The sequence below is a fragment of the Festucalex cinctus genome, chromosome 13, assembly GCF_051991245.1.
Source record: "Festucalex cinctus isolate MCC-2025b chromosome 13, RoL_Fcin_1.0, whole genome shotgun sequence".
NCBI lineage: Eukaryota > Metazoa > Chordata > Actinopteri > Syngnathiformes > Syngnathidae > Festucalex > Festucalex cinctus.
This window is the reverse complement of record NC_135423.1, coordinates 10923055-10994229: the sequence shown is the minus strand read 5'-3', so window position 1 is coordinate 10994229 and position 71175 is coordinate 10923055. Positions and strand designations below refer to the sequence as shown.

General features: G+C 40.4%; 4 protein-coding genes and 2 long non-coding RNA genes across 12 annotated transcripts in view; 2 read left to right on the top strand and 4 right to left on the bottom strand.

The window, feature by feature from the left end:
* prkd2 (protein kinase D2) overlaps positions 1-24225 on the bottom strand; it is a 28844-nt gene extending 4619 nt beyond the window's left edge. The window contains exons 1-14 of one of the 2 annotated variants that reach the window (XM_077541615.1): positions 23144-24224; positions 5217-5355; positions 5010-5141; positions 4693-4889; positions 4251-4434; positions 3966-4037; positions 3790-3807; positions 3522-3672; positions 3324-3435; positions 2530-2607; positions 2135-2447; positions 588-640; positions 406-478; positions 217-323 (exon numbers count right to left, since the gene is read on the bottom strand). In XM_077541615.1, coding sequence (XP_077397741.1) covers positions 217-323; positions 406-478; positions 588-640; positions 2135-2447; positions 2530-2607; positions 3324-3435; positions 3522-3672; positions 3790-3807; positions 3966-4037; positions 4251-4434; positions 4693-4889; positions 5010-5141; positions 5217-5355; positions 23144-23467 — 1953 coding nt within the window. In that variant the 5' untranslated portion in view covers positions 23468-24224. Of the gene's footprint in view, positions 1-216; positions 324-405; positions 479-587; positions 641-2134; positions 2448-2529; positions 2608-3323; positions 3436-3521; positions 3673-3789; positions 3808-3965; positions 4038-4250; positions 4435-4692; positions 4890-5009; positions 5142-5216; positions 5356-23143 lie in introns of both variants that reach the window. The other variant, XM_077541616.1, reaches the window with a different exon arrangement.
* Positions 24226-24402: 177 nt separating this feature from the next.
* Positions 24403-25741, top strand: LOC144033697 (uncharacterized). The gene is made up of 3 exons (XR_013288042.1): positions 24403-24816; positions 25186-25272; positions 25354-25741. It is a non-coding gene; the product is annotated as an uncharacterized LOC144033697 (long non-coding RNA).
* A 300-nt stretch (positions 25742-26041) lies between these two features.
* LOC144033578 (uncharacterized) lies at positions 26042-27438 on the bottom strand. Its single transcript, XR_013288011.1, has 3 exons — positions 27138-27438; positions 26464-26694; positions 26042-26190 (listed from the first exon to the last, which is right to left on the bottom strand). It is a non-coding gene; the product is annotated as an uncharacterized LOC144033578 (long non-coding RNA).
* A 4490-nt stretch (positions 27439-31928) lies between these two features.
* strn4 (striatin, calmodulin binding protein 4) lies at positions 31929-52905 on the bottom strand. Its single transcript, XM_077540199.1, has 18 exons — positions 52410-52905; positions 42695-42798; positions 42421-42497; positions 42195-42273; positions 40436-40621; positions 40032-40209; positions 38460-38616; positions 37927-38022; positions 37544-37662; positions 37263-37438; positions 35946-35993; positions 35527-35648; positions 35275-35442; positions 35052-35192; positions 34867-34965; positions 34694-34780; positions 34307-34496; positions 31929-32688 (listed from the first exon to the last, which is right to left on the bottom strand). Exons 1-17 carry the CDS (start codon positions 52740-52742, stop codon positions 34327-34329), a joined length of 2340 nt encoding a protein of 779 aa, XP_077396325.1. The 5' UTR covers positions 52743-52905; the 3' UTR covers positions 31929-32688; positions 34307-34326.
* Positions 45307-60058, top strand: fkrp (fukutin related protein). 6 transcript variants are annotated; one of them, XM_077540203.1, is made up of 3 exons: positions 45307-45404; positions 53714-53838; positions 57537-60058. In XM_077540203.1, the coding sequence occupies exon 3, from the start codon at positions 57634-57636 to the stop codon at positions 59227-59229; it is 1596 nt and encodes a 531-aa protein (XP_077396329.1). In that variant the 5' UTR covers positions 45307-45404; positions 53714-53838; positions 57537-57633; the 3' UTR covers positions 59230-60058. The 6 variants fall into 6 exon arrangements, with proteins under 6 accessions (XP_077396329.1, XP_077396327.1, XP_077396330.1 ...); XM_077540201.1 differs by lacking the exon at positions 45307-45404 and adding an exon at positions 53155-53274; XM_077540204.1 differs by lacking the exon at positions 45307-45404 and adding an exon at positions 53158-53173.
* Positions 60059-60385: 327 nt separating this feature from the next.
* slc1a5 (solute carrier family 1 member 5) lies at positions 60386-70865 on the bottom strand. Its single transcript, XM_077540206.1, has 8 exons — positions 70205-70865; positions 66424-66466; positions 66272-66331; positions 66020-66186; positions 65651-65884; positions 64810-65004; positions 64585-64719; positions 60386-64326 (listed from the first exon to the last, which is right to left on the bottom strand). The coding sequence occupies exons 1-8, from the start codon at positions 70717-70719 to the stop codon at positions 64125-64127; spliced, it is 1551 nt and encodes a 516-aa protein (XP_077396332.1). The 5' UTR covers positions 70720-70865; the 3' UTR covers positions 60386-64124.
* Positions 70866-71175: the final 310 nt, after the last annotated feature.

Below are 71175 nucleotides of genomic sequence, written 5' to 3'. Positions count from 1 at the left end.
ATACACATTTTTTTTTACCTCCTGTACAAATGACCCAGCAAACGTGACCCTTGAGCCCATTCCTGTAGCATACATTTTGAACAATGCCCTAAATGAGTCTCAAGAAATTTCATGTTTTATCAAAGTATTCATAACAGGTGGACAGGAACATTGATAATAAAACTGACACAAGAAATATTGTATTGTGTGTTTTGAAGCACGTCAGCTTGCGTTTACCTGCAGAATGGCCACTTCGTTCCTCAGCTGGCTCTCCTGCTTAGTCGGGAAGCGGAGCTTATCAATAACTTTGACGGCCACGTCCCTCCCAGTCTTACGGTGCTTTCCTGATGGAGAAATTTTGAATTTTAGAACTGTACCTATTTCTGCTAACAAATGGATTGGGTACGAGGTGCATTTACGTTGTACCTCCATACACAACTCCAAATTGCCCAGAACCCAGAACTTCATCCGCAAATATCTGGTACACTGTTCCAATGTCCTGCAGGAAGGCACATTAATTAAGGCATTAAAAACCATATATGGTATTACTCATGAGTCTTTTTTTTTCTTTCCAATGATAGTGAAAGTGTGGACACAAAATGACTCACCACATTCTCTTGGATTTGACTGTTTGACACAGAAATGCTCACAGAAGCTTGTCCTAAAGAGGGAATGTGCATGTTATATAATGTACATACATCGTAAAAAACAATAAAGAAATACTTTGTGAAGGGCAATTTTTTTTTTAATAAAAGCTCATACAGTAAAAGCAGTAGGGTGTCCCAAAAGTCACAATACTCATCGTCTTTTCTATTTCATTCCATTTCTCATTCAGACCGACGAGAGGCCATCAGCGTTTGACAGCTTTGCAATTTCTGAAAGCATATGTCTCCTTTGTTCCTGGCTCGCCAATTGACATCGGAGCAGCATAGCAAAATTGCCACCCGGCAAGACGTTTTTCTGTTCCTGATTGCAACTGAGTGCCAATTTGAGAAGCATAATGGCTGTCACAGTGCTCCAAAGCAAAGTCAAATTTACGCTATCAATGACAAGTTTCTCAAAACAGGATGTGTCCTTGGAGCAGTGTGATGGCCATAAAGCTCCTCAAACTGGGGCTGAATAGCAATAGGGGAGAGAAAATCTTCATGCCAGGCTGACAAAAACTGCAAAGGCTGTCAAATGCTGACGGCCACACAACTGAAAGAATTATACCTGAATCGAAACAGAAAAAGGATTGCTTTGTATAGTGTCAGCACCCTTTACTGTCAAAAGAGCCATTTAAGGCTAAATAAATAAATAATCTATCTATCTAATGTACAGAGGGCCCAAGTTCTAATTAGAGCTATTAGCTGCACCGTAACATAAAAATATGCAGCAGGAAGATTTGAACATTGATTTTCTTCTACCTTACGTCTTCTGCTTTTGGATTTATTTATTTTTTGCCTTTTTTTTTGCGATGAATTTCCTGATTTATTTATTTTGGCAATTTTGTGGATATTTTATGGTAATTGCATGGTAATTTTCTGGACTTCTCCTAGTGCTTTTTCAAACGTTTTTTTTTTTCTGCCTTCAAAAAAAATAAATACATTTTCTGACTTTTTTGGCAATTCCAAAGACATTTTATGGTAATTTGGGGAAACTTGGACATTTTATGGTTTCTTTTCTGCCTTTTTTTATTAAACTCTCTGACATTTTTGGCAATTTAATTGAATTTACCATAAATTTCTGCTTTCCCTCTTCCTTTTTGGACATTTTACATCTTTTTTTTTCTCTCTCTCTTTTTTTTTTTTTTTTACATTTTTAGGGTATTTTTAAAACCTTTTTAATCTCTGTTTTGTCACTCTTTTTTTATCAACTCTGACATTTTTTTTGAATATTTAATTAATTATTTTTTAACTAAATCATAAATTAATTTAAAGAATATTTTATCTAAAAAATAAATAAATAAAAATGTAAAAATATATATATATTAATTTCTACTAATCTTTTGGGAGATCCACAGGAGAGGGACTAAAGAGCCACATGTGGTTCCAGACCCGCAGGTTGTAGACCCTTGGTAGAGTGAATTTTAGGACACCCATCTACGCATGCAAGCCGTCTATATTAGCCAATAATCAACAACAACTAAATCGGCACCCTCAGTGGTGTGACTCACGATGAGTGGCGTTCCCCTCCGCTGGGGGGGCATCCTGGAAGATGACCGGCATGAGGGCCTGACGGATGGCGCTCTCCCACGCCTTGGCCACCTCGCGCCCGATACCGCTGTTGGGGGCCACTTGGCTGGGGGACGGGGGTGACTGGGGGTGGACATGCTGGGGGGCCGGGGGTGGAAGGGTGTTGGGGTCTTCCCCCACAAAGTAGCACATGGTGCCCGTGATGATCTCGAAGCAGTGCGGGTTGGTACCGGAAGGGACCAAAGTGAAGTTGCCGGCCGGTCGCACCTCTAGGATTTCTGATAAAGGGATCTCCTACAAGGAAGATGGGGAAAAAAACATGGTGGCCTACTAGAATTGTGACATTCTACAATGCAATGGACCAATCTGGACTTACCTTGTAGTATTTGTTTGAGGTGTTGTTCTGGAAAAGGATGATGCACTTACAGTCCAGACGCCAGTAGTGTCTCTTTCTCTGTTGGTGTAGGGCACGAAGAGGGCATGTAAGAGGGTGACTGAGAAGGTTTGACAGTTGATGTCCATGAGGAAGAGAAGTAGAATGGCCACGTGATAGGAAGGCTAAGAGGTGGAGAAATTAAGAGTGACAGTGAAAGAAGCAAGAAAAAAAGACAAAAGATGGCAGAGCAAGCGTTAGCAGTGTAGCAAGATAAGAGAAATATAATCTATGAAAATGAGAGCTCAGTGCAAACCTCTGCCAAGGTTGAACAATTCTAATGTAGATCAGCACCAAATAGTACACTTTCATAGACTACTGCATATGTCTGTATATTGTTTCCAAGATACATCTAAAAATTAGACTGATTGTCGGTGCCAATATTTGTCATTTTGACGATTATCGCGTTGGACTTTTTTTTTTTTTTTTTCCTTACAAAGTTCATCATTCATGCATAGTAGTTCCCTGGGGAAAAAATTGTTGCAAAAACCCTATTTACATTTTTTTTAAATAATAAAGAAAATCCCATAATAATCTGAATCCCTACACAAAATGTATAGAATTGAATGGAAATTATTCCATAATCCAAATAATTGTGTTGATATTTGTTATGTGCTTTTGGCATAATCTGTTAACAAATACAAAAAATATAAATAAACCTTGGCAGAGGTAAAAGGACTAGCAAGACTGAGAAGCTACAGGAAAGGACTGAGATGATTTTGCAACGATAAGCATACCAGTGTGTCCTTATTGCTGTAGTGAACCATCCATCCCTCCTTGATAGCTGTGCTGGATCGACGGGTTGTTTGCCTCACTGACTGGACCACCCTCATGAGTGGGATGTAAACACTGGGAAAAAAGCAAAGAATGTAGGTGTTAATTAGAATATAAAGCTAGTATGAATGTGTGACATGTTTTCTGTTGTGTTTGAATACCTCTGGTCTGCACTGACGCCATCCTGGCTGCTGTCGGGTGAAAAGGAGCCCGGAATGCTGCAAGCCTCATCCGAGTCGTCCATTGATGACTTGTCGTAGTCGCTGGTGTAGTCCATGGGCACCTCAGGGTCAGCACTGGGACTCAACATATCTGGGAAAAGAAGTAAACGAGATTGAGTTCAACTTTATTTTATACAAGTTATGTGTGATACAAATGGCTGCTTTTTACTTGAATGACTACATTTAGCATGCATGCATGCAGACTTACCGCTGTTACTTCTGTTTTCTGAGAAGATAAAGAGATTAGTGGGTATGAGTTCCAATCCATTTTAGTTATGTTGGTTATTAATTTGTACAAGCATGCAAATGAGAGATTGTTTATGAACTCAGGCAGGGTTAGCAGCATTCTGGCACTGCAGAGATTACAGCGACATGTTCACCTACCTCCGATGGTTTCGCCAAGACAGTCGTTCGGAACTTTGTATGCGCAGCGTTTATGGCAGTTGAACTTGCAGTCTGAGAATAACACATTAAAATAAAATGGTTGAGGTCATATAGATAGGGTTGGAGGTACAGTATCAAATATTTTTAGAATCAATTCATGGATGGATGGCTGGATTGGTGAACTGATTATCCCAAAAATGATCACTGTGAACAATAACTCGATAAATTATTTCAGCCCTAACGATAATGCAACCTGTGTATGTTTATAGTTGACGCTTTACTCACCTTTACACTGCAGGCCCTGCCTGAAGAGCCCTCGCAGGAGTCTCTTGCAGTACTGGCACACCGTCGGACGCGTGTACGAGTGGATGGCGAACGTGTGGGGTACTTTCACCTTGCTCATCAGAATCTTGTCCAAATGTACGGGGCGGCCCGTGTAAAAGCGCCGGGCCTCACTCGGCGTCCGGGGCTATGGTAGAAAGAGAGGATAGACCGGGGTTGAGTGTGTGGATGTTTTTCTCTACACGATGTGACTCTACAGTAAATCAAAGTTTAAACATTCATCTCCCATAGTACTTAAGTCATTGTATTCATCACTTGAAATTTAAAGACTCTGAATCAGAAGTGGGTAAAGTTTTGTGGTGAGGGATCATATTTGAATTTGAAAATAGACAGCTGGGCCTGTAAAAAAAAAAAAAAAAAAAAAAAAAAGAGCCAGTAAAAGTACCATTTGCGTGTGTGAGCGAACCAGGCCAGAGTCGTCGGTGCAAGTAGATGTGGTGCCAATGCTGTAAACAGACTCGCTGGTGGAGACCCGCAGAGACTGGCTGCTGTTCACGGAGGTTGTGGACAGGCGCCTCTTTCGACCTCTACAGTTGTTTGGAATGCTGAATGCGCAGCGCTTGTGGTAGTTCAGTCCACAACCTGCAGGCGGCACCACGGAACAAAGAACCGGGTAGCATTACAGCAAAGGGAAGTAATATGTGAGGATGACATCATCATGTGACATCATCTTATGATTAAAAAAAAAAAAAATGCTCCCACCGTCACACTTGAGCCCTTGTCTGACCAGTCCAAACAACATCTCCCCACAGTGATCGCAAAAGGCCGGGGCCCGATAGGAGTGCACATTCAGAGCGTGGGGCCGAATCTGGAAATCTTCAGAAGTGGCTGCCGCTAAAAGAAAAATAATCCATTTAAAGATAATGTCTAAAGAGATTAAATGTTTTGTTATTTTACACTTGTACTTACCAGAAAGCACCACCTCTACCAGATCTCCTTCCTGAATGTCACCTGCAGTTTTAACCAGCTGCAGGATGTTGCTGGTTGATGTGTCGTGCTTAAACAACAAAATCTTATCGTAGATACCATAGAAACCACACTCTGGGAACTGTAACATATGAAACGAGAACATCGTATATCATCAGTTACTTCGACTGTGTGGAAGGAAAAAAAACAAACGGTAGTTTTTATTCCTTTTCAAGCCTAACCACTATAACAGCCCCAAAAATCTCACATCTAAGATGGATGCATATAGGGCAAGAAGATGAATGTTATTTTTCCTGTGTTGGAGTGAGTCAAAAGCAATGTACAGGAAGCATAACTAGTCTACGCCTTGGATGGACACAATGATACACACAGCTCCCCTTCATTTATCAACGCGCACAGCGTCCTTTAAAACAGCACCACCCATCGTTTTCTCTGAAAAACACACATATGCACTGATATAGACACACAAACACACACACAGTAGTGTGCAAACAGGCACTCTTACAGCCCCATATCTGATTTACAGGTCTGTCTTGTACTAGTGCCAAGCTACACAGAGAGGGCACCACACCCCAGTGATGGCTACTGCTCTTAACCATACATAAAATCATGCACAGTGTCCTTTTTTAATACACATAAGATCATTAACCTATTCAGAAAATCAGTCACAAAGGTATTGATATTATACAGATTCTTGAATTTTAGCAGAATCTATTAACTGCAACCTTTGCAGATCTAGGTCAATATAATTTTTTCTCAGAATAATTAAAATGGATTCATATACATGCATATAATTTATCATGAATTGATTCTCAGTCAAAGCAAATCGCACTTATCTTAGCAATCTGTTCCCCTGAACTAATGTGATGATCATCCCAAGTAAAAGAAGTAGCAGCGTTAGCAATTTTATGAACATTCAGTGGCTTGACAGAATTTAAAATATGCAGTGTAATCAGCACCATGTGCTTCCAGAAAATGTCTGCCACACGCTTGATGGTTTGTTTATCAGCTGTGGTAGAAGTTGCCCAGGCAGAGTCAGTGCTAACAAAAATATAGGACCGATCTAACTTTTGAACCTACCCATATACAACATACTGAATCAGATATGCAGATTGTAGTTAGCACGTTTGCCTGACAGTTAAAGTTTCCGTGTGGAGTTCGTATGCTCTCCTTGTGCTCACACTCGTTCAGTCCAGGTACTCCACTTTACTCCAACTCGTATTTATTTTATCAACCTTTTTTTTTTTTTTTAAAGTTAGTCTCAGTTTTAGTCCAGCTTCAGTCACGCTTGTTAGTTTTTAACATAGTTAGTTAACCTCATCCTATTTTTATTTAGTCAATTTTTAGTCTTCATTTTAGTCCAAGAAAATACAATTTTAGTCAACAAAAACTGTGAACATTTTAGTCTAGTTTTAGTCAGGCCAATCATTTTACCCCTGTATATATTTTGTCAGCAGATAATGTCAAACATTTCAGATCTAAAACTATTTCACATACAATTTTCTCTCATCTTTTTGGTGAAAGACAACTTGACACACAATTACAGTATGTCAACAAGTGGCTACTATGGCTCCATGCTATGAGCTAGTAAACTAGCAAGCATTAGTTAGCAGTCGGATTAACATTATTGTTGGAAGGTTATAGCTGTTGGATTAATGTTACATTATAACTATCATTTTTATAAGCACGATTCTACAAAATCATATAATTTCCGTATCGTTTTTGTTCATGAATAACATGTCCATAGATTTAGTTCAGTTTTTATTAAGTGAAGTACATTTTCGTCTCGTCTTCATTAGTCGACAGAAATGCATACTGATTTAGTCCCATTTATTGTTTATTAATGAGTGTTTTAGTCTAAACTAGTCTAGTTTTTGTCCGGTGAAAAATGTGTGTTGACGAAATTATTATTGTTTAGTTTTCATTGACGAAATTAACACCAACTCCAACATTCATATACCACGCACATTTGGTTAAGAGATGACACGAACAGGGAATACCCATAACTGTGTAAGTGAGGGTGTATGGTCCTTAGGCTCTTGTAGGACAGGTTCAAGCTCACCTTTGACCACTCACCCCGTGACCCTGAACATGAGAATCAATAGAAAATTAATGGATGCAAAGTTTGTCTGTATTTCATTATTCCTTAACACAGCTGGCATAAAATGCAGAACACAGTATAATAAAAATATTTTTCTCCCCCAACCAGGCTCCACAAACACACCAAATAATGTAAAAACTACATGCATCAGATCCTGGCATTGACACAACCGAGTGCAGCTACTAAAATGTGTAATTACAATCACCCACAACCCTCAGAATGGCACAGACGTCCCACTTTTCCTAAGAGAAAACGCTTCAGCTTCTAAGTAGCATAGTGTTTTTTGAGTCTCATCTCCCTCTTTTTCTTTTCTTTTTTTTTTTTTTTTAAACTCCATGCTGCTACTATTAATGCACTCTTCATGCTCAAATTGCCAGAGAAAGCAAGCTGGCCTGGTCCCGTCCAGGACATCCAAAACATACACGGTGTGCTAACCACAATGGCAGCAGTCATGTCTTCGCGGCCCACAGGTCTTTGGTGTTTGTCTGTGGAGAATATTATAGAGTCGCCTCTGAGAAAATGACTGCTTTCTTTTCTTTTTCTGACAGCTACCGGCTAGAGAGAGTGATGGGAAATGTACTTTTGACTGAGTCATCATGGGGGAAAGGGAAGTTGTTTATACTGCAATTATATGAGCAGCCAATGTTAGTGTGTAGATTGTAAGGTGAGAGGTTAGCAGTCTTGAGTGAAAGATGTGCAGTCCACAGACAGTAGACAGGCTGTATAATCCTTGCATGTACATTACATGGTGTCATGTAGAGCCTTTGTCCTGGAGACTGGGCTGTGTCTTTAGCCTGGATTTGGGTTACCAAGGATTAGGTTTCTCCACTATACCTGCAGTTCTTCGGGCCAATAAGGCCATTATGCCTGACATGAATTATGAACAAGGCCTTCTTTACCTCCACCCACCTCCCATGTTTCCCCTTCATCAATACCTCCTCCACTTTTCTTTGGATCCTTTCAAGCAATCCCTAATCTTCTTTTACGCTCATCCATCTAGCTGTGCATATTTATGCACTGAAATGTAATAAGGGCAGGAAACTTAGGGACACTGAAAGTGGAAAAAAAAAAAAAAGATGTTAACGATGCTGACTAGCTGCATTGATAAGTTAGCCAGGCACTTCCTGTCTTGTTCTTATGAGAGAAGACTGGACTTTGTAAAATCCATCTATTGAGATCTTGACTTCTTGAAACCTTGTGTTTAACAAAAAAACAAAACAAAACAAAAAAAACTTCTAGCCCGTGTTATTTGCATAGAACGACCTTAGTGTCATGTCAAAAAAAAGTTCCCTCGTGTAATTTTTAATTCAATAAAAATAAAACTGCAAGTGAGGCTAATTTTGACACCACTGTCATCATCATCATCATCATCATCATCATCATCATCATCATCCCTTGTCCTAAAATAAAAACATATACAAGTTCCGTCAAAGTTCAGAATCCAGAGAAACCAATATGGTTAAGACGTCCCGTCCAGGCCATCCAAAATATACAGTAAGCAGCCTTCTAACCGCAACTGCAGAAGCCATGTCTTAGCAAACCACATCTTTGCTATTCATCTTTGGGGTATATTATAGAGTTGCCTGACATTTCGACACCTCTTCTTTTTAAATACTGTACACAGTAGACACAGCATTTACAGTACATTTCAAATCCTTCAACCTTGAATGACACTCAAAAGTCCAAAGGCCTGCAGTGAGGCTGAAGAGTTGTTTGAATCCAATTTCCAAACCAAACTGTACAACTTTAGAGCGAAACTTAGTTGACTCATTGAGCCATTTTCAACAGTAAGAAGATATTTTTTTATCTAATGTGATCATTTTATTGTTTTACATGAACAATTAATACCTTTAAAATTTATTTTTTCCACTTGCTGTTGACTGAAGATGACATCACCTGTGCTGAGGAAATAGGTACGACCAATCACGGCTCAGTTTGCTGACCAAACCCAGAAAACAGGCGAGCCGTGTGACTCATTATCCATCTGTGAATTTCCTAAGCACAGGTGATGCCTTCTTCAAATTGAGGGAAAATGTGTTTTTAAAAGGTATTGATTGCATATAAAAAAAATTAAGTTATCAAATTAATTCTGGACAAAATATTAACTTTTTACTGCTGAAAATGCCTCAATGAGTCAAGTATCCCTTTAAAGATAATTACCTCCTGTGTATGTCTGAATTTATCATAAAAATCTAAAATTTTATAGGTTTTGCCTTAATATGAAAAAATGTAATCCTTCACACTAACAAAAACAAAAGCCAACGAAAAAAAATGACATGACGTTCACTATATCCCCAGGTGGTATTTACAGTTTATCATAGCAGAAAATGGCTCTCAAGACCAAACTGAAAGTAAAATGGTAAATGGCACTTCATTTATAGAGCGCTTTTCCACCTTACAAAGCATCATGTTGCACTTGAAGTGATGTTCAATCAGTGACATTAAGAAACAATAGATTACGGTAGGTAGTTGTTATGATGTAATGTGACCAAGAAGAACAGCATAGGCAGCGGTGAGGAATACAATGACTGGTATATCCTGCTGAGGAAGCCACGTGCTTCTGCTTTTTCATCCTCCCCGTCACTCCCCCCTCCTTCAGCTCAGTGAGTCGCCATCAAGCCGCACAAACAGGAGGCGTGCACGTTCACACGATATCAGATGTACAACCGCACATTACAGAAAATGAACTGTAATACAACATCACTGTTCAAAACAAGAAACAAAATATTAGGGTCAATATCACTATGCAGTCCCATCTAGTCAGAATGACGCCGTCATCATAAACCCACAGTGTCCCACACACTGTTCTGCCAATTACTGTGTAACGTGGTTAATTTTTCTTGAACTATTACCTCGCTATATTAAAACTTTAACATAGTGAAATTGTGCATCGGGCAAGCTCACAGAATGCTTTACAAGACCTCACTGCAACAACTGTCCTGTTTTTTTGTTTTTTGTTTTTTTGCAAAATTTACTTCTGGTAAAAAACAGCCTCAATAAGTAGTGCGAAGAGAACGAGAAGAGAAAAAGAATGCAGCAACAAATTGAAAGTAATAAGACTCCAAATATGTATGTCCTCCCGTTTATCAAAGTTGGTATTGTATGCTTAACAGTGGTTGTGTTACACATTCACCATTTAAAGTTAAGACTGAAGATGTCATCGTTTACACATATGAACATCACATTTGTATGCTACTGTACAAGAACAATGTGAAAATGTCAGTCAAAACATGTTTTCTAGAAGAGGAAAGTTTGAATTGAACAGTGTTCAACCTTGGTATTTTAACATACTGTCATGTCTTTGGGAAACATCAAGCTGTTCATATAGTTGTGTTTGAAAGGTTACATGTATGCAAACTTATGAGCACACTGTATGGTGAGACAAAGGCTTTACGTCCATAAAATCCAAAATACTGTGGCACTTGTTTTGATATTTTGAGAGGTTGAAGTTGACATGAATTGAGATGTGCATGTGAATTTTGGTGACGATTCATAAAATTTTTAAACATTTGCAGTTGCATTCCCATGTTTTTGTAAATTATAAACCTCGACCTTCAATTTTTATCATCGTTATTTCAATTACAATCTCAATAGAAATGTATTTGTACTTTCTAATAGGGCTTGAACCAGTTAGTTGACTAGTCGATAAGGCAAGGCAAGTTTATTTGTATAGCACATTTCATACACAAGGCAACTCAATGTGCTTTACACGAGGAAAGACAACACATAAGCATCAAAAAACAATAGTTAACATTCAGAGGAAAAAAATAAATAAATAAAAATAGGTTACAAAATTTATTTTAAAAAAAACAAAAAAACAACAAAAAAACAACAACAAAAAAATAAATAAGTTAAGTGTTGGGGAACACTGTGCTATACTGAAAAAATTATCAATGTCATTGAATAATTGACTTCGACTCGACTTTCATCACATACTTGATTATAAACAAATTTTTAGTCGTTCAACTTATACTGTACCTTCTCACAAATTGTCAGACTTCATAGTCTGACGATAGTCTAAGATAATGTGCTTCATTGAGGGAAGTTGAGGGTTGTGGTTCACACTGACAGACTCTTAGATACATGCAAAACCTTCACATTTTGCAGTAGATCGGTGCTACATGACTGACTGAGGGAAAGGTGCGACGTCGCAGGACGCCAATGGGTATGTATCTGTATTTGGACACTGCAGTGTATCCCAGAGATGCTGCAATGCTGCAGAATCTGTTGGCTGAAGCTCATCAAGACAAACTTTTTGGCCCTACATGGTGTTACAAGGCGATGAGTTTCTGCATTTCGAGGTGACTCCAGCAACTGAAAACTGATCCAAGTCACTTTATAGGCAAGAAGGAAACACACTGCATCCCTTCAACTGACACACATTGTTTAAACAGCCATGTATGTCGGTGTAAGCAAGCCAACCTGCTTACAGTTAGTGTGTGTTCATATTGAATCAGGATCATGCTTCCTTAATTGTCAGGCTAAACTTCCCCTTGTTAACATGTCAGGCACAGGACTCGATAGAAGAAAAGCCCCATCTCTATGGAAGTCCTCAGTGACGTTTCCGTAGCAACATGCACGTGAAGACGTCAAAGACCTGCTGCCCTCATTAGATTCTCACAGCAACCTGGTGCAACGCAGGAATGTTTTTTTTTCCTTTCCAGCAATGAAACAAACCCAGATTGCTATTTTTAGGCGCAATGAGGTCACGCGATGACGATAATATGGAGCAGACAACGTAAATGCTCGTCATTCCTCTAATAGTGTTCCCTCCCACTGTCCTCGATTGGAGTATTTACAGTGGACGGTGCTGGACTTAAGAACACAAAGTCAATGCATGATTTGTTGTCTTTCCAAAACATGAAATCACAGACGTGACCGTCAAAGACTTATGACATCACCTCCCTGTTGGGCTTAGTAGGCCTAAAATGGAATGCGGGTAAACAAACAAATGAAAAGTGTGCGTTTCCAAGGGCCATTCATTGAATCTACTCCTGTGCTGTCAGAGAACCAGATGTCAATCACCGCCAGTCATCTGTGCAGTCAGTTCGGATGATACTTTGAATGTCAAAAGCAAAATGATCTTCATGGCTTCATTCAACCTCTGTTGGGCTATGACAATGGAGTTCCAAGATAAATAGTACATAATAGTATATATTCATCATTATCTGAATCTTTAAACCAATCCATGATGTTATAAGTGGGATGGAGTGAAAAACAATAGTGTTTTTGTTTATCAAGGGTGTTGCAAATTACACTCAATCTAACAAAATTGTAAACAACATTTTTATTTATTTCTTTTCTTTACGTACCAATATGTACGTTGATTATTGTGGTTTGTGCATTGGTCACCAAATTATTAGGAATACCACACAGAGCGCAGCTGTACGACCTTGCAAAAATGTTCATGTGCTTGCCTTGCAGTGTGCAGAGCAGTGTTGAGAGTTCACTCAAAAGCATGGCCCTCATTAGAATTGGTATGCGTGCACTCTCTTTTTCCACTCAAAGATGCCAGAGGGACCAAAACAACAAATGGCCTGAGATGTCCTGTGAGTTACAGAAAAATGTGTTTGTTCTTTGGGAGCAAGCTCAGCCAAGCAGAGATAACATCTCAAGCCGTGGAAACTCCAGTGTTACATTGTTCTGTCATTTTGACTCAACATGCTTTTTTTACTTGTACTTTTGGTGGTGATATGATCTATTCTTAATGTAGTAAAAAAAAATTTTTTTTGACAAGTTTAACATGGAAAAGATATATACAATAAAATATATACAGTATAGTACACTGTACAAAACACTTTATAAGTTGGCAACTTAGCAAACAAGGTACACTAGCTTTATTTAATTAGGGTTGTGATGCATCTAATTTAAGAAGCGGTATTGTGCACTGCATTTATTGTATTCAACTTCTGTGGAAGGTTATACAGTACCTGTATTTGATTTTGGATGGTTGTTTTTAACTCGTTTGCTCCAACAAAAACATATAAATACATTCTATTTTAAATATTTTAAGTGTGTGGATGGTTGTTCGTCTCTGTGTGCCCTGCGATTGGCTGGCAACCAGTCCAGGGTGTCCCCCGCCTACTGCCCAGAGTCAGCTGAGATAGGCGCCAGCACCCCCCGCGACCCTTGTGAGGAATAAGCGGTCAAGAAAATGGATGAATGGATATTTTAAGTGTCCTAAAGACGTCTGTATATGTTTTTTGTCTTCTTTTTTTTATGCTACAGTATACAGAAGGCTTGGATGCAGCCTCTCAACTGCAGTGACTGGGTGAAAAAAAAAATGGTAGTAAATACAAAAACAGCCAGCAGGTGATAGCTGAGTATGAGATCAACCAGGGCCATGTTGAAAACAAGCCGTTTCCCCCACAATTCTAAACAGATTTGTAAATAATGATGAAAATTAGCTATATTCTAATGCTAATTTCTGTGAAATGGAAACAGATACAAATATACTTAATTTTTCCTGATGAAAGAAGAGACTCTACACTTTCTTTTGGTAGGTTCCATGTTTTTATAGCAAAAGAACACAATATTCTGTGCGCCTTGCAAAATCAGACAAAATCCACTAAAACAGCCGGGAGTGAAGGGGGTTGCTTTAGTGAAAATGGCTGGGAGTGAACATTTTCCAAACCGCTTGTTCAAAACTAAATAAAAGAAACTATAATGAAAATTCCCAAACTTTAATAACACTTTTCCACACCAGCTTTGAGCTGCAGCTAGCTAGAGCGGTTAAACAAGGTGGGCGGCCAGTCAGCCACTCCTCTTATACACTCATCCTCACCTCCATGGCGGTGAATGAGCTCCACTTCTGACAAGTTTGTCAACGGTGGACAAATAATTATGTATGCATCAAGTGTGATGGACAGGACAGAAGAAGAAAATGATGAGGATTGGAGAGGAGAAGCCAAGCGGATCGCTAAGCTAATTTGAACTTAGCAGTAGCAAAACAGCAGAAGAATAAAGTGTTTAGGTGGTGCAGTTCACTTTTAGTACACGTCTGATTGGAACTGGGGCCAATAAAGTTAAGTATCTTAATATATACATAACACAATAAATGTTCTGAAAATGACATTATAGCTTTGTTTTTGTTTTGTTGTTGTTGTTTTTTTTTGTTCCTTTGCTGAAACATAAATTTAGCTTTCCTATTGGCCCATATAACCCATTCAGAAATATTTCCATGATAGTTTTTGCAGTTAATTTTATTCTGTGATAAGAATTTTGGGAAATGTCACTCAGCCCGGATATGTGGAGTGTCATGAAAGCACCAAATCTAAAATGGTACTTCAGAGGCTATGAAAGTATGAATGTAATTTGATTTTGTAACTGCGGCGAAGGCATAGCTTTGCAAAAGGCAAATAGACATGGTGTACTTATTTTGTTCTACTTTCATTTCGAGACTCATTTGTTGGCCACACCCAAATTCTGCCACACCTTTAAAGGTTGCTTGAAAGTAGGTTTCATGTTAATGTTAAGGCTGGGTTGTGACTGTTCATGTGTAGGATAAAATGGAAAAAAAACAAAAAAAACACGCACCTGACTGGCTTTACCTATGCAAGCACATGTACACACACAAGCCTTACATTGAACTTGAAGCATCAAGGAGGACTGTAAAGGTAGCATAAGAGGCGTTTACCAGGCAGGAAAAAGGAGTAAAATAAAGAAAATACACAGTGCTGTTTTGAATGTCACTTGTCCTCCTCTCCAGCTTTTGGCTTGGTTGTATGTAGGTAAGCTGATAGCAAACTTGGATTCAAGCCACCGTGTTTGCCTACGAGCAACTGATAAGATTCATGACAAGCCATTATAGATAGTTAAAATTCATGTTACGTATGTTTTAAAAGCTAAATTGTCTCATTAGGCAAAACATGCAATAACCATTCAACATGTTTTTTCTATCCAACATTAAGAACAGCTTAGGTGCCTGTTGTCCATGCACATAAAGATGGCGAGATGTTTTGGTGGGGCATAAATAATTTAATAGTCTAATTTGCCGTGTTTCATGGGGCAAGCGGTGCATTTGATCATTGTGCGTGACTGTGAATGAATGACAGTATGACAATGCAGTCATTGTTGTCAAATAGTCAGCCTCTGAACATGGCATCGGGAGAATCCCAGGATGGAAACACCCCGCATGTAATGGAGCACCGTAGATAACCCCATGATGACTTAAACACAAAAGCGCATGCAAATGCTTTTGACTGCCGAGGCTCACGTGTCTCTGTTACTTGTAATTCCTCAGAAATTCCCCAAAGTTATCATCAACAGAAGCCACACATGAACAAGCTACAGATGTTTGCATAATCTCTGATACACATATACACGCAAAAACACCAAGCTGCATACCGAGGGCCACAATAGACACACATAGTTCAAGTGTGAGTCATCCCATCCTTCGCCTTTCATGGATGCTTTATCTCCTCTATGTTAAACTATTGTTTCTTTCCCTGTGGCGTGGCTTTGGATCTTAACTGGGAGTAAACAACAGTGGCAAACCTTGTGGGCCATAGATGATATCCTGTCATATGACTAATGACTGTTTACATGAGTCACTTGTTGCCTCAAAAGGAACACAAATCAGTGTCCTCTTGAACTTGGATCAAAATCCTAAAGAGGGTGTTATACTTGCTAAGTAACACAGGTCTCAATTACAAAAACAGTTTTAAGAAAGGTTTTGTCTACTTATGACACAAAACGGATGCAACGACCATTGCCAAGGCATCCATCCACTTGAAATTTGATTTCCATTTCAATTATTCATTGATGTATTAAATCATATGAATGCTAATGATCCTTTTGCCTTTGTCTTCATGCCACGGAACAAAAAAGTTCTCCTTTATGTTCTCCAAATAGTTTTATCTATCTTTGACTCCCTGCCCAGTTGGTCAGATACCAAATGTTGCTCAGCTCCGTTCAAAATTGGTAAAAGCATAATCCACCATCCTACTCCACGTCCCACCCCTTTACTCAGAGCAGGCTTTGGAATGCAGACCAGTCTGTGAAGTTGAATGGACCCTCAGACTGCATGAATGACAACATTCTTGCATGCTCTGGTCTCATTTAGTTGCCCTTTTTAAAGTATTTGTCAAAGGAAACATACTTCGTGAAAATCTCAATTTCTTATTTTGCTGTGCATCAAACTGAAAGTCAAGGAGGAAGTTATAGGTAGAATTAGGCTGAATAATGGCTGTCAGTCAAGAATAGAGCAAAAATCTTTAATTAAAAGGGTGGAGAAAGTTTTGATCATGTAGGAGGAAGCAAAAGGGAGAACATAAGAAAAACACACAATGGTGGGTGTGTAAATTGGTGCAAGACAGGAGGAAGAATTTCTGGGTGAGGCGCAAAACTGGTTAGCACCAGACTGAAAATGTGGTTATCTGGCTGCATCACCCAACACTCACAAGAGCTGTAACAACCTCCGGCCTAAAAGTAACACTTTAGGATACAAACAAGGAAAATCTCCATGGATCATGTCATCTGACCTTCTCAACTACTGTTGCGCATCCTTGCTTGCGGTCTCCAGGCAGCCGTGTGTGCTTTGAATAATCAAATGTGCTAGAGCTGACTGAACCTCCTCTGCGGGACAACACAAATAGCAGGGGAACAACGGGCAACGGTCACGGTGCAAAGTTGTTTCGCTAACATGCAAATCAAGTGGGACGATCAAGCACATGCACACAGTATGTGAAATGGTTACCTCAATCCCAATTCAGGATTATGACAGGGGCTGAAGCATATTCATAAGCCAAAGTGTTGACTACACCCTGAATTGGTTGCCAGTCAATCATAGGGACATTGTAAAGACCACGGTCAATATGTATTGATCCCACACCAGGTTAATAAAAGCCACAACCAATGGCAGCGGTAAAGACGACTGTACGTAAGTGACAAGAAGTTGCCAATTCCATAAGCAATTGTGTTTTTGTACTAAGAGATGCCAAGCAAATAAATGGATGACAATAAGACTGGCTAATACGTCAAAGGATGTCGAAGCAATTTCCACATATCAAGCAAGAATATAGGCAATCTTGTCCCCAAACTTTTTGGCTCACCTTTTGACAACCGAGTGCTGGAGTCCATGTGCCAAAGCAGTTTTGGTTGTGACATATTACATGTGCGACTCAAGTAGCATCAAACCTGAACCTTAAATACGACTTCTGTTTTTTGTTGTTGTTGTTGTTTCTTTTTGTCTAAAAGATATCTTGGAAGCTTCTTCTGTCTTATTATTTGACCTGTTCTGTCATTTTGAACATGCTCTCCAAACATGTTTGTTTTTGTACTCATTTTTGCTAGCTTGAGTTCTTACTGTTTTCCATGAGCACTGTGACAGAGGGAAGGAAGCCACAGTGCCCGAAGAAATGCGGCGATGAGCATGTAAACTCCTTGACCAGACATTCAAGACATATTAACCACTACATACTAGTAGATTCTGTAGAGTAAATTTACTCTAAAAGAGAGTCGAATTGGTCCCACTCTAAACAGAATAAAATTTATATTTGGAATAGAGTAAAATATTGTTGTTTGTATGGACTAGATAATTTGCCTATACCATGGGGAAAAAATATTCAAGATTTTTCACTCAGAAATTCAAAGTAAATATTGCAAGGAGAGATTTTTTTTTTTTAATTACACAAGGGTTGAGGAACAAACTCACAACCTTTGGCTTGGGAGACTGACACTTGGATTAAAATATCCAACTGGCAATGCTAATGTACACCATTAAAAAAAGTTTCTATTCATTGGTTTTAGTAGTAAAATACACTTAGCATTCGCACAAATCCACAGGACAATGGCTATCTGTGTAAATGGGACTCACATAAGCATCTGAGGACACTTCAAGGCATCAGTCTAGAATTCCCGCGACCGATTCAGTGGATCTAATTATTATCGGGTACCAGACTGAATACAAACTTAGTTTGTCATGCTGTTCCATGACCTCACTGTGTGTTTGTGTGGATTGCATGTGCAAAAGAGTGAGGTAAACAGGAGGTGGTGTGTGCGATCCCAATCCTGAGGCCAAACAGCTTCTCTTGGGAGGGGGATAAAACACACAAGCCTTCCAGAACGGAGGTGGAAACAATGGCCTGGGCAAGGGGCACAGCTGTGTTTGTGTGTATGTGTGTGTTTGCACTCTAACCGCCAGCACCAATTAAATTTGTATGACCTCCAATCAACATGCATAAAGACAGGCTGGCAATGGAAGAATGGAAAGAGACACGCCTTTGGGTAAACCCAGCTATAGAGGAAACTAAATAAAACCTGTTTGTTACCTGAACTATGCAACATAATACGTGTATAACTACTGCCACGGCAGGTCGTCCCCGAAAAGAAAAATTAGGGCAGTGGAAAATTTTGTTAATTTTTTATATTTCATTATTTTTATCATTGTTGGTAATTATTAACATGATCAGTGTCTTCCCATAGATAACATTTATTGTTAATAATGAGCAAAAAACTGGCCCTATACATTAATCAGTATCCATAAAGTAGATCTCAGTTTCAAAAAGGTTGGTGTTGCTGTAGAATATTAGACTATTGTGTAAAAAAATAAATAAAATAATCATATTATTAATATCATAATTGTAATAATAATAATAATAATAATAATAATAATAATAATAATAATAATAATAAATAAATTAGAATAAAATTGTCAAATTGTTCTAATTATACTTGTATGGCATTTTCTTATATTTAATTAAGGTATATAAAACTTATTTTCCATCGTCACTCAATTCATCTACTGATGAAACATTTTAGTATCATTCTCAAAATAAAGACACTACAACAATAGTTTTCAGGTTGAGAGGCGACGCCTCTACCACCTGAGCACAACATCTGAGCTGTGTTTGGGAAAGAAGATGAAAAAAATGGAGTGCGACGAGAAAGAGGATGCACAGCCTGAGAGAAAAGTGACCAGGCACAAGGAAGAAGGAGTAGTGGACTAGGAGAGGAAGTACCGGTATGTGATCTAAAGAGGAGGAAGAGAGGGGGAGTAGGAAGTATTTCCCCTCAGTGCTCAAGTCAAGCTTTGGGGCATTGTACTGAGAGTGAAATACACTATATAATATATATTTTTTAAATGCAACGATTCAATTCGGTTTGATTTGATGCACTTGCATCTTTTAAATCAAACCTGATTTTCCCATTTAAACCGGTTTTTGCTACACCCCTAAAAGGCATCATTAAGGCCTGCCCAAAACGAAAGCTGCAGCATGATTTAATGGAAATACGCGCTGGGATTCCAAGCTACAGTAAAAGTTGTAAAATTGGCTGGAAAGTGGGCATTTGCTGTTGGGGTCATGTTTGGAAAGTGAAGTTAAGTGTTGGAAACCAGGGTGCACCATGAGACGGGAAGTGAATGGAAAAACGTGCCAATGGAATACAGTACAAGGAGGAGAGAGCTTGTGAATAAACAGAGACGGTGACTCACCCTTTCTGGGATGGGAGAGATGACCGTGGGCGACAGTGGGGGAGCAGGGGTGCACACTGCACCACACAAGTTCTCTAAAAACACACTAATGTAGGCATTCATGCGTGCACATGGACACTCGGGCAGGCTAGCTCATGTGGTGCCCGGTCCGGGACAAGTCGCCTATTGTCCACATCCCTCACCTAAATCCTCCTCTTCTAGCAGAGCTGTAGTTTTGTATTTAGGGGATTTTAGTATTTCTAGCCGAGTGTGGGTGTGTGGCTCATGTGGTAAGGCTTGAAAATAAACATGCTGAGGGGTCTTTTTTTTTGTGTGTAATCGTTCTCACTCCAAAATAATCTTTGTGCACCACACTCAGCAGCACGGTTACTTTTACTACACATGGCCACGCTGATGTTAAAGTAGAAGCTAAACTCAGTTTGGACTACGGTATCAATAACATCTGTTTGCGAACTGTTTATCGCTGGGTATAAGAGAAAACTGGAGGGAAAAAGTCCAAACACAAGGAAGCACTATCACGATAATATTTCATATTTACAGGGAAAGTAACCATATTTGGTAACCTAAAAAAAAGTTATAAATATAATTGTGGTTAGCTCATCTGGATGGATGGATGGATGGATGGATGGATGGATGGATGGATGGATATGGGACTTAATCAGGCCCAATATGTGTCCTCGAGCAAGAGATTTTAGTATGACCACGTATGAAAAGTAATGCAGTGATGAAAATATTGTCACCTGTGAGATCTTCGTTGTGTTGTTGTTAATGAGGGTAATAAAAATTATATTATATATTATAGCTACAACCTAACTTCTGGTTTGCACATGCTCAGAGCGTTGAGCAGAGCAACAGTGAGCCGAATGTCGATAAGAAAGTCTGATTACATACATACAGTAGAACGTTTGTCTAATTTCTCCCACAAAATGCTCATGAGAGCCAACAAAGACATGAAAAAAAGATTATCCTCCTTGCAGATTTGCAACTGTGAAGAAATTTACACAAAGCTGATCAGTGTAGGCTTTGGAAATGTGTCAACTCAATATAATTGCTGAGCAGCCTAATTGGCGGTTCCAAAGTTCATGCTCCAAACACTTCAGCTTAAGAAGACTTCAGCACTGGTATGCCTTCTATTTTCTTTTTCTCACTTGGTGAAATAGTGAAGATAAAGTATTTATAGTGTATATGAACGCCATATTTCCCGAGGATGTAAACAATCTCATGTGTCTGCAGATTGTTTATCACTTTTTAATGAAACTCTTTTCAAAGCTGCCGTATAAATCTGGCAAGATTGTGTATTGCTGCTGCTAAAATTGACATTAATTTCTTTACACTTAGAGTACCAAAAGGGGTTCAATAGGAGGACTGGTTCATGATTTAAAAGTCATTAGCTGCCACACCCAAAAGCCAATTCATCTGCATAATGGGTTACGATACCAAAGTTGTACCAAAAAAAATAAACTGAAGATGATCCGTTTTGATTGACACTGTCAGGGATGTTGTTGTTTATTATTGTGGTTGTCATTTGAACTGGTGTAGAACCGCACTGCCTCATACTGACAGCTGTTAAGTCATATCTTGCACCTCTCATGCAGCTCAAACAGGTAACTTAACTTGCATTGAATTTTATTAGGTAGTGCAGTTTTACTTCATGATAAATCAGGGGAGAGTATTGCTCATTTCAGAATGTGTGAGGCATCGGAAACGTTCCAGGACTGGCGTCACAAAAGTTGGTGGCAGGACAACATGGCAACTCACGACGCCATGAGCAGCCGACCCGACAGCTCCTAGCCGAGAAGAACATCACGAGGATGGAACAAGCGCCCTACTCAGTGCTTACTGTTTGATTCTTTCCCAAACTCAAGGAGGTCATCAAAAAGTCCCATTTTGAAGGTATGGACAGCATCTAGATGGCTTTAAAAACAAAAACAAAAACAAAAAAAACTGCCTTGCAAAGTAATCCCATAGGAATAATGACAGGAGTGCATAACAGTGTGGCAGAGTAGGCTAGGAAAACGCATTAAGACTCCAAGAGGAAAACTTCCAAAGGGAAAACATGCAGCTCAAGGCACCATTGTACAAGTTTAATATGTTTTATGACCACCCTTGTAGGTGGTTGAGGGATGAAATAAAACACCTAAATCTCAAACCATCATTCCTCATTGAAATGAATGAAAATGCCGTTAATCTGTTACAGCCTGCCGCAAATTATTAACACAATTTTTGCAATGCCCTATGGCCCAAAGTAAGTATGGCACTGTGTAGGGACACCACAACCCAAACTTACATACAGTGACCCAGTGGGGATAGTACAAATTTAAGAAATGCTGTAAATATACAATAAAACTAAAATTAACTATTTCTACGCTGCCGTAATTAGTTGTTCCTGTCAGAGGATAAATAATATACGTGTGCTTGTTGTATTATCTGGCTACATTTGTTACTCCATTTGTGTTCACAGATCTGCTGTTTAAGGGTTATCAAACAACAACAACAACAACAACAACAATTATATTTCTTACCCCGTCTAGGGCATTTTATATTTTTCATTAGCATTTAGCTAAAGGCCTTTGCTAAGGCAAATGTGGCTGTTTAAAATGTGCAACATGTAATTCTCTTTGTTTTACAGTATATTTCACGGCATCACTATAGAATTGTATATTAAATTATTACAAATATTTCTTTTCATTTCAGACACCATTCTTGGTACTTTTTTGACACACAAAACCTGAAAAGTTGAAGTTGGGAACAATAGAACACATTAAAAGTTAAAAGTCCCCAGTAAAGTGGCTGGACATTTGTGAGACTCCCGTCTTGGAACTTTTCTGAACACCTTGGCATCTTTTAACCTATCTAGAAGACAGATATTTGGTTATAATTATTTTAATGTAATGATTTTAGATGATTGTATTGTGATTTTTTTGCAAGGTCTTGTTTTTTTCAATTTCTGTAATCATTTTAATGTTTTGTGCAAAGCACTCTGAATTGCCGTACATGAAATGCGCTCTCCAAATAAACTTGCCTAAAAAATCTGAAAAGCTGACATTTCGGAAGACTAGAACACATCAAAACTCCAGAGTAACATGGCTAGACACTTTACATTACAGCATCAATGGGTTGCAATGCTTGTTTTTGGTATACAATAAAAGCTTTCTCAGTCCTCACCCTTGCCGGACGGGGAACAACAAAGTCTAATTGGGCTCAGTTTAATGGTAATTACATAATTAGTCAAAAATTATCAAAGTTTCCCAGCGTCTGGTGCCAATTTCTTGCTCGAATGTGACGAAACATTCTAGCAACAACGACACACAAAAAATATAAAGACACAACTGCAAAAGGTTTGTCCTGCACGGGTGCATGCGCGTGCGTACTTACCTTGGTGTCAACAATGGAGCAGGCCATTTGTTTTACGTAGGCCAGGTCTGCACTCTGTGGCATCAACACCGACTCTCGCGTCAGGCCAATCTGGATGCTGAAGGACACCCCTGAAGGAGTCGGGGGCGCCGAGGGCATCACGGCACCCCCCGAGGCCCCCTGCCCCTGGGTCAAGTCCATCACGTTGAAGCCACCCTGGGGGGACACGGACCCCACTGGGACGACTGGGGTCACCGCGGCCGAACCGTGCAACGAGGAGGCCCCCGGAGGAAAGAAGATCTGGCCCAGGGGTCCCGAGGGCATGCAGGGGCTGGCGTTGGCCATCCTCGCAACCTCCCGACCTGTGTGATTATGAAGCTCTCAACGATCTCAGGAAAAGTCACGCACATTCACAGGCTCACCCACGCCGGGACACTGAGCATAGTCCCAGGAAGGGAATCCCACTCTGCAGAAGTTTTTTCTGCCCTTCCTTCACGGTGTCTTGAAGCGCGAGAAACACACACCCTCACCCAGGGAGGGAAAACTAGCCTCCTCTTCCTCCTCCTTTTTCTTCTCCTTCCCTTCCTTCTTTGCTGCCACTTTTTCCTCCTTGTGCTCCGCTGAGTAGAAAGTCCACACAGCAAACCAAAAGAAACAGAAAGAAAGTTTCTGCGGAGTTACAAAATGGCCTCCCCTCGCACAGGAAATGATGAGAATAAAAACGAGCCACTGACTGTGCTCATTTTACGAGTCAGTTTCAGCCTCACTATTTTTTTTTTTTTTTAAGAGAAAAGAATTGAGTGAGTGACGGCTCCTCCCTCGCCTCCAAACAGGAAGTGCAATGATTGACATGCCCTCCAGCCAATAGGCTTTCTTCAAGGGCGGGGCTATCTTGACTCCTTGCTCCACCTCCTCTTCCCTTTTCCTTCCTGACTTGCTTAGAATGATCGTCTTTCATAGCCTTGGGGGGGAACTCCACGCTGTAAATAAAGAGAAGAAAAGAGAAAAGAGACAAAAAAAAAAAAAAAAACTCCACGCTGGAAAAATACGCATACACAGACCCCCCCTTCCTTCTCCTTACGTCCCTCCGTGGAAATGCATTTCCTCTCTTGTTTAGCCCCCACCTTCTTTGACACACTTCAGCCAGCACTTTCTCAAGACACACCTATGCCCAAGCAACAAAACAGCACCACACCTACTCAACTACACACTTGTTTCTGCGGTGCAACAGAATGGATTGAGGGTGGTGCCCCAAACATTAGAGAAACCTGACATTCAATAGGTCGCTTGCACATCGTAATGCATCATGGGAGTTTTTCCTTCGGGCGCCATATTGGGTGTCCGCCGGTTCACAAGGTACACTCGCGAGTTACACGGTAGAGCTTATCAACCTGATGTAATTTTCGCAGTATTTTCACGATTTACCGGAAGATCAAAAACAACGATACAGGCAGAAGGTGTCTCTGTGTGGCGGGATTGATCCTAATTACGTCCTGACCAAGGGTGATTTTTTTTTTGACGGAGAAAGCTTGCTGGCCAAATGTGACATCTCTGGACATCTTTCCCTACCTCGTGTTGACAACATGCTCCATAACACGCCAACAAATCCCTGGAGGCTTACAATTATTTTGTAAGCGGGTGGATACAGAGTGTAAACTTTAACATCGCATCAGAAGAAACGGTTGCTGTTGCACGTAAGTAAACCACATGGTGTTGGTAATTCTGCACACAAAAATGTTGATTTGTTCTCAGGCTTCCTGTTATCATTGTGTTTACATGCACAGCTAGGTTTACCTGATGTGGTTTTTCTAACAATTTTATAACAGGCAAATATGGCAGAGCGTATAAGAATAAAAAGTAACTATGCACAGCCTCCCCGTGGCTTAATTAAATTTAATGCTACCCTTTCACTAGTTACATGTTACTTAATCAACTTATTCTAAATGGTTAAGGTTAACCACTCTCAGAGGACGTATTTTTAGTTTCAGTTTCCAGTACAATAAATCGTGTTCATGGTAACTACTGAGCATACTGACAGCTTTTCTTATGATCTCACGGTTAAGGAGGCTGTCACAACACCCAATTTCTGTCTGGTGCCAGATGGCAACAATTCCCATCACTTGTCACGACAACACCAATAGTATTACCAGGTATGTATGGCTTTACTTTTTGTAGTTTCTTATTTAATTCTATGTTTCATATTGTCATTACAATGTTTGTAATATTTTCAGATTCAGGCACAGATGAGTTTAACTGGACGGACTTCTGCGACTTTGTGGTGTGGACAAAGTGTGATTGAGCGAATCCACCCAGATCGCTCGTTTTGGCCAGTTGGAAAAGCCAGAGTTTTTTTTTCCCAAAATCCCCTCCTTACCTGAACTGCTCGGGAGAGCATTTACTAGATCAGCAGTGGACTTCCAGTGTTCCTGCTCAGCCGCTGTCACCTACCACTTGCTCATGTACTTCAAAGATGCGGAATAAAGTAGTTTTTTGTGCTGCAGCAGATTGTAAAATCAAATGATATCACTTGAAGTGTGCCAATCTAGACTGCCAAAAGGACAGTGGTTTTGTGACAAGTGTGAAACAAGGATTATTTGGAAAACTGTAACAGTACTGGTACTTGTCTTACATTAAACAAATTTAAAAGAGAGCAACTTTTTCCTCTGTACATAGCATAATGAAAGTCATTGCGTACCCCATCAACATTACATCATACCGTCATCTCAGGATGGTAGGCACCTGTGCTAAAATAAACTACATTATTTAACAGTTCAATTTTTAACCCTGAAATTACTACATCTAATCATTATTCACTTCATTTTTTGTGCTTTTAGAAATAATAGAGATTTATGCCATTACTTTTAAGAGGGACCATATTGCACATTGAGTCAAATCCTGTCATTTGTATTATGTATAGCTTTGTAAACAAACCCAACAATAGAATTTGTATAAACGCTGCCTTTATTAGCGCCAAACAAACAGTCGCATGTTGTCCTCCTCCAATGCTTTGATGCTCGCCTTCGTTTCCATCATGTCATTGGCAATCAAGTCGGTGTGGCATGAGATCCCTAAAGAAAAAAATAAAGAAAAAATCACAAAAACATACGGTACCAGTAATAGGTTTAATATAGTAAAGTAGTATAGTTTTTTTGTCAGTGTAAAAGAAATGTACACATTTTGTTGCATTTTTTAATGTATGAACATTGCTACAGGCAAATACTTATTTCTATAAACACTTCCAAATGTCTCTAAAATATAAGGTGCGTGTACACACACAAACATAAACACATACATTCACTCATGCATACAATATATCATGTAATGAATTCTGAGTGGCATACCAGAGTCAATGATGTCAGCAGTACTTGAGGGTACAGGTTACTGGAGCCATCTGGCTGCATAACTGCAACAATCTCTGCCACTTCGAGTCGTCTTTTCTTTGCTTGTCTCTCCTGTGCACGTTCATATCTTGGCACCGACTGGGCTGAGACATAGATGTTGTAACTTGGGACCCAACTTTAATGTTGGAGCCCGGTCGGGATGATTGGACAGAAAAACGGGCGCAGGGCGACCTGTTAAAATAAACAAATATATAAACAAATAAAATATGGAAAGACTGGTTATTTTACCGCAGTAGGGTGGCCGTGAATAAGTTCTTTAGCATGATGTGTAGGCTACCGGGGGTCTGTTTTCTTGCATCACCCCCGGGGGTCTGTTTTCTTGCATCAGCCCCTTCTGTCTCTTTTTTTTTTTCCAAGTTTACATTTTGCCACCAAAAAATATGTTATCGGCATTAAAAGCCCAAGACTAATCAATCCAATTTCAGCAGTAAACACTTTGCACTGGCACTACTTGGGTGAAAATGTTCGATGTTAGCTTTCGGCTAACGTCCGCTAGCCAGCTTGTACTACCGAACTTGGTTGCTCATGAATCCAAAACATAAGCAACTTGCCCATATATGGGCGGTCGAAACGTTATTAATCCTCATGCATTAAATAAAGGTAAACAAGCTTACCGCTCACAAAGTGATCGCTGCACACACGAGCCCAAAGTAACGACTTCCCTCCGGAGTCCGCACTCCTCTGTCTCCAGGCCCTGGTTCCTAATTATTTTCGGAATTCGGAAAAAAGACCGACCATTTCCCCCCTTGGCTTTGTTCGAACAGCCAACGATGCAGCAACAATGTACCATTTTAAACGCAGAAAACAAACGTGATAGATACGTGTTAGACCGAATCGCTACGTAAATGGAGGCCACCCAGCATGGCGACTACGAGAAATCCGAGGCGGAAGTGACGACATGTGCAAGCGACCTATACAAAAGCTAAATATTGTGTAAGTACAAGTTACTCACACTAACTTTTGATTGACATTTGAGATTATTAATGTAAAAAACAAAAAGTAGCATATTCCGAATGGGTTATGGCGCAAAATAAAACATTTTACTGAACACGTCAAATATCAATTGTTCACAATGATTGTAAGCTAAACTATCTAATAAAATTGAGTTTGGATGAACAAAAAGTCAACTGCAAAAAAATAGATATCCAATGTTAAATATTTAATACGAAATATGTCAAATCTAATTATTTGCTAGGCCCCAAAGCCACTTTATACCTGGCAATTTTTCGCCAGACAGCAAGGCACCGAAACTAAATTGTGCACATGTATTTAATTCTTCAACTGTGAGCATAATCATACCTTTGTAAGATCATTTGAGTTGCAAACAAGGCAAGAAACGACATAACACATGGTTACTGTACAAAATCTCTCTTTTTTTTTTAAATCATTTTATCTTACTGACATACAACAAGCAACCCATAAAACAAAAACAGGTCATTTGATACAAGCTAAAATGCAGTTCAAAAATATATAATAAAACAAAATTAATAAAAGCATGTCTCTTATCCCTTGTAGTTAGAGGAAATAGTTTGAATACAGCTTAATATGATGTACAAAGTATCACACAGTGATAAATTGCTAATTAAAAAATAAAAATTAAAAACAATGAGTCCTTTACCTTGGCCTCTGACTGGTAACACATTTTTTGGGCTTTTTTTTTTCTTGTTTCTTTTTTTTTTTTTTTTTTTTTCCATTATTTTTTTTTTTTTAACAAGTTGTATATTGTCATCAATCACAAGCAAGTCCTATGCCTAGTAAAGGAGAATGATTCACTTATGATACTACAGATGTCTTACACCTCAAATCGCATTCAGGATCAAGAGAGATGCAAGAAAACAAACGAGATGTTTGACTTTTACAGCACGAAGAGTGGCATTGTCCGCATCTACAACAGTTGTTGCTCCTGGCCACGCGTTTCACGGATTCGTCTGCACTCACGGGGAGCTCGTTTCAGCCTTTAGCAAACCATCCTTTTCTTTCTGTCTTTCTTTCAAATTGTCATTTGGGTCGTGGGTGAGCTGAAGCCTAAACAAGCTGATTTAATAAATCAACAAATTGCACGGCAGCCTTTTGCAAAACTCACAAGTTAATTGTTGTGGGTTGGCATTTGTTAGTCCAGATTAAAGTTAACTCAACAGGCTTGTGGTAAAAAAAATAAAATCAAATAAAAATTCCGGACGTCAAAAGATCTTTCACAAAGACCTGCACAAATGACTGAAAACAATAATGCTTGACAGGCCATTAGTTTGCATTGTTTTTCGTGAGTTTAAAATATGACATAACCAAGTAATTTAACTCTGGTTACTCCAATGATGTAATAACTAGTATTATTATGATGAAAATTGTAGTGTAGTAAAATTCATTATCTTGATCATCGTCTTTGCTACAACAGTCGACGACTATTTTGATTGTGACTGATCAACTGTTTCTCATTATCTGAAAATATATTCAAGTTGGGAAACAGTGAAAAAATGTAGAGGCAGTTCAAAAACGTAAAAACGCTTCTTATAGAGGTCCACCATTTTCAAAGGACCGACAGTTGATGCAGTCGCATGTTTTTTTTTTTTTTTTTTTTCCAGTTTGTCAATGCAGAAGGTTGTAACAGAAAAGCCCGACGAGGGGGGGAAGTAACCCTGTTTGTGGAAAACTGAATGCTGGAGTCCCCCCCCGATGGTTGGAAAAATGTAACTAACCTTAAACGGTACCCTGTTATCTTAAGAGTTGCAAGTCGGACAACCTTTATTACTAGGATGGGCAAAACAATTAACTGATTGCTCGGTTCGGAAGTCTAAAGAACACCATCAGAGATGTGGTGTAGGGGAAGTCCGCTTATTTCCAAAACATTCACTAGTCAAGAAACGGGGGGGGGGGAAATGGCGTATTTGTTGAGAGGCAAGCCGTTTTGATTTGGTCAGAAATTTGTAACTACTGCAGGTAAAATTATTCTACTTGACATTACAAAGAGTTAAAAACATTCAGAGGTTTTGCCCATCCCATTAAAAAGATTTAAACACAACTGATTATTCAATGTCTCCATAATTAAACAACTTTTGCAAAAATGCCCATCGCTACAAGTTAATAAACCAAAAGTTGCTTTTTAATCATAAATATAATCCTATAAAAAACTGCTCCCCATGACTGGTTGGGCTCTCCTGTCAAATAGCAGAACAGAGCGGTCGGACCTTTTCGTGCTCTGAACATTACAAAGATAAACTGACGTTCTTACACTGCACATCCACTCATGATGTTTCTTCCTATGTAGTGACAAAACGTGACTAATGATTCAAAATAAACATTTTATTCCCACTTGGAGCCATTTTTTCTTTTTCTTGGAACGCCCCTGCGGCGCCATGCTACCACTAAGAGCATCCGGGGGGCTACTGTGCTACAGTGCAACTCGGGCGGGAACCTCGGGATGATGTCGTACTTTTTTCTTATTTAAGTCTGAATGCAGAATGGCGAATGACATTTATGAGGAGGAGAAAAAAAAAAAAACGTGAGGAAGCTGAGGATCTCTTACACACACAGTCCACAGATGAGGAATTTAGAAATGTCAACATTGTGAAATGAATGGCAAGTCAATGAAATGATTCAACAGTAACGTCAACACTGCAAGTCTTACTCTCTCACGCGCAAAAAAAAAAAAAATGTCCCTGAACTAATGCAGGCTTTCAAAGCACCTTGAATTCACTAGTGCGCACACATACTCCTCTGTACAGTAAAAAGCAGCAAATAACACAATTTGCTGGGAACGCACAGTCTGGCCTCAAATTGCACTCTCCAAACGAACTGTGTTCTCACACTACTAATTTACAAGAGCAACATCGGCCATTAAAGAGGAACTAAACCCAAACACTTCAAGCAAGAATACATTGGATTGTGCCAGCACTAGTTAAAAAACAAAACTGTATTGTAATTAACTCACTCACCTCCCAACCACTTTCGGTGAAGCAACCCCCGGCTGTTTTACTGGATTTTCACTGATTTTGCTCGGCCCATAGAATATTGTATTCTATTGCTATAAAAACATGGAACCTAACAAAAGAAAGATTACTCTTTTTTCATCAAAAAGTATGTTTCTATCTTTTTCCATTTTGCAGCAATTAGAATTAGAATATAGGTAAATTTCATCTTTTTCACAAATTTATTTAAAACAGTGGGGAAAAGAGCCTTTTGCAACATGGCCCTGGTTGATCTCTTATACTCTGTTGCCACCTGCTGCTCTCGAGTTTTAAGTTTTGAAATTAGTTTTGAAAACAAATGCCACCTTTTCTCTCTATCAGCGGAGCCATACGTCGTAGCTGTTGCCTCAAGATCGAGATTTTATTATTTTTTTTAACGAACGAAAATACGTTAAAAAGGACTGTTGTAAAGGAACTTTATCAGCCATTTCCTTCTACTAGCTCATTATTGTATTTTTTACCCATAGCTCTCAGAGCTTTGAAAGAGAGTTTGGTGAAGACGACAATCACAGTGATTTGGTTTTGGAAAGTAGTTGCAGTAACACTTTGTGTCCAGTTGGGGAGTAGCTGCCGTATTCTACAAGTTTACAAAATAACATATAGTGGTGACTTTTTAAGCTAATTGTTTTTAGCGATTCAAGATGAATTTGGGGGGTTATTGATGCTAGTGCACATATGTTACATAATACACAATATGTTATATTACCAACTTGAATAATTCAGTTTGGTGACTCAATCAAGAAGGCGTTTTTTGTTTTTACTTCCTGAAACCATTGACTTTTAAGATGCAAGGATTCCATCTGACAGTGATTATATTTAGCTTGTCGAGTATTTACTACCTCTGTATGGCTCTTTTATTAAATAAAGCTGCATAAGCCGGAACTAGCAAATACACGTAACATGCAAATTAAGAAGAGTGAAAAGACCTAAAACTGTCAGTCCCCATAAGTGATTACACAAAGGCAGATGTGTTGCTTTGAACTAGGGGTGTGAATTGCCTAGTACCTGACGATTCGATTCGTATCACGATTCACAGGTCACGATTCGATTCGATACCGATTAATCCCGATACGAATTTATAAGTCGATTGTTGCGATTTTTTTTCATTCAAATTTAGAAAATACTAATCAGTAAGCTTGTAGAGTGTAAGATTTATATGAAAATGTATTATTTATTTATCTGAAATTTCAGTCTTATAGAGGTTGTAATCTGTTTCATGTTTGAACAGCATTAAAATAAATTAAGGCTTAATGTTCCGTTCATATAACATTCTTCCATGCTCAAGGTGTGAATCCTAAAAAAAAAAAAAAAAAAAAAAAAAAAAAAAAAAAAAAAAAAAAAAAAAAATCAAAAATCGATTCTGCCGATTATTGAATCGATTCGAGAATCGCGCGATGTAGTATCGCGATATATCGCCGAATCGATTTTTTTTAACACCCCTACTTTGAACCATAATTTTTTAAGAGTAATTTTACTTTGTTAAACAGCACCTGATACAAAAGATATATTAAAAATACAACAGAAACTTTTGACGCCTTGGGTTTAGTTCCACTTTAAATGAAGAGAAATTCACGGGGGTAAACATTCCATACAAGACTTATACAGTGAAAGTGGGTCTTGGCCAAGTTTAAATTAAAGCTATTGGTTGAAACACTGGCATGTTGAACATTCTCGGACCTTGAATTAAAAAAAAAAAAAAAAAAAAACACACACACACACACACTCCTCATTGAGTCTTTGGAATGTGACACATGCACACACTGATTCCAAGATTTGATAACACACCAACATCCGCTGGTCAGCCACACGAGTTTACACTTTGCATTTATGTGGCATGCACGAGTCTACTTGGTGGTTCTCCTTAAAATACGAGCAGTTAAGTCATAGAGCACGAGTGCACATGCCACCTTGATATAACCATCGGTAGACTCGGAATAAAAAGAAACAGCGGAAAAGCATACTGTAGTGTAGAAAAGGTGTGATCTTATTTGAAGCTGCAGATAGCAGCTTCTAGCGTTACAAAAACAAAGCAGTGTGGTTTGTATAACAACAAGTCACTGAGGCAGAAAACAGTGAGGAAGTGAGGGGAGGTGACGTCCTGTGACAAGAACCCAGCCAGTGGGGTGCAGGACAGCGTGTGTACGTGTGAGTGTGTGTCAAGAGCAAAATGTCCACTGTAGTCTCTTTCGGCACAGTCAAGAGTCTGAAAAGAAAAAAATAAGACACAGTCATATTATATTCATGTTGGTGACCATTGAAGTGCCTCTCAAATGTGATATGCATGCTACAAGTGGTAAGTGGCTCCCTCTCCTGGCACTCAAAATAACCACTGCCAAGTACAGTTGTTTTTTTTCATCCTTTTAAAAAAAATTTGAATCCCCTTTTTTTAACTTTTTAATTTTAAGTGGAATGATAAACAAAACCATCCATCCATCCAGTTTCTGAACTGCTTAACATCATCCCCAAATTCCACAAAAATTGCTGCAATATAGATTAATTTATTGCTTGTGTTTGTTTAAAAAATACATTGAATTGTGAAAAAATCTGTTCAGCCCGATGAATATTATACTGCCCCTAGTGGCAAAGATGCGCATATCAAAAATTACAAACGGGCTTCAAAGTATTAACAGCATGATCATGGTGGTGGTGCTAGGCGAAATAAGTACTTAGTTTTAGGTGTACTACAACCCCTAGCACAAAGTATAGAATCAGCATTGTTGGACGAGCACTCACTCTGACGTTTTATTCTGTAGATCAAACTCATATAAAAAGCATGAAACGACTGCAATGGGCTAAGGAGAGGCAATGGATGACTGGATGAAGGTTATCTTCAGTGATGAGTCACGAATCTGCATTGGACAAGGTGCCGTTCCAGTGAGATTTACAAAGAGGACTGCCTAAAGAAAACATCCAAATTCCCACAGTCCTCGATGATATGGGGCTGCATGTCAGGCAAAGGCACTGGGGAGATGACTGTGGATAAATCTTCAATAAATGCACAAGTTGACATTGACATTTTGGACAGCGTTCTTATCCCTTCAATTGAAAATTTTTTTGGGGATGATGAAATCATTTTCCAAGATGCCACAGAGCAAAAACTGTGAAAGCATTCCTTGGAGAAAGACGCATCCAGCCAATGTCATGGCCTGCAAATAGCCCAGATCTCAACCCAATTGAAAACCTGTGGTGGAAAAAAAATGGTCCACAGCAAGGCTCCGACCTGCAAAGATGATCTGGCAGCTGCAATCAAAGAGAGTTGGCACCAGAATGATGAAGAATACTGTTTATCACTCATCAAGTCCATGCCTCAGAGACTGCAAGCTGTCATAAAAGCCAGAGGTGGTGCAACTAAATACTAGTGATGTGTTTTGATTGTTTCTTTGTCTGTTTTTCATGATTCCATATTTTTTTTCCTCAGAATGGAGTGATTCTATATTTATTTCCCTGCACTTGCTCTATAAAAGTAACATTTACTGACCAGCACAATGATTTTTCTTCACTTCTTTTAATGTTTCTGAAACATTGCACTTTGGAATGACCTTACGACTGTTTCATGCTTTTTATCTGTTTGATCTACAGAATAAAACGTCTGAATGAGTGCTCGTCCAAGACTGGTGATTCCATACTTTTTGCTAGGGGTTGTGGTTGGTACCTCTGCTATTTTGCATCACTACATAGAAAGTAACTTATTGACTGTTTTTTTGTTTTTTTTAAATGAAGTTTAAAGTATCGGCTATTTTCAGCAGTAATAATGCTCTACATACTTGGCAGTAAATTTCTTGATTTGTTATTAAGTCTCGCACCCGCCACACCCGCCTCACCAGATGGAACTGCGGTACTATCAGACGAAGATCTTGGCGAGTGCGTCGGCGCCGGCGCTGGCGATGAAGGGCTGCGAGCTGTGGAAGGCCACGTCGTGAATGGCCTCGTCGTGCTTCTTCCTGTGGGCTGTGATCTCCTGCACGCACGTCCTGTTGTCGAGCATCCACAAGCGCACGGAACAGTCGTGGCCTGAAGGACAGGGAATCATATCAATAAGGAAAATTCACATTTGCGTAAGTGTGGAGATTTGCTTGAAACAATGACAGGAAATGCAATGTATTTATTACTTTTCTGTGCATTATCTAACATATAGAACACATATTCTGTTGGAGGTTGACAGAGTGAAAGCACAGTCCTAGTTTGATTGGTTGTTGGTTGTTACTCACTGCCAGAGATGAGGTAAGTGCCTTTTGGATCTGTAGTGAGACATGTAACTGCATCCAAGTGGGCCACCATGGAATGAACGACTTTACCTATACGAAAAAAAGGAAGAATGTTTACATGCTGATCCACACAAAAAAAACAAAAACATGACCATTACATATAGAATTGTGGGTACCGGTCTTATTATCTAAGAAGCGGATGGTGCGGTTCTCGTGTGCAGTGATGGAGAGGGGCTCAGATGGGTGACTGACTACACGGTTAATAAGCTCACTTCCTGCAAAAGGACAATAAACAACCATATCTCCATATGCATGACATCTTGATGCAGTTCATTAAGCGGCGAAGGGGTCTTGGACGTACCATCCTTGGTCTGCGTCTCTAGCGCTGTGATGCTCTGCTCCGTGTTGAGATCATAGAGCAGAGTTTCGCCCGCGTCAAACGACACCACCACCTGGTTGGGGTCAGAAGCCACGAAGGCCACCGAGGTGGGCGTCCCGTGTTCTGTTGAGGTGGTGGTGGTGGGGGACATGGCGTGTTACATGTGTAAACAACAGAGACCCTCCAGTGACACGCACGCAGCTACCTCTCTCCTTATTGATGACAGACAGGCAGGGGGTAGAGTTCCGCGGGTCCCAGATGCGGATGGTGCCGTCCGCTGAGCACGAGGCCAGCCGATGATGGACCTCCGAGTATGTGAGACCCCACACGCTGTCCTCGTGGCCTGCCAGCACGCTGCTCTCGATGCCGGGATCTAATTGAGGTGACACAAAATGCCGTTTGCATCATCACAGCTCCTTTCATGATGGCAACCGAATAGCGCAGCTGACTCACTGACCGTAGTTGTCGTAAGGATCCACATTTAGGTCTGGCATCTTCCAACACCGTACGCTTCCATCCAGGCCTCCGCTGTAGCAGGATTCTCCGTCTTCTCCCATAGTCAGTGACAAAACAGCACCACTGGACAAAGAGGACAACGTCAACATATCAGTTATGAGGAGAAGGTTGAGTGGCTCACTTGACTATAAGATATTTCGCTAGACAAAATAAGAGCGGGTGTAAGGACCTATATAATTCTTGTTCCTTTGAATATGTAACAAAAGCATGGTACATATGATCTTGAGATAATCTGGGGATGATTCTTAATTGTGAAAAAAATGCACAATCCGTCTCGTAATTATTTCAAGAGGAATGAAGCACCGGTTCCACATGATTACTGGTCAATGTATGTGGGTGATTGCGCATGTTTGGACTCACCTGTGTGCTCTAAACGTGTAGATGGGCTCAACATCTAAAGCAGCGTTCCTGTGGAGGAAAATTGTGTTTACCCGTATGCCATAAGAGGTCACATTTATACGACAGATTACATACTATGGTATTGTAAAATTGGCATTAAATGCAGAGGTACCTTGAGATCACGTGTATAAAAATAAATAAATAAATAAATAAAAAATATATTATAATGCCACTCATCTTTTCCAATTGAAATGAATGGAAATGCAATAATGTCTTCAAGGTTTCCAAAGTACTGTATAAAATATTTTTGCTTTATATACAGACATACAGTAATGGCTTAATAGAATGTAAAGAATGAAATCGTTTTTGCTACATTTTTCCTTCAATTCAACGGACATTGTGATGCTTCTTCTGGTTTGCAAGCCAAGCCTCGATATTTTCCTTTAGCATTCATTTCAACTTTTATATAGAAAATTAAATACGCCTATTTGTAACTTTAGTTTAACATGCAAGACATTTAACACAACGGTGTCTTTTATTGTTTCAATGAAACATGTTGAACTGACAATAATATAACTTACTTTTCACCTTAGTTTAACCTTAGTTTTCGCAAGTGCATAATTGCTTGAGATTAATTTTACAGCTGCACAATGAAATAAATAAAATAAAATTAATTAATTAAATTACATTAAACAAGGTGCAGTGACACTGAACAGTTTCTGAGTGGTTCTTTTCTCCAACCCGTGTTTCATTCCTTCTCATTGGGTCGTGTGAATTTTCGTTACTCTATTGTTTTCATTTTCATTTGAGTCATTGACGAAATTGTCAGTCAATTTTAGTTATAGTTATCGACTATCATTTCAATGATTGGCTTCTATTTTAGTTTTCATTTAATTTTCGTTTGAAAGAAAAAACTTTCTTGGCGAAAATTATGATGAAAATTTTTCATTGACGATATTATCACTGCTTAAAACAATGGCCTAAGTCATATTTTGACTCCTTTTTTTGCCTTGAACATCTCTATATGATGATGTACTAAAATAATCTCCATCTTTAATTAAACAGCTCATTCAATTCGACCTCTGTAACGAGATTATTAATGAATATAAATATGTAATAAATAATTTGGTTCCATTTTTTGTGTTCTCTAAAAAATAAAAATAAAATAGGAATGCAACAATGTTATCCTTATATCTGTGTTGCTCTACCATTTGTGTTTAAAACACCGCAATACACATGCAAGTTGTTCGCCCATCTGTGGCATTTTGCATTGTTTGTTAGCATTAAGCTACCAAAGCTGAAGCTATGATTGGATTTTCAAGGTCAGAGGGTTCCTACTTTTTGGAATGCATGGCCTTATTGAGGTTCCATAGTTTTAGTGTTCCATCCTCCGAGGCTGTGAGCAGCACCGCTTGGCTGGGATGAAACGTCAAGGCGCGGATGGCGTCAAAGTGGCTGCGTAGCGTGAAACGGGGGTTCCATGTCTTCTTGAACTCTTCTCTGTTATCCTGCATCTGGAACACACGCACACAGTTACATCATCAAAGTGGGATTGCCTCAGTGGTTCTGAGGGTTTGAACTGCATCCGACATGACGACGGGAGCAAATGTGTTAATTACATCCATGGAGAGATCGTTGTCATTGGCGACGGTGAGATCAGCCAGTTCACCCAAGTTCATGTCTCCGCCTCCGACTGCATCCATGATGAAGACATCCGAGGAGAAACCCAAGGCGCCACCTGCAGGGTTGGAGCGTGCGTGTGTCAGTCCCGCCAACATGACAGTTCCAGAAACGTAAGAGTCAAATATGGAAAGTGATTCTTGTTTATCTCGTCATCCTGTTACTCTCCTGCTAGCTGGCGGACTGGAAGATTTTATTTATAGATGGAGGTGAAACTCTACCCCACAGCATCTTATTTGGGGATCAAAGCTACGAGCATGCATGTGGAAGACTAAGAAGTCTAGTCTTTTGTTTTTTTTATTTCTTCTAAACAAAGTCTTACCTTCGCCAGAGCGAGCTTGTCCTGATACCGAGGGGGGCGCAGCGGGTTTTGCGGGGAAGTCCGACATCATGCCTTGTAACTTGTTCCTGCGGTTCTCTGAACCCGGCGACAGGAAAGACACACAACACATCCAGTCATGCGGAGAGATGGAGGATGATTTTGAAGGCCAAATGTAGACAAAAAAAGATAAAGACTTCATTCTTTCAAATTCAGATTTATATGTGGGAGGCAACGTGGACATGTAAAGGCTGCATGCATCATGATACTCATGATGAAATGACCCCAGGAGAGAGAAGAGGGAGAGAGAGAGACAGACGATAGCGACACAGTGCTAAGAGTCACAGACAGAGACAAAGAGACAGGCAGTTGGGAAAAGAGGCTGGTTTTATTGACACAAAGAGATGCTGAGACATAATGAAGTAACTCATAAAAAAAGGTGAGCATGTGGGGAAGTGGGGCAGGGGGTGTCAGGAAAGACAGATATAACGGTGGCAGGGAGGTTGGAAGTGAAGGTTGCTATGGTAGCTGCGTACCTAACTCCCGGCCGTCCCCTGAGATCCTGGCCTCTCCCGCCCCCTCCCCGTCCTCCCCGGAGCCCAGAAAGTCAAATTCACTGAGAGCGTCTTCCGAGTCGTCCTCGTCCTCCTCATCCTCCGGGTCCAAGTCTGTGGTCATGGGCTCTGAACCCATCTGAAGGAAAACAATTACAATTCATAAAAATATCTTCAGATGTTTAAACATAAAGAACAAGAAGCTTGACTATTTTAAGGTTTTTACCAATTGATTATTATGGTTGTTACAGTTTGTGCCTTGATATACGTTTAGTTTAACTCATTCCATGACCATGAATGAAAACACCATTATGTTATAAAATAAAAATATAGAAACAATTGGTGCAGGTGCATCATGGTTTAAATGCTCCAATTCAATGAATTGTGTAGCAACCTTTCCACCTTTGTCCACCAGGAGGAAGTATAAAACAGGCACGTGGACACAAACGAAGAATAGTACTGCATAACCTCTACATCTATTCTAAGTGGCTCAGTAAGATGCTGTATTATTTGTCATTTTTCATAGCGGGTAAAGAATATGTGCCTGCGAGTTCCGTTTTCTGTGACTATCGCTGTGACTAAATCTTAGCATATCAATAACATTTTCCCTTTATGTTAGCAATAAGGTAGTGGGCCAATTCTTATGGCAACAGCAGACATAACATTGTACATCCTGACCAATTTATCCTCTCAAATGTAGTTGCTGAATGGTGACGGCTTTGCCGGATGCCGCCATCTTGTAACCATGTTGTAGGATGCGTTTTGATTGGCCACCTGAATTTCTGCGCTTGTCAAATAGCTCATACCGTGCACTTTTTTTTCCTTTTGCTTCATCAGCCAAAAAATATTAAACATGCTATATATTCACCGCAAGGGCTTGTGAGGCAGAATATTTAGCAAAAATTTCATGTAGACTGTGAGCTGTTAAGTGGTGTCTCAAATACATTTTTGCTCCGGTGTGGGGCAGGTACTTTCAGTAGTTTAATTAAAAAAAGAGAAACTCATAATACAGTTTCCTTGCATACAGTAAAATGTTAATGTTTACTCATTTATTTGTCTTGATTTTTATTCCTTATTTACCTCCTAACTTTATTACATCAACAAGACAAAAATCAAAATGATTTTTTAGTATCAATTTGAACTAGCCTTCTAAAAAGTGTTTTCCAATGTGCGCATCTGTATGAATGTTTAGTTTTTGAATTTACCAAGTGAAATTAATCATTTCAAGATTTTTTTTAATTAAATGCACCTGTATATTCCTTGACTAGACTACAAATAATCACTCAGTTTCATTTTTTTCTTGTCAATATTCTAAAAATAATATCCATTATGTACATTATATGAAAGAACGTCATTAATTTTACTGTAATCAATATGATTGCCTATTTTTAGTTTAGAATAAAAGGTGGGATTAACAAAATTTTTCCTGCTCTGTCTTGACTATTTATATGTAGTGTTTATCACTTGCAATCCAATGTCCTTGTCTACCTGTCTTCTACTGTCCTTATTATGCTTACTTTAGGTGTTACTTCTGAATCATAAGCATAATTGTACCTTTACTCGAGACTTTTTACTCTTGCGAGGGCCATCGATGCAGTCTGTCGCCATGCCTTGGAAGTCATCATCCTCGTCACTGTCGTCTTCATCATCATCCTCACATCCGTGCAGGAAGGGGATCTTGTCGAGCACCGAGCCACCGAGACGTTCCTTGGAGCTTTCTTTGCCCGCGTTCCTAGCAACGGACAAATCTGTCAGCCTCTCTGTATGACATTGTCCGGATTCTTTGCAGCCGAAACAAGATATAAAAATACTCAGCTTGTGGTTGGTTTTAATTGCCAGTGACAGAGAAGTATTATTTTAACAATGTTTGTTTTGTCATCAGCTAAACACCAGTACTATTAATGAAGCGAAAAACTACTTGTACGCGTAAGCATAAGCATTTTCCTCTTTCGTCTTACCTCTTAATTTGTTCTTCTATCTGTCTGACCAACAAGGATTCTCCACCTGCCCGCGTCTCGGGCTCCGGGGACGACTCGGGTGGCGGTGGCCCATTGGCCTCAGGGCTACTTCGCCCAAGCAGGGAGCGAACTCGTTTTGAACGCATGTCTAGTATGGTGTCCGAGTAGCCCACTTCCTCAAGATATCTATGTTCACAGGAAACAGATACCATCAGCAACACACTCAGAAGTTGACAAAAACAAATAGTTAATACGTCTCAAAACATCATTGCCATACACTCCTACTGTCAAATATTATACCATAAGGAGCATTAGCTGCACTATAGACAAAAGTTTACTCCTTTGGTGTCATATGACATGATTTTCATTTGGCTTTGTGTCTATGATGTCGTCTTTAAAGTCCAAATAGTTCAGATTTGTGTAAGTGTTGACAGGCATGCTTTGAAATATGTGCAGCATGAAATTCCAGAAGGGGGACACTATGTTAAGTCTTTTAACGCTTCTTTTTTTTTTCTTTTTTTTTTTATTATTGTGAATTAATTTAAAGATGGAAACTACATTGTTTTTGTCAACTCAAGTCACAACTGCACCAAGGCAACTTTACTCAAATTAACAGTTGGAACCACATTTATATTTGTGAGGCTGAAATTGAAAGATTTGGAAAATTTTAAATTAAACTATGGCTCTACTGTCAAAATAGTTGTTGGTTAATATTGACACCTGTAATTATAATTTGCACTGGTATGTATAAAGAATTAATATATTAATAATAAGAATTCTTTACAAAAACAAGCAATATAAAAAAATAAAAAATAAAACAAAATAAAGGATTTAGTTGTTTTTTTTGTTTGTTTGTCACATTAAACCTAATTCACAGAGCGTCACTAAACAAAAAATATTAGTGTCAAAGTCACTTTTGTGGAGAAAATGTATCTTGTCACAAAAAGCTTGTTCTCTCATTTTCAATTTTCGCTCAATGTCACTCAAAGAACCTATTTTCAAATGGTGATTACTAAAGAACGGAATAAGGTAGAAAAATACTTTTTTTTTCCTAATGGAAGAATGGAATGAGATATTTCAATTGGTACTCACATTGTAAATGTAGTACAAGCACACAATATTCTGTTTGCCTTGAAACATGAGTTAAAATGCTTGAAATCAGCCAGCAGGTGGCAGCAGAGTATAAGAGATCAGCCAGGGCCATGTTGCAACAAGCTGTTTTTTGGATAACGTGTGACAGTAAAAGACTTGACTAAAAAAAAAAAAAACTTTAAAAATCTACCCTGCCTTGGGGAAAAGAGAATTCATTCCATTTGTGCTGTGGAATGTGTATGTCTCTTAACAGGAGGAAACAGATGAATACGCTAGGCCCGGGGACAGCTGTTTTGCTAATGGTGCCACTGCAATGCTCTTTTGAATCTATCCTGTCATTCATAGCTCGGTGCTAGCATTGACGGCGAGTAACCATACATTTTTCAGTGTTGTGTTTTACATTGAACTTGGCTTCATACATCATTAGAGGGACTCTTACAATAAATGGGTAGAGGACGAGATGTGAGGCAGGCAATGAACCGCTGTTACTTCAAATATATATATTTTTTCTTTTGCCAATTAGCAACCAATGTGACAAGTAACCAAACGCCCTCCCCCTTATTGTAGTAATGTTTCAACCCTAACCGTCACAACACCGGAAAGTTACCACCGATGACTGATCTCAATGAATGAAATGAGATGGTCTGATGACACCGACTAGACATACTTGCGTAGTAGCTGACGTCCCTCCTTCCACGACATCTGATTGGCTGGCTCAGAATCTGATTCAGCTGGGCCATTGGGAACTGTAGAGAGCCAGATTGGGTGGATGAATTAAGTACTAAGGAGGGCTTTGAAAGAGCAGTAAAAACATTGTAGCAGCAATACGGGATGCAACAACAAATGAGGAGGAGGGTTTAAAAATAGCACAGGAGATAAGGACGCAAACATACTGGGTTCTGCTTCCAACTCTGGTTTCTTGTCGCCGGGACTCAGGTCATTTCCTGTCTTAAGCTTTTGGTGTTTAGCCCTGCACACATACACAGTACCACAAGAGGGTCTCATTACAAACGAATCAGTGGCAAGTATAAAATCCATCCACCCATTTTCCATACATCCTTAACCCGTTAATTCATACAATCAAACCACTCAACCTCTAAAACTGGACTGGTACATCAACCTGGCTGAAATACTGCGTAATTGGACTTCCCCGGCATTCCATCTTACCTTTCTTGTTTGAGGGCGTATTCCAACATTTTAATCCGTCTTACTAGGTCCTGCTTCATGTTCTCTTGTCCTTTCCGCTCACCTTGCAGGAATGCTACCTGAGCCTGAAAACACACATTGAGTGACTTTTTAGCAGAAGCAAAACATTACGTGAAATTTGCTTTTATTATGTTTTAATGTATATTATACAAATTAATTGCTATTTGTCTTTTTTTTTTTTTTTTTTTTTTTTTTTTTTTTTTAATTGGCGGTTTTGGGGGTGTCTGAAACAGATTCATTACACTTCCATTTAGGGATGAAGAATTAATTTCAAATCGACATCACAGTGTATGCAATTATTAGAAAGTTAACAACTCTAAATGAAGTATCGGTAGATGAGTAAACTGGCTCATATTAATTTATGGTTTATTTACAGTAGCTTTATTTTAGCATAAACCTATAAAATCAAAACATCCATCCATCCATTCAGCCATCATCTGATGTTTATTTTGATACAGATTGTTTGTTTGTTAAAAAAAAATTAAATACATGGGAACAGCTTGAAAAAAATAATTGCATATTAAATCGTAACTAATTACATTATTTTTCTAGTCATTCAGCCCTTTTTCTACTCACTTCAATAGGGAGGGCTGATTTGTGACACAGCAGATTTGAGTTACAAGTGTGGTCACGACATTAATTAACCTCGTAAATCAAGGCACCACTATATGTTTGTTATTGTGGATGTTGTTGCTGTGATGCAGAACTGTATGATTTTCAAACCATAAATTGTTGAACCATAAAACCATAAATGCAAATCGAGTCTCAGAGGTTTGCTCGTCAGTTTGTTGTTTGAGAAACAATGACATAAATTTTGAAATATGTGATGCAGTTAATCAATACATCTTTGAGTATTAAAATTGTTAAGGTAATATTTGTTACAAACAGGTATGCTATGGAATCACAATAGATATTTCAGTTAGTCAGTACATCTAAATAATGTAAGGTGCCCTATTTATAGCTATATGAACAATGAGTGAAAGTACTATAAGAAATAAATATATTATATAAATAACAAGCACTGCATCAATTCTGTTTGAATGAGTGTAGTATTTCATAACCGAAAGAGGCTATGGAACAAACACAAATAGATGACAAGGTTGCCAAACGAGTCTTATGAGAACTCAGTGAAGTACATGTTAAGTAGAGGGTTGTGGAAGACAGCTTTTATTTTTAAACTTGTCCTAACCAATCCCTCAGTGCGCAGCTGCATGAGAGGGGAAAAACAAGAAACACTAGCCAGATTCAAATGGTCGTACACAGTTAGGACACATCCTTCCTTTATGCGCTTCCTTTCTCTTTTTCCGTCCTTCCTTCCTCAGGGAGCAGATAAAATACTTACCTTGAGGAAAGAAGTGGTCACAGACTCAACATGTGTCAAACAATAAAAGAACGGCCTGATGGAATTGAGGTAATGCTGGTGCTGTAGAATGTGCAAGTTCTGCCCAGTGTTGCATCAAATGTTAAATTAATTTTGGTGGAAAGAGTCCAACAGACTGAACTCAAATTTAAAGGGGAAGTCAACCCAAAAATGTTCTTGTACATGCCCCCACTAGTTTAAACATGGCATTCTGATCAATATAGCGCTCGTGGAATAAGTTAAGCAACAAAAACCCACCCGTTTTTAGCCATCTCAGAGGGTGGTCAAAATGGACATCACAGTTGCTCGGGCAACGACCAATCACGGCTCATCTGTTTTCTGAAGCTGAGCTGTGATTGATCGTTACCTGAGCAACTGTGATGTTATTTTCAGTCGAAAGCAGTGACAAAAAGGTCGCCTCCTGAGATGGATCAAAACGGCTGGATTTTGCTACTTGGCTCATATTCCACAGACACAATATTAATTATAATGCTATCCTTAGACTAGTGGAGCTGGGTAGAACTGTATTGTAAAGAAAATTTTGGGATTGACCTCCACTTTAAAAAAAAAAAAAAAAAAAAAAAAAAAAAAAAAAAAAAAGTTAGTCAGCCACAGGTGCCTATTCCTTTAGCAAACTGAGAAACTACATCTCCAAAAATTAAACTTAGACATGCGTGTACTGTATTTACAAAAGCTATGTTAACGTATATTCCGCTATCTAAGCAACATGGGAAAATGACAACAGCAATACTAATGTAAACCTCCGCTTGTTTTTCATACTACAGGAAACTATAACATGAAGTAAATTACACGTTACAATAAGGTCAACTCAAATTAAGCTGTTAACATCAACAGTCTATGTTGAATGACACTGAATCTTTAAAAAAAAAAAAAAAACATTTATTACCAAATTGAATAAAGCTCTGATATTTGAATATTATATTGAAATCTGAAGTATTGTTACTAAAGTGGGGGTACACACAATTGGACCAAATTTGAGCATTTTTCAACAAATGTGTGAAAGAAAAAACTGTTAAATTTGGTTGAAGATTTGAGCAATGATTTTTCTTTTTTTTTTTTCTTTTTTTTTTTTTTACATTTCCCTATTGTTTTGGCAACTAATGCATTCATGACAAAATCTCATTTCAGGCTTATGCAGGAGGTTGATACTGAAAGTGTACAACTGGGCTTGGATGGTGGAGGTCTGCCCTCAACAGAGTGCGACTGAAGTTCATGACGATGCATCTCTAATCAAGGAAGACGCATCCTCCTCCAACAGATTAAGGAGCGACTGACAGCAAGTACCAGCACGTAAGAATGCACAATCGTGTTGTGTTAGAATAAACACATCCACAGTCCTTCCTCTGCCCCCACATGCATACTCACTTCTGGAAGAAGTAGAACAATCTAAAAACACGGTCTCATGAGACAGCCACTTGGACTACTTGAGACTAGAGGGCAGTCAATCACACAAACGCACACCAGCACACACAGTCATGTAACAACTAGGAGGCCTTCTGGATAATCTGCCAAGACAACCTCGCTGATTTGGCTGCCGAGTAATCCCGATTAATGCAACGTGATTTTACATGCTTATCGTAGACTTTTGGAGATAATTGTCCGAGCCAGTTCGTAAACACTGGCGACGTGATCATACGCCGACAACTCAAAGTTTGTTTTACGCCAGACATGTCATTGGGGGACTATCTAAGGACCTAGAGTACATTATTAATCGCTGTGGTTGATGATAGCAGCTTGGCTAGATGAGCTTTTACAACTGCACCCAATTACAATGATGAGACAAATTGTAGGAAAAATGGCAAGGGGATAATTTGTTTCTTTAATATTCAAATAAGTCTGAAAACGGGTTCTACAATGACTGATTAACGTGGATACAAATAATATGCTCAACTACAAGCTACTAAATCCTAAAACTGTAAACCTATCTGGAGGTAGATCAACAGAAAAAAAGGTTGTGATTTTGAAAACATTTCATAACAGATTAGTTTTAATTCAATAACGAGTTAAAATAATTCTGAACAAATGCAGCACTTTGTGGTTAGCATAATGGTCTAACCTACAATTCATGTGTGGAGTGCCCACATCCCATGTACTAAGCACGCTAGTGCTAATACCAGTATCAGCACTGGTGATACTACTTTACAAGGCTGAAACATACAGTACCCTCTGGATAAGATTAATGTCAACCATGTCAAGAAAGCTACTTCAAGGTAAACAATTTTCGCAGACTGCAAATTATGCTCAGCTCAAGCGGTGACAGAGGCGACGGGCAAGCACCTATCTTAAAACCCCATCACACACACTGTTTTGCGTTGCTCATCTCAAGCCACGCAAAGCCGCCGCGGACATGTCGTGTAATAAGAAGTAAGCAATTCACGTCAGTTGTCTTGTCATAGTTTTATATTATAACTTGTGGTATTCTGAAAAAAAGTTTGATTTTTATTTTTACTTGAGGAATATTGGAGTAAAGTGGCATTTGTATATACACCAGACTATTCAGATACACTTGCTATTCTTTGGCTCTTATTTCTTCTTCATCTTTTATCTATGTACAGTACTCCTTTTCCTTAGTGCCCCCTTGTGTTCAGACTGAAACACCACATAATTGAAATACCTTGTGTTACAGCTACATACATTGAAGTGAAATGTATTGCAAGACTGTTAGGAAAAATATTCGTTCATTGGGTGTTATTTGAGTGAAACAAATGCCATGTTCAAGAGTTCGTGTTTTGAAACAACATTGGCACGTTAAGGGTTAAGGGTTATTGTGCAGTTTGTCACTTTTTTACTCACAACTGCCACCTCTGTCCCAAAGTGTAACTGCAGCATCTGTGTAAGGCTCGTTCAATGTGCTCGTGCGAGTACCTGCACGATCTTAAAGTGACAGCCACAGTTAACAAACGAAGACGTGACTTCAAATACGGTAAGAAAAACTCTGCCACTCCCCTCACAAAGAAAATGTGGAGTGTGCGGACCCCCGCACGATAAAGGGAAGATAAAAGCTGATAGATGCAGTCAGAGTAAAACAGTCAGGGCTCTTTGTACTCATCTGGTTGATGGAGCATGTATGATGGAGAAAAAACTAACATTACCTTTTTAAACGGCACAATGCACCTTTAAGATAATTTAGCACAATTGCAAGACAACGTTTTCAAATATTGTAACTCTGAACTGGCAAACAGTTAACCTGGTATCGGTGCAGACCAAAAACATGCAGGAAATGGATGGAAGAAATTAAATATATAAAAACATGTTTCGTCAACTAAAGTCAGGTTCCCAATATTTCTTGCCAAACAACTTAATTTGCCTAAGGTCCAAACTGGAATTAATCCGGCTCGAGACGAAACCCATCCATGCCCTCCTACCCACGCAAAGGCAAGCCAACACCTCTGCAAGTTCACACTGCACCATTTTAAGGACCAGAAGGTGCTCAGAATATGGCAAAATGTAGAAACACGATGACGACGGATTATACTAATGGGACAAGTCACGTCCTTTTTTGACATTCTCAAGACGCATTCATATATCTTGTCACAGCTCCAGAAAACAACAACATGCTCACGTCATTATGGAATGTAATGCTATGCCGATAAAAAGACGTCATCCTATTCTTTGCTTTTACGCTTATGCCCAGACTTCGGTTCAGATTCTGACGTGTCTGTTCTTGTTAATGTGTGGGACCCGTGCCAGTTCACTACTAGTGATTCATTTGACACTAAGAAGAAAACAACTTAACATTGATACTTCAAATGAGGGCTGAGAAAGAAAACAATCAACACAAATCCCCAAAAACACAATCACTGGGACTTGTCGGGGGAACCAGCACTGAGTTAGAATACTTGCACTCTGCGAGTCATCTAATACAACCTCGCTTGAGCCTCTGGTCATTTTCTTTGTGTCATGAGGGGTAAACAAACAAAAGACTCAAGTACAAAGGAGCCGTGATGCAAGCAAAGCCATCCTGCCACCTGATCTCCCCGTCCTGTGGGTGGGATTTCCTCCACGTGACCCACTGCTGCTGCTGGCCTGAACAAGGTTTGGAGTCGGCAAAAGCAGAAAAGGGTCAAGGGCAGATTCCCTCCTCCACTGGCTACACTCCATCTCCTCATCCACTCATCCTTGCCTCTCCGAGAGAGCATCCAAAAAAAAAGAAAAAAAATACAGCGCTGAACTCTTCTGGGCCACTGTGCTTCACTAGTGTGTGTAGTATTAGTAATAGTAATATGATGAGAATCGAATCATCCATTCCACCCAGACTAGGAATACTACAGAGATGAATGTAAATAAACATATGGAAGAAAGCGCGCTCAGCAATCGTGCAGTGCATATGGATGTCGTATGTGTGTCATGGCTGAAAGCACAATTCCATTAATTACTGATGTGCGTCCAGGGATCCCGCAAGCCAAGCTAAACAGGAAGTGACATTTTATGGGCCTCCAGAAGTCTATCCTACACTACATTAATGAAAACAGAATAATATAAAAATCAACATGAATGACCTCTGATGAAAGCCAAATTAATAGTGATAAACCGATATGGATTTTTCAAGGCCGATACTGATTATTAGTAGTCAAGCTATATTTCAAGCCAATATTCATTTGCAGTAAAGGAGAAAATATTAGCATCAAAATAAAAATACATATATACTTTTTCTTTTAATTTCAAACTATTGAAAGCTTTGTTTAAAAATTATAACAATAATTATAGGGAGCTTCCAGCATGTGTTAAGCTAAATTAAATACTAAACAAGTAAATAGTTCCCTAGTTTTATACTGTAAAAGTTTTCCAAAATTTCAACATTTCTTTATTTTAGCATTTTTTTTTAAATAAAATATGTTCCCATGGAGTTCCCAGTGTCAGCATCATTTTTTCTGAAGTGCAAATTTAAATATATTTATAAAGGTTTCAAAAGATCTTCGCGGTGAGAAATTGCCTGAATATGTCCAAAATGTCTTTGCGACAAGTAAAAACTGCCTGTGAACATTTTACAAATCCTGACGAACACCCTACATTCATTACGTTCGCAAGCATTTACCCCTCAGTGAGATACCAGCTTTATCGGCACATATCCCTACAAAATAATATGCACTGCAAGGGCCTTCTTGTGTATCAGTGGGACAGAAGAACAAGGCCACTACCACCTGTCTCCTGTGGGACATCCCACCTGGTCCAGTGCGAGGGTGGGGGGTGTCATTTCTGCCTTGACAGCGTAGACACGCAACCACAGGTGGCCTTGCATGTGGGAAATAAAAGGCACATGGTTTTCCTGTCAAGGCCACACAAAAAAAAACTTCCTACGAGAAGTCACGCCGTAAGATGATAGATGGCGCCGACATACAACAGGAAGCGAGGACTCTTATTTTACAAGGTATTAATTAGGGCTGCACAATATATCGAAAAAATATCGATATCACGATATTGGCCCTTGCAATATGCATATCGCAAAGGCACGCAATAAGTTTTATATGGAATTTTATGCTTTTTATATGAATTTGACCAGTCAGATGCTAACTAAAATGTGCATCGCCATTCAATAGTTGAAAATTATCAAGACATAATTACAATTCATTAACTAAGATTACATGAAGGTTGCTTATTTTGCCCCATGAAAAATGTTTTTCTTTTTTTCGGTAATAAAAATGTAATTTCTTTAGGTACATGTTAAATATCGCAATAATATCGATATCGCTAAGTTCAGCAAGTATATCGCATATCGCATGTTTTTCCAATATCGTGCAGCCCTAGTATTAATGATTGTCAAGTGTGGCTGACATGTGAGCCAATGCATGTTGGTAAGTACACAATGCCAAGGGGCCACGCTAACTGGCACGTTGAGAGCTCCGAAGCCAGAGCCGTGTGGCCGTCGGGTGATCAAATGGAGGCGAGGTCATCTCTGTATGTACTCACAGAAGATGGTGCTAAATGTACCCAAGAAAACGGCCGTAAAACACATCATTAAAAGTTCCATGACAGGCTGCGTTGGACATGGCGACGGTCTGTTTCTGTGACGGCCATTTTCACAACAGCATCCATAAGGGCGTCGAGCGCAGCTTTATTGTTCATTCATATTTTATCAGGTTTCTATTTATACCCGCCAAGATAGGAGTGCACGGCAGCAAGCTGAGTAAAAGTGTTAAGTAACAACGCGTTGTCACAAGTTCTGGTTATGTTATATTCATAAGCAGCATCAGAACACAAGAAAATGGACTCATTCAAACATTTTGTACATTCTCAGTGTGGCTTGTTTGTACAATACACTGCTGCACACAAATTATTGATGTCATACCTGGGACATATTGGGGTACTTTTTCCTTACTTGGAAAATATTTTACTTTTAGATTAACACATAATATACCGATATATTTGCACAAAAACAGGGAAAAAATAGATTTGCAGTTTGCACGTATCCATCCCGTGATAAAGTGAACTTAAATAAGAATAAAAATAATTAAATAATCAGCGTGAGATTTTGGACAAATATGTGTGTGAAACGTAATGCATCATTTTAAGATGTGTGCAAATCGGAAAACAAAAAACGAAAAAACAACGTGCTGCCATAATTTAGGATCTGATTTGTATTGAATGTAATTTGATTGCACAACATCAGCACATCTCTTTTGCTACTGTGAGATAGTAACATGGCAAAGTATATCCCACTTTCTTCTTTTTTTACAGAGTATGATTACTAGGGGTGTTAAAAAAATCGATTCGGCGATATATCGCGATACTACATCGCGCGATTCTCGAGTCGATTCAATAATCGGCAAAATCGATTATTTTTTTTTTTTTTTTTTTTTTAGGATTCACACCTTAAGCATGGAAGAATGTTATATGAACGGAACATTAAGCCTTAATATTTTATTTCAATGCTGTTCAAACATGAAACAAATTACAACCTCTATAAGACTGAAATTTCAGATGAATAAATAATACATTTTCATATAAATCTTACACTCTACAAGCTTACTGATTAGTATTTTCTAAATTTGAATGAAAAAAAATCGCAACAATCAACTTATAAATTCGTATCGGGATTTATCGGTATCGAATCGAATCGTGACCTGTGAATCGTGATACGAATCGAATCGTCAGGTACTAGGCAATTCACACCCCTAATGATTACAAGTACTTACATTTGAGTGTTCACCAATAAGAACACTTGATGCCATTATGTCTAGCAATTGTGATGAAATTTTGCTTTTGCAATCAAGTATTGTTCAATCAAAAATAAAAACTTTTTGCCCAAAACTAACACTTTAGTAAACACTCAATAACTGACATTTGAAGTTATTTTAACATCCAACTGCATGTTTTTCCTTTCCTAACAGTCTAGCAACACACTTAATCCAAATGCAGCCTGTAACATAAGGTATTACAGTTTTGTGGTGTTTCAAGCTTAACATTAATGGTACTTACTACTTACTATAAAAGAAGTACATGTTTGGTCATCTGGTGGATATACAAGTATGAATATGGATTCTATGTTACCTCTATGTTGCTAACTACACAATAAAGTGAATAAAAGTATTACGAAACAGCTTCTTGAGAATACCACAAACGACAAGTCATATAAAATAATACTGACTGGACAACAGAAGTGACATTTATCACAGCGTCACTTCGCTTTACTCAATACCTTGTTGCAGGGGCTTCGTAAGAACAGCACAGCTGAGCTGATGCTTACCAAATTGTGGCAATCTCCATCATCTATTTTTCGGAGCGTAATTTGCAGTCAGCTAACAAAGTGTTGTCATTCGTGAAAGTATAACATGGGTCATAATCCAGTAAATTATATGTCAGGGTGGTGTTGGTATTGCAGCATCTTTTTGGAGTCTGAACATATTTACAATATTGACACTGTAACTGTATAACCAATGAAGCAGCACAAGAGTCTCGTGTACTTGTAATCGTAAAAGGATGACGAAAGTATACATACCTGCAGTAACCTCTGTTAATTTGCATGGTTCAGTGATTATTGATTGTGCACATTCAGACTGTTTGTTCTAATGTTCCTGTGTATGTATCACAGGGAAACTGCCAGATTATACTGATTTTCTGGAAAATTGTTTTATATCACGCCAAGAGGTCAGTTATCCAGTTTTGCAGTCTAAATCACGGTGGAGCAGTAGCTTACTTTAACGTTAGCCTTTTAGCATCTTGTCATCTCATTGACTGTAGAGGGTGTTGTACTGTATTGTTTCCCAATACAACGCCTAATGGTATGATTACTGTGTTGGCGCGGTTCAATTCATGTAAACATTCCAAATGCAGGGGGTAAACAATAAAAACATTTACCCGAAGTTCGTCTCTCTCCGCCTCCCAGCGGTATTTCTCGGCCTGGAAGCGTCCCCACTCGTACTGGATGAAGTGCAGGATCCCGGGAAGAGTCATTCCCGAATCGCCGTCCTGCTGTGATTCGCGGAGGTGTGACGATCCGGGTATGCCCCCGACCGCCGCCGTCGCTGCTGCGGCTGCAGCCGCCGCCGCCGCCGCTGCCATTCCTCCAGTAGCGGCTACTGGTGCTGACTGGCCCGGTGCTGCTTTGGGCCCGTTTGGGTTGCGCCCCGCACCGCCGCTGACGCCTCCGAAGTTCGGATTTGTTCCTCCGCCGGATCTGTCCGCCTCCATTTTAACCGTTCAACCCTTCGCCAGGTTAAGAACGCGGAAACGGGCAAAGTGTACGGACAATAAAAATGATAAAGCGCCAGTGCCTTCCTTCCTTGCAACCCAGCGGCACTTCGTTGAAGGCTACGCTCCTTTCTTCCCCTTCTCACACGCACAGAGCAAAATACTATGCCTTCGGTAAAATACTATGCATCCGCTGTGGAACCTTCATGATAAAACACATTTGAATCGCTTATTGATCACAAAAGTGTATTTTAGATCTGAATGCTCCATCGTCACCATAGTACATTACCTTGTGGCTTAAATCAACTGCAAACGAAGCAGAACTATTGAGTTATCGACATATAAAATGTAAACACGTTAATGATGCTCTTATTTTTGTCATCTTTAATCTGTTTCCGCCTTCTTGTGTTTGCTACTGGAAATACCCATCTGTAGGTGACAAATACAGGGCCATGTTTTCTGTAATACACAACTATTGCGTCGCCAGGGAAGATGCTTTCCTGCCATTTTGTGAACAGAGGCTGTTTTGTAGGTAATTAAGTTAGTACTGGTAACACACAAATTGATTTCCGGTTTTAAAGGCTACGTGCATTTTTTCTAATGTCCACATTCAACGTAGACTGGGTGAAAACCACATCCAGTAAGACTCTCTGTGCTCGGTAGCGTTTAAATAAATGCGAAACGAACAAATCCATTAACAAAAATCGACTTTAATGCTTATTTGATTAGTTGTTTTGATTTAGGTCATAACCTTTATTTTGAATTACTCAAACCGGAAGCGATTACGGCGTTAGTGTAGCGACGCTCGAAGCAAGCTAGCCTGTTAGCTAAAGGCTAAACACTGGACAGCTGGTCTCAGTCTGTCCAACTTCCCGGTCGAAGCCTCATGCACAGATGGTTAAATACGTTGAGTCATATCTGTGCACTATTAGTGTGAAATGTGATTTAACTGGCATCCTCGTCCCTGCCAGGTTAGCTGTGACCCACCTGGAGGACCAAATGTAGTGCTCATGTGATGAAGCTGATTCAAGTCACGATGATTTGACATGCGATCTGCAAATTTGTGCAAAGACATCATGACTACGTTCAACTGTTGGTGAGTTGTGATTGTGTAAAGACTATGTGAAGACTCAGGTGCTGCATTGGAGGGGATTATTGATCAAGTGGCCCTGTGATGCATGTGATGTGATCTTAATATTAGAAATTGAATACAATATTGTGAAACACTTTGTTTAATCAGAACATTTTTGGCATGTTAAGTGGAATTATTAAAATGTGTTGTTGGGTACAAACCTCACATCACCAAAAACATTACTTTAAAGTAAACCAAAAAGTGTGCGGTATATTTGCGGAAAAAAATATCAAATAGGTCGCTTGCACGTGTCGTCACTTCCGCCTCGGATTTCTCGTAGTCGCCATGCTGGGTGGCCTCCATTTACGTAGCGATTCGGTCTAACACGTATCTATCACGTTTGTTTTCTGCGTTTAAAATGGTACATTGTTGCTGCATCGTTGGCTGTTCGAACAAAGCCCAGGGGGAAAATGGTCGGCCTTTCTGCCGAATTCCGAAAATAATTAGGAACCAGGGCCTGGAGACAGAGGAGTGCGGACTCCGGAGGGAAGTCGTTACTTTGGGCTCGTGTGTGCAGCCATCACTTTGTGAGCGGTAAGCTTGTTTACCTTTATTTAATGCATGAGGATTAATAACGTTTCGACCGCCCATATATGGGCAAGTTGCTTATGTTTTGGATTCATGAGCAAGCAAGTTCGGTAGTACAAGCTGGCTAGCGGACGTTAGCCGAAAGCTAACATCGAACATTTTCACCCAAGTAGTGCCAGTGCAAAGTGTTTACTGCTGAAATTGGATTGATTAGTCTTGGGCTCTTAATGCCGATAACATGTTTTTTGGTGGCAAAATGTAAACTTGGAAAAAAGAGACAGAAGGGGGTGATGCAAGTAAACAGACCCCCGGTAGCCTACACATCATGCTAAAGAACTTATTCGGTAGCCTACACATCATGCTAAAGAACTTATTCACGGCCACCCTACTGCGGCAAAATAACCAGTCTTTCCATATTTTATTTGTTTATATATTTGTTTATTTTAACAGGTCGCCCTGCGCCCGTTTTTCTGTCCAATCATCCCGACTGGGCTCCAACATTAAAGTTGGGTCCCAAGTTACAACATCTATGTCTCAGCCCAGTCGGTGCCAAGATATGAACGTGCACAGGAGAGACAAGCAAAGAAAAGACGACTCGAAGTGGCAGAGAGATTGTTGCAGTTATGCAGCCAGATGGCTCCAGTAACCTGTACCCTCAAGTACTGCTGACATCATTGACTCTGGTATGCCACTCAGAATTCATTACATGATATATTGTATGCATGAGTGAATGTATGTGTTTGTTTGTGTGTGTACACGCACCTTATATTTTAGAGACATTTGGAAGTGTTTATAGAAATAAGTATTTGCCTGTAGCAATGTTCATACATTAAAAAATGCAACAAAATGTGTACATTTCTTTTACACTGACAAAAAAAACTATACTACTTTACTATATTAAACCTATTACTGGTACCGTATTTTTTGTGATTTTTTTCTTTATTTTTTTCTTTAGGGATCTCATGCCACACCGACTTGATTGCCAATGACATGATGGAAACGAAGGCGAGCATCAAAGCATTGGAGGAGGACAACATGCGACTGTTTGTTTGGCGCTAATAAAGGCAGCGTTTATACAAATTCTATTGTTGGGTTTGTTTACAAAGCTATACATAATACAAATGACAGGATTTGACTCAATGTGCAATATGGTCCCTCTTAAAGTAATGGCATAAATCTCTATTATTTCTAAAAGCACAAAAAATGAAGTGAATAATTATTAGATGTAGTAATTTCAGAGTTAAAAATTGAACTGTTAATTAATGTAGTTTATTTTAGCACAGGTGCCTACCATCCTGAGATGACGGTATGATGTAATGTTGATGGGGTACGCAATGACTTTCATTATACTATGTACAGAGGAAAAAGTTGCTCTCTTTTAAATTTGTTTAATGTAAGACAAGTACCAGTACTGTGTTACAGTTTTCCCAATAATCCTTGTTTCACACTTGTCACAAAACCACTGTCCTTTTGGCAGTCTAGATTGGCACACTTCAAGTGATATCATTTGATTTTACAATCTGCTGCAGCACAAAAAACTACTTTATTCCGCATCTTTGAAGTACATGAGCAAGTGGTAGGTGACAGCGGCTGAGCAGGAACACTGGAAGTCCACTGCTGATCTAGTAAATGCTCTCCCGAGCAGTTCAGGTAAGGAGGGGATTTTGGGGAAAAAAAACTCTGGCTTTTCCAACTGGCCAAAACGAGCGATCTGGGTGGACTCGCTCAATCACACTTTGTCCACACCACAAAGTCGCAGAAGTCCGTCCAGTTAAACTCATCTGTGCCTGAATCTGAAAATATTACAAACATTGTAATGAAAATATGAAACATAGAATTAAATAAACTACAAAAAGTAAAGCCATACATACCTGGTAATACTATTGGTGTTGTCGTGACAAGTGATTGGAATTGTTGCCATCCGGCACCAGACAGAAATTGGGTGTTGTGACAGCCTCCTTAACCGTGAGATCATAAGAAAAGCTGTCAGTATGCTCAGTAGTTACCATGAACACGTTTTATTGTACTGGAAACTGAAACTAAAAATACGTCCTCTGAGAGTGGTTAACCTTAACCATTTAGAATAAGTTGATTGAGTAACATGTAACTAGTGAAAGGGTAGCATTAAATTTAATTAAGCCACGGGGAGGCTGTGCATAGTTACTTTTTATTCTTATACGCTCTGCCATATTTGCCTGTTATAAAATGATTAGAAAAACCACATCAGGTAAACCTAGCTGTGCATGTAAACACAATAACAGGAAGCCTGAGAACAAATCAACATTTTTGTGTGCAGAATTACCAACACCATGTGGTTTACTTACGTGCAACAGCAACCGTTTCTTCTGATGCGATGTTAAAGTTTACACTCTGTATCCACCCGCTTACAAAATAATTGTAAGCCTCCAGGGATTTGTTGGCGTGTTATGGAGCATGTTGTCAACACGAGGTAGTGAAAGATGTCCAGAGATGTCACATTTGGCCAGCAAGCTTTCTCCATCAAAAAAAAAATCACCCTTGGTCAGGACGTAATTAGGATCAATCCCGCCACACAGAGACACCTTCTGCCTGTATCGTTGTTTTTGATCTTCCGGTAAATCGTGAAAATACTGCGAAAATGACATCAGGTTGATAAGCTCTACCGTGTAACTCGCGAGTGTACCTTGTGAACCGGCGGACACCCAATATGGCGCCCGAAGAAAAAATTCCCATGATGCATTACGATGTGCAAGCGACCTATTGTCGAAATTTGGACGTAGGAGGTTTCCCGACAATTAAGTGTAGGGGGAAAAAATGTACATAATATTAATGATTCGATGAAAATGCACTGCACAGAAAAGTTAAATTTAAGAAGGTGACTTATTTAAAAGAATGTAAAAAAAAAAAAACGACAAACTGTTATTGAAAAGTAAATGTAAATCGTGCTAAAAAGTTAAAAACAATTGAACTACCAGACCTTCTTGAGGATATATTTAGATGATGATTCCTGTGCATACCACTAGAGGGAGACTACATATCACCACACTTTGACAACAGTTATGGACCAGCACAGTGGTTATCAAGTTAAATTTGGGATCCATCTTATCCACAACACTTGGGCACTTGAAAACGTATGCTTTCCTTCTCTGCTACAGCTTGGACTAAACGTCCTGTCCTGTGACACCAATGGAGACCTAAAAGTTGGAGTTCTTCATTCAATCAGTACTGAAGACTTATTAGTCCTATGTAGCCATGCGGATCACTTTATGCCAAGGTGTGTTGACCGGGGCCATCATCCTCAACCTCCTCATCCTTTACTATGTGTCTCGGGCTCAACAGCAAATGATGGAGAAGAGGAAAGAACACGGCAGGGCCACCAGGAGGGCTGCCTTACCCGCCTCCGCTCTGGGGGGAGGCATCGGGGGACTGGTCGGGCCTGGAGTTGAGCCCGGAGTGGCCGGCGTTTCGAATGCCCGCAGCCCGCGCGTGACTGTGCTCCTCCGCGAGTTTGAAAACTTTGAGAATTATGTTGGGGAAGTCGCCAATTCCTTCCTGAGACAAAGACCTGAGCTTCCCTTCCTGGTTGTGGCCGACACGCCTCCGTACCCGCCTTTGGAGCTCCCGGATGGCTCTCGCCTCCTGGTGCTCTCCCCGAGCCCGGACCAGCCACCGCAAGCGCACCGGCCCGAGTTTCACGTCCAGACGGAGTTTGTGCTCCTCATACCGGACGGCGTGGAGCTGGAACCGGCGCGAGCTATCGAGCGGCTGATTAAGGAGCTGGAAGGCGAGGGCGGCGGTCCGGTGCGGCTGGTGGCGTCACCCGTGCTGGCGCGAGCCGCCGTGCAGTGTCTCCATCTGAGGGTGAACCTCCGCGAGTGGACGGCCACTTACTCCACCGCTGCGTCGGGGAGCAGCGGCAGCGTGTGCACGGCCTTGCGAGGCGACGCCGTGGTGCTCATCCGCGCGGAGGATCTCTTTAATCTCTCGGTGCCGCTGGGCCGGCCCCTGTTCCCGTCGCTCTTCATCCAGACCACGCTGAGGGGCTGGAAGGTGAAGCTCCTGGAGAGCCCGTGTTTTTCGGCCAGCCACCGGCCCCTCTTCAGCTCGGCCCACAATCAGTGGAAGGCGGACACTCGCCTGAAGGAGGCCACGGGGACGCTGATGAGGAGCTTCGGCCTGAAGCGCCTCCTGCTGCCCGAGGGGAAGGAGCAGTGGCACGGCTGCAGCAAGGAGACGCCTCGCTGCTTCGGCACGGTGCAGGACGACACGCCAGACTACCTCTACCTGGATCGCTGGACGCCTCCGTGTTGCCTACGCGCGCTTCGCGAAACCACCAAATACGTCGTCAACATCCTGGAGAGCTCCGGGGTGCGCTACTGGCTGGAAGGCGGGTCCTTGCTGGGCGCCGTCCGCCACCAGGACATCATCCCATGGGACTATGACGTGGACCTGGGAATCTATCTGGAGGACGTACCCAACTGCGACCACTTGAAGAACCTGGACTCGGGCTCGCTGGTGGACGCCAACGGCTACGTGTGGGAACGCGCGGTGGAGGGCGACTTCTACAGGGTGCAGTACAGCGAGGCCAACCACCTGCACGTGGACCTGTGGCCCTTCTACCCCCGCAACGGCGTCATGACCAAAGACACGTGGACCGAGCACAAGCAGGACACGGAGTTTCCCGAGCACTTCCTGCAGCCGCTCGTGTCCATGCCCTTTGCGGGCATCAACGCCTACGGCCCCAATAACCACCGCGCTTTCTTGGAGCTCAAGTTCGGAGAAGGCGTTGTCGAAAACCCTCAGTACCCCAACCCTGCCAAGAAAAGATTGGACCGGGCCAAATTATGAGAGCATATTTGTTTATATGCTAGTAGATGGACACGCTACAGTAACGTGGCGGCCTTCAGGCCACTTGACAACTAAAGTCTCATGACCATGGTAAAGGCCCAGCACGACTTGTCGTACACACAAACATCAACTTAGATCAGGCATCCCCAATCCCCAATAAAAGAAATAAAATATGATTATTAAGATACCACATACCTCATAAGTCACGCCTTTTGACTCTTATTTGTTGTTTTTCCTCTGGTGTGATGCTTTTTGGACATCAAATTACTAAGAGGAACATGTTGGTGCCAGACAGCAGATGTCCTTCACAGATTATATTTATCATGTCAAGTCATAATGACTGTTTCAGTAACTATGACAAAAGTTTTTTGTTTTTTTAATAAGGGGAAATGGCAAACTCCACTTTAAATGATCAGCGATCACTTAATTAGAATGAAACACTGGACTAAAATGTGGTTTACAATACAATGTGTTCTAAATGTGTATGCTGTATAGTAAGAATGACTGTACATTTTCACTACATACATTTATCTGATTATTGTACAGTATGTAAAAGAGTACGTTTTGCCATCACATGGCTTTATTGTGGATTCATCTCACCCCATTGCCTTGGTTTGCACTGATTTTGATGTGAGGACAGTTTTTGCACACTTGAATGTATGTTACTACTATATTGTTGTTTTCATGAGGTGAAATAGAACGTCTTTGCTGTTGTTTAGGAGTTTGGAGAGCTTGTATGGAGAAAAATAAGCACATTATACTAAAGCAACGTAATATCGTCTTGTGATTGTGAGAAGTTTTGTCGTCATAAATAAATCATCTACTGTAATGGGCTTTGTCTTGAACACTAGGGGGCGCAATCCATCTATGATGGGACCTTTTCCTGCTGGAATCAGAACTAATATGGGACTTGTGTGCTATATAAGACGCAGTACGGTATATTTTGTCGCTGCCAAGTAGCACACCAAGTAGCTTTGCACCTGTCGATGCAGCATACATGCATATAAATGTGATTCTATTTCTATCATTGCCCAATATATAAACAGCAGTGCTTGTTTATAGTCTCCCATTTAGCACAGCCCTTCTGACTTTAATGGTGGACTTTCAGAGCATTTCCAAACATGGATGAACAAACTCACAGAAGACGGTGACAAAATGCTTTTGAGCTTTTTAATTTGCAAAGAAACAACAACCCGGTAAAAATGCTTCACAACACCATTGAAACATTTAAAAAAAAAAGGTTTGTTTCAAATGAAAAAAAAACTTCATTGCCCACCCTCCCCTTGTGCAATATAAATAACGGAATTCCATAAATTGACAGCAACCATAGTTTATAAACATTTGTACCAAGTGTAGCAGCTGGAAAAGTGGCAGCTTTTTATTTACCTCTTCATTCACTAGTGTGACCTTGCATATTTTAAAAGCAGGAATTCGAGCAAAACTTGTGTGACAAGAGTGCCACTCCCCTGATAAGGACGTTTGCAGTACACCACAAGAGGGTGAGAGAGAAAAAAAAAAAAAAAAGTCAAGTCAACACATTAGATGAAGTTTAAATATATTCATAGCATAAAAACATATCCCAAAGGTGACCAGGAGCATCATTGAATTAAAAATAAAATACAAGTATTTTATTAATGGAATTAAGCTCCTCGGTGGCAGGGCCCCGGGGGTGGATGAGATCCGCCCGGAGTTCCTAAAGACTCTGGATGTTGTGGGGCTGTCGTGGTTGACACGCCTCTACAACATTGCGTGGACATCGGGGACAGTGCCTCTGGATTGGCAGACCGGGGTGGTGGTCCCCCTTTTTAAGAAGGGGGACCGGAGGGTGTGCTCCAACTACAGAGGGATCACACTCCTCAGCCTCCCTGGTAAGGTCTATTCGGGGGTGCTGGAGAGGAGGGTCCGTCGGGAGGTCGAATCTCGGATTCAGGAGGAGCAGTGTGGTTTTCGTCCTGGCCGTGGAACAGTGGACCAGCTCTACACCCTCAGCAGGATCCTTGAGGGGGCGTGGGAGTTCGCTCAACCAGTCCACATGTGTTTTGTGGATTTGGAGAAGGCGTTCGACCGTGTCCCTCTGGGAGTCCTGTGGGGGGTGCTTCGGGAGTACGGGGTACCGGGCGCCCTGATACGGGCTGTTCGGTCCCTGTACGACCGTTGTCAGTTTGGTCCGCATTGCCGGCAGTAAGTCGGATTCGTTTCCGGTGAGGGTCGGACTCCGCCAAGGTTGCCCTTTGTCACCGATTCTGTTCATAACTTTTATGGACAGAATTTCTAGGCGCAGCCAAGGCGTTGAGGGGTTCCGGTTTGGTGGCCTCAGCATTGCATCTCTGCTCTTTGCAGATGATGTGGTGCTGTTGGCTTCATCAAGCCGGGATCTCCAACTCTCACTGGGGCGGTTCGCAGCCGAGTGTGAAGCGGTTGGGATGAGGATCAGCACCTCCAAATCCGAGACCATGGTCCTCAGTCGGAAAAGGGTGGAGTGTCGTCTTCGGGTCGGGGATGAGATCCTGCCCCAAGTGGAGGAGTTCAAGTATCTTGGGGTCTTGTTCACGAGTGAGGGCAGGATGGAGCGGGAGATCGACAGGCCGATCGGTGCAGCGTCTGCAGTGATGCGGACTCTGTATCGGTCCGTCGTGGTAAAGAAAGAGCTGAGCCAAAAGGCAAAGCTCTCGATTTACCGGTCGATCTACGTTCCGACCCTCACCTATGGCCACGAGCTGTGAAAGAACGAGATCCCGGATACAAGCGGCCGAAATGAGTTTCCTCCGCAGGGTTTCCGGGCTCTCCCTTAGAGATAGGGTGAGAAGCTCGGTCATCCGGGAGGGACTCAAGAGTCGAGCCGCTGCTCCTCCGCGTTGAGAGGAGCCAGCTGAGGTGGCTCGGGCATCTGGTTCGGATGCCTCCTGGACACCTCCCTGGGGAGGTGTCCCGGGCATGTCCCACCGATGGGAGGCCCCGGGGACGACCCAGGACACGCTGGAGAGACTATGTCTCTCGGCTGGCCTGGGAACGCCTTGGGATCCCACCGGAGGAGCTGGTTGAAGTGGCTGGGGAGAGGGAAGTCTGGGTTTCCCTCCTTAAGCTGCTGCCCCCGCGACCCAACCCCGGATAAGCGGAATTAGATGGATGGATGGATGGAATTATCATAGTGATACAGAGCCTTATTGTTTAATTCAAGCGGTTAAACTTTCCCACTCAATTTTGTGCTGCATAAACAAAACGTAGCACTAAAAAATAAAGCAAACAAAACCATTCAGCTAAAAAAAAAAAAATTATTCAATCTTCCTCAGAGAGTCAATAGGAATTTTGGTTTTGAGATAAGAACAACCTGAGATGTAGTGACATCGAGGTCCGATTATTTTGGCATTGGTACATTAGCACATATATAAATATAGTGTTAGAATTATTGTTCTTTTTTTTTTTTTTTTCACGCAACTATATGAACAGAAGGGAAGGCATAAAACGAAATAGATTTACTCAAAGCATCTTTAGACAACAGACACTGAGGAAAAAATGGAGTGCAAGCCAATGGAGGCGCTTTTCATTTCACTCTTAAGCACGGATACAATAATTGGACCAAATATGAGCATTTTTACCGTCCTTATGATTACATTCAGGCCAGACTATTGAATTTCATTAAAAGATTATCCTAAGCGATTATCTTGTGGTGTGTATGTTATGAGCTGCATTTCCTCCTCAATCTCCTTGGAAACTTGTTGGGGCTGACAATCATAAAGGTTTTACCTGTTCCAAAATGCTGTATTTGTGGTTAACACAGAGTTCAGATGAGCTCATTTTAGGCACTCGAACAAGTCAAACGTCCACCAAAATAAGGGGAACCCCTGCAGTTTTGTTTTTGTTTTTAATGGCACAACCTTACCACGAGAGATCACAATTACTTAATTGCCTTTCACTGGCTTGCCGCTGACCCGCACAGCCTCACGTTGTACTGTTAGCTTAGGATTCAACAGCTTTTCTAGAACTATTTTGAAATACTATACACACCTCTGGAAAAAAAAAATCATTAAAATGCCCATCCCTTCCTAGCTAACAACAGGGCATACGATTAGCAAACAGAATCAGAGGGAAGGGCCTGCGGAATGATGCGGAATGAGCAACATTTCTGCTCGACTGGTATGTTTCATTTATCACCGCTTTTTGGTGAATTAATCACATTCCAAAACCAATATCAAACAGGTATTTGGTGTTACAATATTACGAGTAAGTCATGCTACCAATATAGCAACCGTGGCTAGCAAACATTTGCTTTTTGTTGGCGCTAACATTAGCTTAGTTGCATCACGCTCATGCACGTGAGGCTAAAAACTGCAAACTCCTCCTTTATGGGACAGACATTCCCAAGGTTAGAGTGGAACATAATGTCAAATCTGTATGACTGACCAAGTAACCACTACAGTACCAACATGGTATCACACATTCACACAAATAAAACATTTTGAATAGTTTTCAATTACAGCAGTTAGGGATGAGAATGTTTGGCAAAAAAAAAAAAAAAACGGTTTCGATACTCATTTGCCATGAACCTTTTAAAGTCAATTAAAAAGTGATGACATTTTCTGGATAGCTCGCACGGGCCATTGACATGACAGTAAAGGAAAAGAGATTTCAAATTTAACAAAAGAACCTCCAATAAATTACTATTTGGGACATATTGTACCTTACAGGAAATCATTGTTCTTCTACATTCATATATCCCCAGAAAATATACTTACAGTCAACAGATGGATTGTCCATATACTGGAATTCTCCTGCTTACAATTTTTAAAATGTGCTCATCAAGTACATCCTCGCTCCATAAACCTTTTTCCGATGTAGACAGAGAGGGAAAGGTCCATAGTGTCTCCTTGCAGTTTCCATGGTCGTGTTTAACGACGTCAAATGTGTGGATTTGTGTTGTCCCTATGTTCAATGCCTTTCATCTCAATGAGTGGCGAGTGCTCAGGGGCGGGCGAGGCTGGGTTGGCCTCGCCCGGCTCCGCTCCTTCCTCTCGTTTGGACGTGCGGTCTACGAAGAACTGCAAGAGTCCTGCTCCAAAGGCGTCGCCCTCCACGTTCAGTACTGTGCATGTGCGGTCACTGCAACACAAAGATGGGATAAATTATTAACGGCAACCAGTTAAGAATTGTACTAGAAAACAAGCATAATTTGATAGTGATACTGAGTGACAAACAGTGTAACAATAATTCAAATTCTTTCTGCTGGCTCAACTCTACTTGTTACAATATAAACATTGTCAGTCATCCTTCCCCATTCAATGAGATGAATGGAAATGGTTTTAAATCGTTCCAGCCTCTCACAAAAAAAAATTACAATAAAAATAGCACTATACTCACACGAGCCAATCAACAGCCAGGATCAGGGAGATATCGTTGGTGGGCAAACTGACGGCCTCCAGGATGATAGCGAGGGTCAACACCCCGCCAGCGGGTATTCCTGCCGCACCAACACTGGATGCTGTGGCAGTCACGCTGGTTCAACGGCAGAAGAAGAAAGACGTCAACAAACAAAATGGCAAAACCATCACAAAATGTCCTTTTGTGGGCGCACGGGATACCTACAGGATGGTAATGATTTGGATGAAGTTTAAAGAATAGTCATTGAGCTGAGCGATGAAAACGGCAGCCACGCACTGAAAGCATGCGGCGCCGTCCATGTTGACTGTGGCGCCGATGGGGAGGATGAAGCGACTGATTTGCTTGGAGACGCCGTTATTTTCCTCCACGCACTTCATCATCAGTGGGAGCGTGGCGGAGCTACAGGGTGAGATTAGACCGGCATCATAAGTTTAAGAAGGATTTGCAGATGTAAACAGAAACATGGATCCAAAATCCCTCGTCTGGTTTCTGTTGTTCTAATTTCTATCAGGATTGGCGTTCCACAAGGTTCTGTCTTAGGGCCCCTATCTGTTTATCAGCTGCTTAATTCCATTCATCCATATTTTATTTTACAGATTTGATTTGGAGTGTTCTGCACTGTCTTAGAGCTGTCTAAATGAATTGATTAATCGACAAGTAATTGATTATCAAATTAATCAACAACTGTTTTCTTAATTGAGTAATTGCCTGAAGCCATTTTTTATTTAAAATTGTCCAAATCCTCTGATTTCAGCATATCAACAGTAATTGTTCACTGATTTCTTTAGTCCTTTATGAAAGAAGACTGATTATCTTCTGTGTTTAATCACAATACGACACTATATACGAAGTACAAAATAACCACCATTACCATTACTGTTATAAACACTAATTGGGAGTGGGGGGGTTGCTTTTGTAATACACTTTAATGCAAAATTAAAATGAATCTGATTAATCGATTGAATAATTTATTCTAAAAGTATTCGATAATGACAGCACTACACTACCTCCAACTGTTGAGATTGGGAATGTGCAAGTTCCTTACCTGGAGGCCGTTCCAAATGCTGTGGCCAGAGCTGTGAATATTCCCCACAGGAAGGTGTATGGGTTCTTCCTCGTGATGACAAAGTAGATGGCGGGCAGCACAATGAGGCCGTGAATGGCGTGCCCGACAATGCAGCACGCAATGTACTTTCCCAGGCTGGCGAACAGCGTGCCAACCTCATCCATCTCAACAATCTTGCCAGCAACTAGGAACATGATACCGAAAGGGGCATACCTGAGAAAAGACAGGAGAAAATTACACAAAGCTTGTTAAGAGATAGAATGTCAGTAGCGAGTAGAGCCATTGAAAAGCAATTGACAAATGAAAGGTTTTCGAACATCTTGCAGCCAGTGAAACTCAAAACCGTACCACATGATCCAGGAGACCAGCACCATAGTGGCTTCATTGAAGGAGTTGAAGAACCTGATCAGGATCTCGCCTTCCTCCCCCAACTTCCTCAAAGCCACACCGAAGACGATGGCGAACACCACCAGACCGAGAATATTCATCCCGTCCTGGTTGGTTCCAAAGGGAACCTACAGATACACAAGACTGTCAGGACACATTCAAAGACGCAACCTCAAAGCAGTTTATGAGGTGCACTCATGTTGCCCTGCTCACCTTCTCCACTGTTATGTTACGGGTGCCATTTACATTCACTAGCTTGTAGCTTGTCGCGTACTGCAAATGAGAGACCGTTTGCTTTGTCAGCTTGAGAACGGCGAGGAAACATTTCCTAATTAAAATTTTATACGGACAGACGCAGTACTTACAGACTCAAAGGCAGCGGACACCAAGTTGGAGGGGAAGATGTTCCTGTTGCGAGAACAAAGAATTACAAACACATGGCATTCCTGAGCATCACATGATTCAGATGAAAATCAGATGAAGTCCTGTTTGCGATTACGGTAATTAAAAGCACAAGTGATTCAATTTGGCTTGGCAGTGTCGGGCCTGTTGAAGTCACACAAGTCAAGCATTTCGCCAAATATCCAACAAAATAGAAAGGAGCGTGCGGTGTCGCGAAAAACGATTTGAATCAGAAAATCTGTTTTGACTTCAAATATGTCACTGCACGTAATCAAACTGAAATGGTCTTTGAACCGTATCGCACACAAGATCCACAGTCCTCGAAGGAACACATTTCAATTTCAAAGCATCTCATTGTGACAACATAAAGCTGCCCTGTGGATGATTGCGATAGAATCACAACACTGGGGGCGCATTTAAACCACGGGATGTTTTTGATCATTGTGTGGGCATGTGAGACACTTTTATGCTATACGAATGAACCTGACTTGACTTGATCAGGCTTTCAACCCGTTTTCCACCACTTCTAATATATACGGTGTCCTAAATTATTTAGTTTCGGTAATCAATCATACAGATGTGACACCATTTGACAGCTTAGGTTTAGCAGTCCATGGTAGCTCCACTGTAGCTCAGCACCAGTTTCACAAGATTTAGAACAATTTACGCTATCCACGGCAAGTTTCTCAAAAACAAGATCTATTGACAAACAATGCAACGGAAGGCTAATAGAGGGACTGAACTTGTAGAGCAGGCGTTTACGCAAACTCGCAAAGCCATGGAAAGTTTATCTGGGTCAACTTGGTTCAGCAGCTGATTTGGAGAGTGATAAATGATTACCTGTACCAACTTGAGGTTGTTAAGCATCATAATCTTCTTCTTAATTCCAGTGAACAACCTGAAGTCAAACAGAACTCTCTCAAAAGAGCAAATTCCATGTGGCCCAGCTTCGCTGTCTGTAAGGAATTAACTCCACACGCTCATTCCGGCCATTTTCATCCATTTTGAAAGAAACTCACAAAGCCACATCCAGACTGAACAAGTCGTGTTTAAGAGGACAGCGTGTAACTGGATCACAGGATAAACGGCCACTAATGCAACACTAAGGAAATGTTTGCGTGATTTCATTTTGTTCATATTCAACAAAAGTAATATTAATCAGAATGCCATGTTTAGACTAGTGCAGGTACATTTGAACATATTGAAAAGAAAGTTGATGACTTGACGCCTCATTTCAGAAGAAAAAAAGAAAATGTACTGGTACACATTTTTTTTCCTTTTAAAGGGGAAGTTAAAACAAATAGTGGCTCCACTAGTCTAAATACAGTACATTATTCATGCTTCATAACTCATATTCCACAAATGTAATATTCATCAGAATTTCATGTTTAGACTATTGAGGTCACATATAACATATCATTGTCAAGAAATGGTTAATGTTGACTTCCCTATATTGCATAATATGGTAACATGGCATCATTTAATGTGACATCATAAATGCAAATGTTTTTCAAATCATGTTTTTTTTCCCATAAATTTATTCTCACATTATCCTTGTAAAATGATGACAATTTTTTTGGGTGATATTAAGACATCCTTCTCCTAGCGTTTCAAGTTTGTTTTTGTCAAATTACTTTGTTCCCATCTTATTCTGACTTGGTCATAATATTACTGTTTTTCTCTTTAAAATAAAAAATCCAGACTGTTTCTCATATTGTAGATGTATTCTCATACATTTGTTTTTGTTTTGTTTTTTTTAAATTCATTTTTATTCCCTCAATTTTAGGATGTTTGGAATACTCTGTGACGTGTGTACTACATCAAAAGTTATAAAATAATTGTAGTTTGACATAAGAGGAGAAAATATAGTAACACAAGAAGAGCAAAGGCATTGTGCTCCTGCAATAGATCGCACATGTGCTGGTGTCCTCTGCATTGTGGCTTGTGAGCATACAGACTATTTGCCTCTGGGGCTAGGGGATGTATGCAAAACTATGTCAACTTATTCAGCTAATTACCTGTTGCTAGGCATTTATATAGTCACTACTAGTGTTTTGACTGTTCATCTATGATACGGTACAGATCTTCGAGCGGGAAAAACAAACAAAAGTAGACGGGAACAGCCAACACGGATGTGTCTGATGTGTCTCCAGGAAGCGTTGCAGTGATAAGTACGAAATAAAGGCGTGTCGAACACGCAGCGAGTGCGCCGGTTGACCAGCAGGCCCCTTTTTTGTTTTGGCTTTTACGCTTTGTTGAACAGCAGTAGTCATGCTACCACATGGGCTCTCTTGTGTAAAGACAGCAGGACACCAACTGAGAGGGCTCGCTATAATAAGAGACACGGGTCTGGCTTGCTGTTCTATTATCATAATGTCCCAGTGTGAATCTGTGTGTATGCCAATGCTGATTATTCACTGACCCAACTTTGCTCAAGCTACCAAACCTGGAACTCGAGCTTCAATTGCATGCCAACCTAACTAAACTATTGTTATTCTCGACAGATAGTGTTATGCAAAAGAGTAAGAGTGTTCATCTGAGGATACATTTAGTCTGATTTATGTCTCTCTGGTTCAGGGGAGAGCAACCTATGGCCTGTGGGCTATAAACGGGCTATATGAACATTTGATCTTAACTAAAAATACTTAGATATAAACCTCAACAGGAATTGTTATCCAAGTTTTGAACCACAATTAATAATACATATTTTACTAGTGTGCAACTGTGCATGATTTCTTTCACAAAATTACACTTCAATGACATAAATACTGAAATGGCTGCAGAGTGCTGACTGCTAAGTATTGATACCAAGTTCAGATTAGCAGCAAGCTTTGTCTGTTGTATACTGTCAGTGTTTATAAATTTTACACCTGTATGACAGGAATGTTAGTTCAAATATTGCTTGCATAGTTAGCATGTTGCATGTTTAGCGACAGAATTTATTCATTCATGTCACATTACATTACTTTCATTGGGAAAATCTGTTAACACGCGATTGATATTTTGACACGTTTTAACTCGCATGTAATGTCCAATTTTAAGATGACCTAAGAATTAAATTATATACATATGTATTTTTGGTTCTTTCATTTTTAATAATGTGAATCTTAGTGCCTCTTAGTTGATTGGAAGGACATTCATCAAACATTGGACCAATTATGTCCAATTTCTCTTCATATCGCACAGAGATTGTTAAAGTAGTCAAACTGCATTGTGACGTAAGCGCGGAATTGTCCACATTCACAAATGAGCGTTGGAAACGTCTTGCGCTCTTTGATGATGTACTGTAAACGGTGAACAACCATGCCGTTTTGGAAGTCTCCTGAAAAGTGACCATTTTTGGAGGTTCCCATTTCTATTCCTATACTAATAAGGACCTGATTAAAGGAGGGGGCGTGTGAAATTGTTTCCAGTCAAGCTTTTACTGAACAGGACTGTGCCGTCATGTGCTTTTTCACCACTTTACATAAACGTCATTTGAGCTGAGCTTAGTTGTTAAATCTTAAAAACAAATATGTAAATAAAAAAGAAAAGGAACATGTGCGTGAGGACATGATAGGACCCCCCCTTTGGGTCATGAGTGTTAATTTAGCCTGTAGCAACATGAGCTGATGCAACTACATGAGTACATTACAGCAAGTGTGCTAGAAACAACGTGCCATGTGCTTAAGAGCTTCACGTGGGCTTACCGGAAGAGTAGTAAGCAACAACTAAACTTCAATTGATTTCGAGGGTTTCACTCACCTGATCAAGTCTAAAAAGGAGTCGATGACCTCTTTGGGTTCGGGCACGTTGTCATCCAAGCCCGGCACTTTAGGTTTAGTCAGAGTCACCGAACCCGGTTTGATGATGAATGCCATCACCACCCCGATGGCCGAGGCGATCAACGTGGTCACCAAGAAGAAGAGCATCGCCCAGCCGCCCAGCTTGCCCAATGCTTTGGGGTCGATGCTGGCCGCCCCGGACACGAGACTGCAGACCACCAAGGGGATGATGATCATCTTTAGAAGCCGGATAAGCAGCTCACCGGGGAAGCCGATGTAGATCATTTGAGTGCGGGTGAGGTCCGCGTTACGCACGCCGAGGCCGATAAAGACGCCGATGATGACTCCCGCCACGGTCATGATCACCAGAAGGTTGTCCATGACTATCCGCTTCACACGGCTGGAGAGAGGCTCCGGTGCGCTGCGGTACGAACCTTTGGTCCGCTCGTCCTCGCCGCCGTTGTGCGCTTTGACCTCGCCCAACCCGTCGGCCATAGTTAGGATGTGTTGGAAAAAGTTTCCCTAAGTAAGAAGGTCCAACTTTGAAACAGGAGTGCGAGTTGTGAGGTAGATACGACGGAACTATTCTGCCGCTTGTTTGAAGAGGCAACGCACGCGCACACACACAGGTCTTTACGTTACGTAGTCGGAAAGGGGCGCTATCATGTGACGTCAAAAGGGCGGGGCCCAATTGACACCCATTGAATGGGGTATATGCCACGAAAGAGGCGGGACTGTTTTTTTTTTTTTGCACAACAGTTTGTTTCCGGTTCGTTTTTTTTTAATGCATTTATTTATCAACAAATGAGGCTTACAGGCAAATACTTGTGCTTCCGACTTGTGCCCCTGGGTTGCGCGTTCGCAACACGGACCGGAAATAAACTAATGTGCAAAATCACGTCCCGCCTCTTCCGTGGCATATACCCCAAAAACTTCAACTCCAAAAATTCT

What these genes read in the sequence shown, in the direction of transcription:
- slc1a5 (XM_077540206.1), bottom strand. Translation starts at nt 70,719, where the DNA reads ATGGCCGACGGGTTGGGCGAGGTCAAAGCGCACAACGGCGGCGAGGAC. An exon ending in TCCTTTTTAGACTTGATCAG is followed by an intron (nt 66,467 to 70,204) that starts GTGAGTGAAACC and finishes TTCTCGCAACAG; the next exon opens with GAACATCTTCCCCTCCAACT. An exon ending in CTGGCTGTTGATTGGCTCGT is followed by an intron (nt 64,327 to 64,584) that starts GTGAGTATAGTG and finishes TTTGTGTTGCAG; the next exon opens with TGACCGCACATGCACAGTAC.
- fkrp (XM_077540203.1), top strand. Translation starts at nt 57,634, where the DNA reads ATGCGGATCACTTTATGCCAAGGTGTGTTGACCGGGGCCATCATCCTC.
- strn4 (XM_077540199.1), bottom strand. Translation starts at nt 52,742, where the DNA reads ATGGAGGCGGACAGATCCGGCGGAGGAACAAATCCGAACTTCGGAGGC. An exon ending in TACGCCCTCAAACAAGAAAG is followed by an intron (nt 42,498 to 42,694) that starts GTAAGATGGAAT and finishes GTATGTGTGCAG; the next exon opens with GGCTAAACACCAAAAGCTTA. An exon ending in GGATCCTTACGACAACTACG is followed by an intron (nt 35,443 to 35,526) that starts GTCAGTGAGTCA and finishes CACCTCAATTAG; the next exon opens with ATCCCGGCATCGAGAGCAGC.